Source organism: Chiloscyllium plagiosum, unplaced genomic scaffold (genome assembly GCF_037043375.1).
Source record: "Chiloscyllium plagiosum isolate Xiang-an unplaced genomic scaffold, Cpla_swu_hap1 HiC_scaffold_50, whole genome shotgun sequence".
Taxonomy (NCBI): Eukaryota; Metazoa; Chordata; class Chondrichthyes; order Orectolobiformes; family Hemiscylliidae; genus Chiloscyllium; species Chiloscyllium plagiosum.
Genome location: NW_028270188.1, coordinates 3,390,448 through 3,462,536, shown reverse-complemented (window position 1 = coordinate 3,462,536; position 72,089 = coordinate 3,390,448).

Genomic DNA, 72,089 nt, shown 5'->3' with positions numbered 1-72,089 from the left:
TCGGAAAATCCGCAGAAGTACTGGTACACCAATATGTTTGCTGAACAATACAACCATTCCATGAGCGGGAATAGGATCCGGGCCACGGTGCTGAGAGTACCGAATCCTCACAAGTAAATAACAAGACAAGGCGATAGATACCATCGTATTTGGTGTAAATAAATCACCCTTTCTGAACATTTTCGTTGCAGATTAGTTTGAACTTGTCTTCGAAGATTTACAAAGTGGGAAAAGGCCATTCTGCCCATTGTGCATTGCGGTTAATCAGAGAGCCATCTATTCTAGTCGCAGTTTCCAACTTTGGCCCAAGGTTTGGTCATGGTGTCGTCCAAGCAAGACCCTGCAGAAACTCAGCGAGTTCACACAGACATTTTTGTGTGTACAGAATGATTTGCCACATTTACCGCAAATTCAATGGCATCCGAATGGGTACATAGATAGAAAGGGTTCTGAGAGATACGGAACACATTTTCGCAAATATGGTTCAATTAATTTCGGTTATCTATTCAGCAGGGACAGGTTCGATAGTAGGGTCTCATTCTGTGCTCGGCAACTTTGATATGCTCCAGCAGCTGACACCAGTTTTAATGGACCATTTGTAAAATAATGCACTCTGGTTGTTACTCAGTCAGCACGTTTGCCGATATTTCTGGAGGGTGGGTGGGACGAACTGACCCAGCGATGAAGTTCTTTCTGGACATTTGCTGCCAGTGACCATTCGTTTGGCACCTTCCCAACTTTGCCATCAAAGAGTTTGGCTGAAGAATAATACCGCACGAATAATGTTACCCCCTCAGCTCTCCAACGAATCCAGAAACTGACAGCTCTTCATGTGGAACAGAAGCAAAACAGAAAGGGTGGACCATTGCCAGACACTCCGAAGCATGCATGCTGCCTTTGATGTAGTGCAAGCCGATTATGTCATAAACTGCTCAGAGAAATGGCAGCGAGGCAATTCAAGACATACTGGAGATTTAGTGCATTGCCAAGTCACAGGAAGTGCTCAACAAACATAAAACAAAACGGAACAGCAATAACCCATGAAAAATGAAGATTACCAATTACACTCTTGATGAAATTAGGTCAACAATGCGCTGATGCCTCCATCTGATCGAGAGGACCAATCACCAGCCCCCCTCACCAGGACCGTAATGAAGGAAATGAGAGAAATACAAAAAACATTTCACATCGCGATTGCCAACCTTTTCGCCACTGCAACAACAAAAACGGCGAGCAGATACAATGGAGGATCTGGTTTCATATCAGCAATGAAATAGTAATCTCCATTCACTTTCAGGGAAAACGGTGAACAAAGGATATTGTCTGAAATATGAATACCCAGCGCAGGCTATTTGGTTCCCCGATTATACTGCTGCACAGACCTTCATATTTAAAGGTACCTTTCAAAGAGAGTGTTTGTGGCTGTACATATGACAATGGAAATTGTTGCCCGAGCTCTCACACACATTATTGATCGTGTTGGGTTTGGCATCCTCACCTTGCACGCGGGAGTTCAGTGTACAATTCTCTGCTGTGAAAAATCGGAGTGCTTTGGAGCAGAAAGATGCGAAGTTCGTGTGCTTGATGGGGATGTTGTTGGAATGTTTTGCGGAGCTGAGAAGTGGGATCTTTACAGTCGTGTGTCACATCCTCAGGGTTGCAGAGCCTGTTGTGAAGCGCTACTGTCCTGTGGCGGTTGGAATTGATTTAGTTTCATTGCCACTGGCTCCGGTTGTTGGTGTTGCAGATTGGATCCTGATCAATGTGTTTATTGATGGAATCCATGGCTGGGTGCGCTGCTTCTAGAAATTCTCTGGCTGCCTTCTGTTTTCCCTGTCCTATTACTGTTGTGCTGCTCTCGTGGAATTTGTGATGCTTGCTGTCTGTATGTATAGCTACTAGGGACAGCTGGTCGTGGCAATTAGTGATGGCCACACAAATTCTTTGCCAAGAATATGTATCCCACAATTGCATTCCCAGATGTCTGGCACACTAAATTGTCAACTAGGATATGCCACAACGCAATTGAAACAGCATGCTTCCCTTTATTAAAATAAATTTCTGGAAACTGATAGCCAGACTCCTCTGAACACTCGGATTTACGACAGCACATAAACCAACAGCCTCGCTGAGGGAAAACTCACCATAAAACAATATCCAATGCCCATCTTGTGCAGGACAAATGTTGTTGTCATGATTCCACGCAGGGACTGCACGAAACCCTATATTGGAGAAACAGTCGGACAACTAGCGAGCTGCAATGATGAACTTCAACCAGCCCGTATACGCCACGGGCAGTTGTTCTTGCAGTTGTATGCAAGGCAGTGAGTGTTTCTGATTCAGGGGCTTGGACCGTCTGCAGCACTGGTTAATTCCTTGTGTGTGGTAACTGCTGTTGGAATATATGAAAAACTCGATTGGTCATTGAGAAGTACATCCAAAATAGTAGAGAGAGAAGTATTTTGGTGGGTTTACTGGTGCTGTTCCTGTCATGCCCTCTGGAACTGGACTTATTGGGTGCTTCCTGACGATACAATGCATGCTTCCATGATCGCATTGTGGGCATAAACCTGCGTTTTAGCTGCAATAACGTTAGTTTGCAAACCTGGTACACCTCCCTGTATTTTGTTATCTCGTATTGTGTGCAATTGAAACACGGCAAATTATTAACTAACATTGGAAGGTGACAAACGGTAGAGTGTGAAATGCCAAGGGATGAGTGACATTTATCCCATGGTTGCATATTACTTTGATTCAGGAGATAAGGATGTAAAACGTGTTTGTGTAGAAATGAGGAACAGTGAGGAAAGAAGTCATCCGCAGGTGCAGCTTACAAGTGCACTCGCAGTAACCACGACGTACAAGAAACAAATACTACATGTGAGTGATAAAAGATGGCAATAGTTACAGGTGATCTTAGTTTCCCATCTCCCACTCACGGTTCAATGGTGAAAAAAGTTTGGATGACAATAATCAATAAATCATATATGTCCCAGAGAACAACGCGACCCATATTTTGGTCATCGATAGTTTACAGGTGACTTAGTCTCTGTATTTTCTGGGAAACCATCTCCTTTGTTGTGACCATCAGGAAAGACATTACTTTTGCCATAAAGAAAATAAAGATTATGTCACTAATCTTTGTTTGTTTCATGCCCAAGTACAATCAGACGAACAGCTCCCTTGATCAACTCTGCTGGTCATATTAGCAAAGAAATCTGGAAAAATGCCAAGTGTGATTTTTCTCTCAATAAATAATTTTGATTCAGTTTGACTGAAACCACCTCTCCCTAAAGTTGTGCTTTTCTTCTTTTAAAATGGTGTCCGGCATCTTCCAAATGACGGCAAAGATATGAGAGCAGATGGAAACAATTTAGCCCATCAAGTCTGCCACAAAATTCAATGAGATCATGGTTGATTTGGTTAATTCTCAACCCCCGTTTTCAGCCTCATCTCCGTGATGCTCCATGTCTGTCTATCACAGCCTTGAATATACCTCGCCTTCACAGCACTCTGTTGTTAGGAATCCCACAGATTTGCTACCCTCTGAAAGAGTGAATATCCTCCTTATCATTTTCTTAAATGTTTGATCCCTTCAGCTGTGAAAAAGCCCTCGCGTCCCAATTTCTCAGGGGCGTACATCAGAGCAGAATAAGCCCCTGAAGGTAGGTCTGCACTCTCCAGTGCCGCTCTGTGAATTTGAAACATTTTCATATTTTGACCTCTGATTAAAAATAATAAACCTGATTTGCACATCAGATTTGCCAGTGGTGATATTTTTCAAGAGCACTTCATTGGCGTTAATTCTACTGGCAGTGAAAGGGCTAGACAAATGCAAGGACATTTTTCTTTCTCGATCCAGTGCTGTGTTTATTCACCTCTCTGCGCATGAAAATGGATCCTACCCATCCACTTTATCTCTCATCAATATGTGTGCAGTTCAAATTGATGCGGCCATGACTACAGGCGCGCAATGCTGTCTTAGTATGTCTTATGTAATAGAAAGTTCCAACCTGAAACACCAGGATTTGGCTTTTCCTGGTACCTCAGCATCCTCCTCCTTTCGAAAGCAAGAGAGTGTGACAGCGAATACTGGGGTACCTGGAAAAGCCAAATCCTGGTGTTTCAGGTTGGAACTTTCCATTACATAAGACATACTAAGACAGCGTTGCACGCGTGTCTTCATGGCTGCGTGATACAGGTGATGGATTAGAAATCCATTGGGGCTTCTCTCCGCAGGTTTGATTTCTGCTGGCTCCGTTTTCAGTGATGTCATACAGGACGAATTCTCACTCACAGTTCAGAAATCTCGTCTCAACAAACAAGACCAGACAGTTGATTAGACTTAGCAAGCTCAAGTCATTAATCAAAAATGCAACACTCTTACAACATTATCTCCGTTTCTCTTTTCGCAGTTACTGCTAGACCCATCGATATTTTGCAGCATTTTTTGAATGTACAGTGCAGAAGTGCTGCTTTTGAATAGATTCCTTTTACCCCAGTCCTCCGTTTACTAAATCTGGTCAGCGGCAACACTTCCACCCGCTCGTCGAAGAGCCAATCCCCACCATTCCTTCTCCCATCAGTATAAATAGCCGCAGAAAATTGCTGACAAACCATCTTTGCTCCAAAGCGAAACTCACCAGCATCGGGAATCTCTCCACAAAACGGGACTTCTCATCCCTGGACATGGTGAAAGGCAGACGATTGTGAAGAGATTTTGGGAAAATATTGTCACTTGTCAGGTGTAAAAATGTTAAGGAGGTAAAGCACGTCACCCAGTCTCCAGCTTCGTGAATCTTCAGAAACTCTTTGGGAAATGGACTCAGAGGAGAATGAAGAAGGGTGAACTGTCAGACTGACCGGAAAGAGTCAGGACAACTTCCCCTTCTTTAAGAGGACGGGACATTGACTCTGATGTTCTCAGGACATGAACTGATCGGAGACATTTAAATAATTCTCGGTCCTGTACATGAGGAATACAAACCTCATCTGGACTCTGGGACAATGAAAATAATCGATACTACACAAGATACTGAGAGGCTCAAAGGGAGATGTTCCCGATTCGAGGAAAGCTGCTAAACAGTGACATGGGTTTGTCTGTAGTGGATGGGATCAGACTGTTCCCATGTCTCCAGTATGAATGCTCCAGTCTTTATTTCGGAAAAGTAAAACTGATAGAGGACAGTTGTTGTTCTGGGAATGGCAGCCTGACGTTGCAGGTCAATCTCAGACTGCTTTCGAGGCTATCCAAGATGTTAGGTTGGAAGTTTCAGCTCATTGGACTGTTAACTGAAATGTTACTGGTTCAATAGCCCCAGGGCCACAGCGATTGATGTTCATAATGCATCTGTTTTCTGTGCAGCACCGTTTCGTGTTTATAATGGGATCAGGAAAATGTTTTCGAAACATAAGCCTTTGGTATGACGAACGACAAGAAAGTTTCTGCATTGCTTTAATTGTTAATGTAAAGAACTGTGGATTCTGGGAATCTGAAGCAAAAACAGAAACTGCTGTCGAAACTAGCCAGTTTGGTAGTGCCTGTGGGAAATTACCGAGTTCTGATGAAGTTTTGAAATATTTGTCTCTTATTCTCTCTGAATAGACGCTGTAAGATCTGCTGAGATTCTCCTGGTATTTCTGTTCATGGTTCTAACTGAATGCCTATTCCATCTATACGAATGATACAACCAAACCCACGACAAACCAAAATTAAGGAATAACACCTCAGTATCTCACTCCACCGCAAGCCCAAGGATAACTACACGATGCTGCACTTGTCCAGATTCCACCTTAAATATATTAAAGAAGCCATACCGTAAGGACAAGCGCTTCACCTGCACCGGAACCGCTCAGATGAGGAATAATGCGACAGATACCTAAAGATTTTGAAGGATATCTTCATGATGATGGGGTACATGTTGAACTGATTGATCGCAAGTTCCGGTGTGCCACAATGAAAATCTGCTGTGAACTCGTCAGAAGACAAACAGAGGATGCGACTAATAGAGTATCTTTCATCGTCAGTACTTTCCTGGAGTTCAGCACGTTCTTCACAGGATTCAACATGTCACCGATGATGATGAGCATCTCACTAAGAACATCCCCATGACTTCACTTCCCACCTTCAAACACCCAGCAAACTTATAACATACGACCATTTACAGTAAACTACTCAGCCTTCATACAGCATTAACCACAACACCACAGCACCATGCCTTCGCAACTTCTGCAAGACATGGGCACTACCATCACCCGTTTTTACACCATCCACCACGTACACGACAGGTACTCATGTGACTCAGGCAATGTTGTTTGTCACATATGCTGCAGGCAATTATACCACAAGATACCCAGTAATGGTATATTGGCGAGACCATGCAGACGGTGTACCAATGGATGAATGGTAACGGCGTAACAATTGCCAGACTGGATTATTCACATAAAGTCGGGAAACAGTTCAGCAATCAAGGATATTTGGTTTTCAATCTTAGACTAATTGTCGGCCACGGCGGCTTTCGAGATACACAACAACGCAAAATCGCCAAATAGCATTGGATAGCCAACTTCCTTAGCCGTGGTAATGGCATCAACCATGATATTCGGTTAATGTCACACCACATGTGACCAACACACTGTTCTGTATCTGTGAAATCTTCCTTATTGTTCTGTTTTCACACCATCACCGTGACAAGATGTTATTGTCTCTCCACCTTAATCACTTTGTTCAATATTGGCTTCCTGACAAATTGGGTCAGACTCGCGGCATGCGACTAAGGCCAAATAAAAATCAGAAGAACTGGGAATGCTGTAAACCAGGAGCAAGGGCAATGGTTACTGGGCGGGGTGGGGGAACGGGACTGGGCATCGTGGCGAAGGGGGCAGGTGTTTCGCTGGTCTGGGGACATCTGTGGAGAAACATGGGTCTTAATGTTTCGGATCTGGTAACCCCCCTCTGGTGTTTTTATTGTGGAGCGGTTTTCCAGTTGCTTCTGTTTCTTTTCCATGTCATTACAGTGCCTTGATTTGTCTCCAGTACGACCTTACTTTAACGTTTTGTAATTATCTCTCTGCCTCACTTTGTTGGATCATAGGTCAACCATTCTGTTGGCATTCAGTATTTGACACATTACTCACACTGTCTGACATTCTTGTTCACCTGCAGAGACTAAGTCTTTGACACTCCGCTCACACAATTTGCCTGATCTTTTGATCTGTCTGCCCTTGATCTCTCTTCCCATAAATTCAGTATTCTGTGTTAATCTCTCTCACTTCACCTGACGAAAGGGCTCTGGTCCGAAAACTTGTTATTTCAAATAAACATGTTCATCTATAACCTGGTGTGATTTCTGAATTGTCCATCTCATTCCAAAACCGCAACCTCCACAGCAGGAACACGGGAACACCACCACATGCATGTTCCCCTCCACAGTATGTTCAAGCTCATTTACTCCTGTTGCCGCATGTAATTCTGAACTTGTTGTTGTTCGTGATGAAATCTTAAGTTTCAAGCGGTTCTTTTGCAATGTATGTACTTTGGAATGTGGTTCAATTTCAAAGAAAAGCATACTTCAAGGGACGATATATGCTTCAAAGCTTTGCCTGAGTTGTTTAAATGTCATTTATCTTGAACCCAGTGAGCTGACGGAAGTGCTTCGCACCTCTGCCACACAGTGCCAGGGACCCAGTTCAATTCCAGCCTGTGGCGATTATCTATATGGTGCTTGCACTCCTCCCATGTGTGCGTGAGTTATTCCTCCCACAGTATGAAAGCTGTATAGTTTCGGTGGATTGCCAAATGGAAAAATATCCAACGTGCCCAGGTATGTGGAGTTTAGGTTATTTCGCTGTGAGAAACTGTGAGGGGATCGATTAGGAAGTGGTTCTTGTTGGGATAACCTTCAATGCTTTGGTGTGAACTTGATAGACCGAACGGCCTACTTCCACACAATTGGGACTTTAGAAAATTATTGCGCTCGTGCGATTTTCCAGACAGTCGGAAAGATAAATAATGTTTCTCGGTGTCGTTTTGAATGTCTGCAAACGATATTCCAATTCTCACACAGGAACTACACTTCAAAGTCTGCTCTTACGCAGTTTAAAGCTGTGCATTCAGTGTTCACGCTTCGGAAATCACAGCTTTTTACCATTAAAATCAAATCTTGTGTTTCTTAATCTATGTCATAAACAGTCGAATTAGTCTCATTTATCTACCTTTAATGCATATACTTGCAAACTGATTGGAATGAAAACGTCTCAGATTCAGGTTCATTTTGATCATGGATAGGTAGATGACAACCACTCTTCCCATCATCCCAAGTGGATTTGCAAGGCATCGATCACCACCGCTGAGCCGTGCTGCTCCCTGGGAGAGGGTGAAGCGCGGTGATGGCCTGTTCGATGACATCATATATGTATTTTTCTCCAGTTAGTTTCTATGGAGTAGGACGGACAATGAGGGGAGGTTCGAAGGCAAGAGCTAATTCTGGGAGGGGAAGCCTCTTGAAGAGGTTTTGGCAGTATCTGAGAGACTTTCCAAACATCAACCAGGCAAAGTCATTGAATAAAATCTCGGGGAGTGCCTTCTAACAGGAGAATATAACCGAAAATATATAACATAGCCTAAATGAAGTTAAATACCGCAGTCTTAGCAAGACGAATGGTAAGAAGGACATATTTGATTGAGGACTTCCTGCTGCAGCCTTTAAGTAGCGCAGCATGGTCAGCTGCTCATAAATGATGACAAAATATCTATCCTTTAACTGATCACCTTCAGCCACATGCTGGAGTATGTCTAGTCTACTTATGTATAATTTTTGCTGCAAAATGGCTATGGAGACGTGTATGTCTTTGATATCAGACTTCTTCGGAAGAATGGCTCCACTAAGGTTTGAAGTTAGCTTTCGTGACTCGTTCGTTAGCACTGCTGCCTTACAGCATGAAGGATCTGGATTCGATTCCAGCCTCAAGCGACCGTTTGGAGTTCGCACATTCTCCCTGTGTCTGCATGGGTTTCTTCGGGTTGCTCCAGTTTCCTGCTACAGTCCAAAGATTTGCAGGTTAGATTAATTGGATATGCTAAATTGTACCTCGTTCTCCAGAATGTGTTGGTAAGGAGCAGTGCAAAGTAATAGGGAAGGGAAATGGCTGTGGGTGGAATACACCTTAGAGGTTGCGAGTGAACGTGTTGGGCCTAATGACCTGTTTCCACATTGAAGGGATTGCATGATTCCGTTTCCTAACGTCGGTACTTGAACAGAGTAAGGCATGGTACAACTCAGCCGGTTGCTAGTAAAATGGTGAATGGTGGATTCACGCTGATTATCTGTGTCAAAGTTAACTGGCAAGTGTTTATCTCAGTTGGAATTGACGACAATGCAAATTTCATTGAAACAGAATCATGGCTGGAAAATGCCTACTGTGAAAATGCATCACCAAATTCAACATTTCTATTCATGGCAAGTTGCTGAGTCAGCCTATCTCAAACGTCTGATTACATGAATCTGATGCAAAAACACAGGGATACATATTTCCAAACTGCTCCTCTGAACTCTGTAGTTTAAGCGTTACATTTTTGCGAAGGTTTTTTCACCTCCCAGTAAGTGTTGGCCTTCTAACAATTGAGTTTGATAAAGTTTATTTGAACAGATCATTAAACTATTTGGATGTTTTGAAGTCGGGAAGGAGAGCCACCCTCTGATCCACTGGGACAGTGAAGGACTGACTGAAGGAATACTTATCCAATTGTGATGGTTAGTAGCTTGGAAGGGAACATGCAGATAATGATATTCCCATTCGTTTACTTCCTTTGTCTTTAGGACGATAATAGTACGAGAGTAGAGTTGCAACAACCAACTCTAGTACTATTATCGTACTAGAGTGCTGTCAAATGGAAATTGTTGATGATACAAAAAGCTGCGACAGTGGTGAATGGATTGAAATTATATATAAAGTGCCTATCGAACTGGCTCAATTGCCATGAAATGGGACGTTCTGAAGAAACTCAGCCGACCTGGTAGCAACTGTGAAAAGTGTCAGAGAAGTAATGTTTCTTGTCCTATATGTCTTCTCTTCAGTACTGTTCTGAAGAAGAGTAATTTTGGCCTCAAAAAGTTAACTGTATTTGTCTTCAAGTATGCTGTTAGAGTTGCTGAACTTCTCCAGCACTTTCTGCTTTCATTTCAGTTATTAAATGTCCGCAACATTGTCCTTTTGTACGGATGTTTCATAATTGCGCTGTCCAACATCGTTGGAGATGTAGATACATTTGTTCAGTCAAGCCGGGAGTATTCCATCACACAATTGACGTGAGCCTTCTCGGTATTAGAGAAGCGATTGGAGTCAGGAAGCCCATTACTGATGGCAGTATACTTGCCATCTGGCCTGCTCTTGTAGCCACATTATTTATGTAGTGAGGACAGTTCATTTTGGAGTTAATAGTAGCTCCCAGATTGTTGATCGTTGAAGACTAGGTAATGGCAACACCATTGAATTTCCAGAGGTGTTGATTAGATTATCTTAATCAGGATGTGTTAAATACATTTCATTTGTCTGCCCAGGCCTTCACATTGCCAGAATTCCGCTGCATTGTGAAATGGAATGCTTCAGGAGTTGAGGAGGTAAGAATGCTGCTGAACTCTGGGCATTTATTAGCGAACAGAATCTTGAATAATTCCTGAAGTGAGGTCCTGGAGTTTAGATAACTGACCTGCAACAACCAAACCAGTTTCTGTGCGTCTGGAGTCACATGTATCTTGGAGCAAATAAGAAAAGCAGCTTTACTTCCCTAAGGGGTAGAGGCGAATCAGAAGGGGATTTTCCATGGTAAGTGGTAATGGGTTAATAGGCATTAGATATATAATTTCAACTTAGAAGTCATGACATCTATCGTTGCAGGGTTTGAATTAAGTCTCTGATATCAATTCTGGAATATCTTCACGTGAGCTGATTATCATGTACTGACGAGCAATGCTTCTTCAAAACTGGGATCAAGCTTGTTATTAAGCTTCTTCATTTCTCAGAAATTTGAATAAAAAACAAAAGATCTGAGCAATGCTGCAGTCTCAGTCTCCGCATGCTGCTTCCACACAGTACAAGGCAACATCTTTGGTGATGCTGCAGCTCAGATTTTCAAACAAGGAGCTTGTCAGTTGCCTGAAGGGAGAGATAACGTCGCACGGAAAAGAGCATCAAACAATTCAACATGTGGAGAAGGTGATCCTCACCATCCTGGTCTTCATTGGCGTTCCTTGTAAGGCATTATGAAAATTTCATTTGTGTTAGTCTGCTGCTGTTCTGCCCTTTGGTTTTAACTTTTGAACAATAAAGTTTCCAATTCACTGACTGGTTTCCTGATTTAGACACAGGAAGAGCAATATCAGTTCACTGAGCAGTAGTTTCCTTGCAATTCTCCACTGATAGTGACTCCCGATGTCATTGCAAATGCAAAACTTCCTAATCTCTGTGTTCTGTCATCCGTTCCGGTTTCATACCGTTTGTAGGTATGATAAGAAATCAGGCAAGTCAGTTGCAAAGAATGGTCAACGGAAGTGAAACATTAACTCTTGCTATCCCACAGATGATGTAAGACATGCTGAGCCATTTCTGTTTCTGATATACAAATGAAGCCTGTTTTTGCGACAACTTTGAATGTTAAGTGGTGACCTGAGTGAAGTAATGCAAGACACTAAAATGAAGCAATAAACTGTTTCAGTTCGTTGTGGATTCTGCAATGAGTCTGAAAATAAGGTTCAGAGTATTCAGGACAGATGTTAGTGAGCACTTCTACACACAATATTTTGGAGAGGTTTGGAACTCACTTCCACAAACGACAGTAGATGCAGGGTTTTTATTTTGGTTGCCAGAATCAATCCTGTGATTGTTTACATCTATCTTGAAGGACAATAGCAGCAGCAACAAGAGAAAACTGTGACCGCAAATCACCTATCAGGGATCTCGCCTTTCTGAGTTGGAAGTATCTGGCTATTCCTAAATCCTGGAACTGCCTCGCTGACAGCATAATGGCTGTACCTCTATGTTAAGTTCGCTCAAGTTTCTGTAAAGTAGCTCATCATCTCAATCACTGGAGTAATTATGGATGGGCAGTGAATCCAATGCCATTGAGTGACGTCTATACGCCACGAATGAGTTTTAAACACCTGCAGGTTCTACGTGGACGCCCGCAAACGATCGGGAGAAGTGAGAAATGGAGCAGGGCATTTGAATAAAGTGAAAGGCAATGATGACTGGAGGGCGTGAGGCTGGAAGTGAGAGAGGAAGTGGTGATGCAAGGCTCTATGTTGGAATTAATGGGTCAGCCTATACTGGCCACTGTTTACACTGACTTACACAACACTGTTGATCAACTCACCACTATGACACTGTTCTCTTGGCGTGGTATTCCTTCTGTGCATATTAACGTGGTTAATGGGCCCCGAGAGGATGAACGTATCTTCTTTATCCTGTCGGCTAAAACAGATGAATATATCAGTTTGAAACGAACGCAATACGAGATTGGCTCTTTCTGTGCATTTATACTGGAGAATGTCCAGGTGTGAACGTTTCCTTTCTGTATCAGCGGAAGTTAGTTTGAATTCTTATGGAGCAATTTTAATAAAGTAACAAATGTCCAAGTTACTGTGATTGAACAGTTAATTAAATACACATATGGATTTGAACAGCTTTGCCTGCGCTGTCACCGTTGATGAACTAGTTAAAGCGTCTGGTAATAACGAGACTAGTATGGTGTCAAATCCTTGCGTTGCATGTCCTGTACATTGAAGGATCGTTGCTTAAACTTCTTTAAAATGCTGTATTGTTGATCCACCATACCGAAAGAGCATGCTTCTTGTGTTTGAGCTCAGCGCATTTTTATTTCGTGTTACCACGTCCTGCCGCCTGCTATGGCCCCATCAGTCAATGCTCGATCCTGCTAATTCAATGGAAAGATTCTTTACTATGTTCCACAAGGACGTTTCAGTTAACAGTCGAATGCGCTGAAACTTCCAACCTAACAACTTGGACGATCCTCTAAAACAGGCCGTGACTGAATTCCAAATTCAATCTGTCATTCCGAGAACGATTACTGTCCTCTATCAGTTTTCCTTTTCCAAATGAAAGACTGAGCCATTCATTATGGAGACATCGTAACAGTCTGATACCCCCACGACAGACACACCCATGTTACTGGGAACCAGCTCACCTCCAACATGGACAATCACCCTTTTTGCCTCTCAGTGTCTTGTGTGTTCCAGAGATATTCATTGTCGCAGAGTCCAGATGAAGTTTTTATTCCTCAAGTACAGGAGCGAGAAGTTTTTCAATGTCTCAGACCAGTTCCTGTCCCGAGCACAACAGAGTCAATGTTCCGGCCTCTGATCGGTCCGACAGTTCACCCTTTTGCATTCTCCTCTGATTCCACTTCCCAAAGAGTTTCTCAAGATTACCAAAGCTGGTGCCTGGATTGGTTTGGCTCATGAACATTTTTCCAACTGCCAATTGACAATATTTTCACAGTATCTCTCCACAATCCTCCGGTCTTCACCATGTCCAGTGATGAGAAGTCCCGTTTGTTGGAGAGATTCCCGAGGCTGGTGAGTTTCATTTTGGAACAAAGATGGCTAACTGGCAATTTCCTGCGGTTGATTTTAATGATGGGCGAGGAAGCGGTGGGGAATGAGCACTTTGACGAGCAGGATGAAGTGTTGCTACTGGCCAGATTCAGTTAACAGAGGATAGGGAGTTAAAGAATCTAATGAAAAGCAGCACTTCTGCTTAGTACGTTCAATAACTACTGCAGAAACCCGATGTGTCGAGCAGTGTATCTGGAAAGAGAAACAGAGATAATGTTTTAAATATGGTACATTTCTGATAAAGAACTCGAGTTTCCAAAGTCTAATCAAATTCCGGCCTCGTTTGCAAAATAGGTTTTTTGAACTTTGAGCGAAACTTCGCCCAGCAGCAAGTCATTCATAGCGTAGTCAGCAGGTTTTGGACCTATGCGGGGAAACCACGGTGGATTTTTAACCTATCGCCATAACCACTCGGCCATGAGTACTGACTAAAAAGCAGAGTTGAGCATTTACCAAATCAGACGTGATCTCATTGAAAGCTGTCGCTGACTTGATGGGCTAAATGTTTCCATCTCCTCTCATAACTCTGCTTTCATTTGTAAGGTGCGAGACACCAATGTAAAATAATAAAAGCACAAAGTTAGGAAAAGATTTTTGCATCCAAACTGAGGCAAAATTATTGATTGAAAGGAAAATCACAGTTGCCAATTTGCTAGATCTCTTTGCAAACATGACCAGCAGAGTTAATCAAGGGAGGTATTGATCTGAGTGTTCTTGGACATGAAACAATCAAAGGTTAGTGACATATTCATTTCTTTTCCTGGCGAACGAAATGGTCTTTCCAGATGCTCACAATGAAAGAGATTTTTCCCAATAAAAGACGAGAATTAATTCCCATCTAACGTTGACACCATCATGAGCGCTGCTGTTTCACAATGCCACAGAGTCAGGTTCAATTCCCGCCTCAAACAACTGAATGTGTGGAGTTTGCATATTCTCCCCGTGGCTGCGTGCGCTTGCTCTGGTTTTCTCCCACAGTCCAAAAATGTACCGGTTAGGTGAAATGGCCGTGCTAAATTGGTGGAGTTAATGGAGAGGAATGCATTTGGGCTGGGGCGGGTCTGTGTGGAATTGGTGGACCGAAGGGCCTGTTTCCACATTGTAAGTATTCTAATCTACAGCAATCAATGACCAAGGTATGGCGCGCATTGTTCTATGGGGCATAAAAAACTTTTCGATTGTTTTTCTCTAAAGTTTCTTTACAATTCAAAAGGGAGTGGAAGAAGGGAAGTGAATGTCTCCCAAAATCCTTGCCTTCTTTTATCACTCACAGGCAGTATTTTTTCCCTGTACGTTTTATTTTACACTGTGTTTACTGAAAGTGGTCTTGTAAGCTACATCGGCTGGTGTCCTCTTTCCTCACTGCTCCTCATCTCTACGCAAACACATTTTACATCCTTATCTCCTGAATCAAAGTAATCTCTAACCATTGCATAATTGTCACGGAAACTGTGCTTTTCTCACGCCTGTGTATGTCATTTTCCAATATTAATTGATCGTTTACTGTGTTGCAATTTCCCACGAGAAGAGGAAAACAAAATAGAGGCAGGTGGCCTGCGTTTCAAACGCACGTAATTGCAGCTAAAACACAGATACGATCACGGAAGCATGCACCAAACCGTCAGGAAGCACACAATAATTACAAGGCTGGAGGTCATGTCAGGAACAGGACCAGAAACACAATAGAAATACTTCTCTTGGGTACTATTTTGGATGTATTTCTCAATGAGCTATCGTTTTTTATATATGCTCCATCGGGAGTTACCTCACACAAGGAAGTAACCACTGCTGCAGACCGTCATATACTCCGAGTTCCAAGTCCCAGAATCAGAGACACCCTGTGTGTAGCGACAAGGAACAGCTGTGCATGGGGTTTACAGGGTAACTGAACTGCATGATTGCAGCTCGATGGTCGTCTGTCTGCTTCTCCTGTATAGTTTTCTGTGCAGTCCCTGCGTAAAATCTTGTCAACTACGTTTGTCGGCACAAGATGGGCATTGGTCATTTGTCTCTGAGAGAGGCTGTTGGTTTATGTGTTGTCATAATTCCGAGTGTAAGGAGGAATCTGGCTGTCAGTTCCCAGTAACTTACTTTAATAAATGGAAGCGTGCTTTTTAACTTGCCGCGTGGCATATCCTTGTTGCGAAGTTCGTGCACTGCGAATCACGTTGCGGGACTATCTATTTTTGGCAAAGAATTTGTGCAGCAGTCACGAGTTGCCACGACCAGCTATCCCGAGTTGCAATACGGACAAATGGCAAGAACTACATATTCGATTAGAGCAGCACAAGGTTAATGTGTCAGGGCAAACAGAAGGCAGCCAGAAAATTTCTGGATGTAGGGCAATCATCCAAGGTACCTTTTCATATGAAAGTCTGTGCATCAGTAGAATCTGGGACACAAGGACTCGATGTTGGTTATTCATATTCCAGACAACTTGTGTTGTTCCCCGTTTACTCTGAAAGTGAAGAGGCATAGTTATTTTACCGTTATTTCGAAAGAAGATCCTGCATTGAATCTGTTCGCCTTTTTTTGATTCTGTGGCGAAAAGGTGGGCGATCGCCATGTGAAACGTTCCTATACTTCTTTCATTTACTTCATTACTGTCCTGGTGAAGGAGAAAGGTGATTGGCTCTCTCGAACAGATGGAGGCACCGGTGCATTGATGGTCTCATTTAATCACGGATATAATTGGAAATGTTCACTTTTAATGGTTCGTTGTTGTTCTATTTTGTTTTATGATACTTGAGCACTTTCTGGGATTTGGCAATACACTAAATCCCCAGTAGGTTTGGAATTGTCTCGCTGTTATTTGTGCGAGCAGTTCATGTCAGAGACGACTCACAATGCCTCACAGACAGCACTTCAGCTTCGGTGTGTCTGATCATGGTACCGCCTTTTCAGTTTTGATTCTGTTCCACGTTAAGAGCTGTCAGTGTTTGGATTCGCTGGAGATCAAAGTGGGTAATACGATATGTGAGGTATTTTTCTTCAGCCAAAATTTTGGACGGTGAACTTGGGAAAGTGTCAAGAAGAATGGTCATTGGCAGCGAATATTCTGAAAACCTTCATCTCTGGATCGGTTGGGCTCATCCACCCTCCAAACAAAATAGCCAACATCATGCGTTTTTTGCAAATGTTGTATTCAAACCGTTGCCAGTGGCTGGAGCATCTCAGAGTTGTCGAACATGGAAACAAATCCAGCGATCCAACTTGCCCTTGCTGAACAGATAACCAAAATTAATTCATACATATCTGCCAATATTTGTGCCTTATCTCTCCTAGGTCTTCCTGTCGTACACCTATTCAGATGAAATATTGTGAGTGCACAAGACTCTGCCACTAAATGTGGCAATTCATTCCACACGCACAAAAGTTCTGTGTGAAAAACATGTGTCCCTCACATCCCTTTTAATTTTTTCCTCTCTCACATTAAACATATGCTATGTAGATTTGAACTCGCGTGTCTTGTGAAAAAGTGCTCCGTGACTGTTTACTCTGTCTGTCTTCCACATTACTTTACAAGCTTCTGTGAGGCCATCTCTAAGCCCTGAAGCTCCTGGGAATCTGACGAAGCCTATTCAGTTTCGTTCTCATGTCCAAGCAGTGCAAACCTTGCAAAATCCTTGTAAAGGTTTTCTAAACTTACACTTGCAAGAAGTGTGTCCAGCTGCAGCACTTGTTTGACCGTGTGGCCACTCTGGAGCTGCAGGTGGACTCAGTGTCGAGCATCAGCAATTCTGAGGAGTTATGTTGCCTCCCAGGTGCTCAGGTCAGGGATGACACCATTCGGCTGAAGAACATTCGGAAAGGGGATCGTGAACAGCCAGTTGTCTTGGTGCATACAGGGACCAACGGGAAAAAAAACGAGATGAGGACCTGCAGGGAGAATTCAGGGAGCTAGGAGAGAAATTAAAGAGGAGGACCTCAAAGGTAGTAATCTCGGGATTACTGCCAGTGCCACGTGACTGCCAGCGTAGAAATGAATTAAAAAACGGCACGGTGAACGCGTGACATTAGGAATGGTGCTGCAGGGCGGGTTTCAGATTTGTTGGACTTTACGACCTGTTCTGGGGAATGTGGGACTATAAGAAAATTGACGATCTACATCTGAACCAGACGGGAACGAATGTCCTTTCGGGAGTTTTTGCTACTGCTGTTGGGGAGGTTTTATACTAATGTGGCAGGGGGCTGGGAACCACAAGATTAAACAAGTCGGCAGTGAGGTGGAAACTGAAACTGTAAGAATCAGAAAGAAAGCATTAATAATGGGAAGAGTAGGCAGAGAGCAGATGAATGCAAAAGAACTTGTGGCCTGAAATGCATCTACTTTAATGCATTGAGTATATTCAGATGAATTTAGGGCTTAGGTTGGTGCCTGGGAATATGACGTTATTGTGATCACAGAGATTTAGTTGAAGGAAGGGCATGGTTGCAACCAAATGTTCTAGGATATAGACTCTTCAGACGTGGCAGGGAGGGAATTAAAAGGGGAAGGAGTTGCATTGCTGGTCAGGGATGATATCATGGCTGTGCGAAAGGAGGACACCATGTAGGGCTTGGGTCGTGAGACATTATGGATGGAGCAGTGAAATAAGAAGGGTGAGGTTAGATTTTTGGGGCTGTATTACAGTGAGCATGAGGTGTAAGAAAAAAATAGTTAAACAGATCATGGAAAAACGTAGAGGCAATAATTTAGTGGTGATTGGAGATTTCCGTTTTCCCAACATTGACCGGGATACACTTAGCGTCAGAGGTCTGGATGGGATACCATTTGTAAGAAGCCTCCAGGTGAGTTTCCTGTAGCGGTATATCAATAGTCCGACGAGGGAATAGGCCATATTGGAACTGATATAGGGGAATAAGCCAGGGCGGGTGAGAACACTTGCCGTGGGTGATTTCTTTGGGAAGTGTCCAATATTCTGTATGTTTTAGAATACTCATTGACAAAGATGAGAGTGGTCCCGAGGAAAGAGTACTAAACTGGGCCAAAGCTAATTATATCAAAATTATGCAAGAGGTCGGAAATGTGGATTGGACACGCTATTTGTAGGAAAGTCCACAGTTCATATGTGGCAGGCTTTCAAAGATAGGTTAAATATAGTGCAGGATAGGCATGTCCCGTTGAAGGCAAAGGATTTGAAAGGCAATATTCGTGAACCGTTAATGACAGGACAATTGTACGACTCGCCAAGATGAAAAGGGAAGCATGCATAACGCCTCAGCAGCTAAGAACAGAATGGTCCCTGGAAGAACATGAGAAGAGTAGAATAAGTCTTAAACGAGAAATCAAGGGGGTTAAAAGGGGTCATGAAACAACTTCACGCTAGCAGAATTAAGGAGAATCCTAAAGCCTATTATTCATATATAAGAAGCAAGCGGGTAACTAGAGAATGGATTGGTCCACTAAAGGAAAATGAAGAAAGGCTGTGTGTCGAATCTGAGAGAGTGGGTAAGATTCTAAATGATTATTTTGCATCACTGTTCACTGAGGAGAGGAACATGATGCATGTTGAGTCTCGAGTAAGACATTTAATTAGTCTGGATCATGTTGACATAAGTAGGGAAGCTGTGTTGGGCAGGCTAGGGGTAATTAATGTGGACAAATCCCCAGGAACGGATGAGATCTACCCCTGGTTCCTGAGTGAGGCGAGAGAGGAAATAGCTGGGGCCCTGACAGATATTTTCGTGGCATCCTTCAGCACAGGTGAGGTTCTGGCCGACTGAAACGTTGCTCATATTGTCCCCTGTACAAGAAGGATAGTAGGGATATTCCGGATAACTACAGACCAATGGGCCTGATATCAGTGTTGGGAAGGTTGCTGGAGAAGGTACTGAGGGATAGGATGTGTTCACATTTAGAAAAGAATGGGCATATCAGTGAGAGGCAAAATGGTTTTGTGCGGGGGAGTTCGTGATTTTCCAACTTAATAGAGTTTTTCGGGGAAGTGACCAAGTTGATAGATGAAGGAAAGGCTGTTGATGTCATATACATGCACTACAGTAAGGAGTTGGATAAGGTTCCCCATGGTAACCGAATACAGAACGTAAAGTAACATGGTGTGCAGGGTGTTCTCGACAGGTGGATAAAGAATTCGTTCAGCAATAGGAGACAGAGAGTGGCAGTTGAAGGGAGCTTCTGGAAATGGAGACAGATGACCAGTAGTGCTCCACAGGGGTCAGTGTTGTGGCCACTGTTGTTTGTGATATACATAAATGATCTGGAAGAGAGCACTGTTGGAATGATCAGAAAGTTTGCAGATGACACGAAGATTTCTGGACTCGCAGAAAGTATAAGAGACTGTTAAAGAATACAGGAGGATATAGATATACTGGAAAGTCGGGCGGAAAAGTGGAAGCTGGAGTTCAACACATACAAATGTGAGGTGACGCATTTCAGCCAGTCTAATTCTAGATCGAGTTATACAATGAACGGAAGAGCTTTGGGAAAAAAGTTGATGGACAGAGAGATCTGTGAGTGCAGGTCCATTGTACACTGAAGGTTGTTGTATAGGTGGATAGAGTGTTCAAGCAGGCATATAGTCTGCTTGCCTTCAATGGATAGGGTATTGAACAAAATGGCTGGCAAGTCATGTTAAAATTGAACAATACATTGGTCTGGCAGCACTTGGAATACTGTGTAAATTTTTGGTCGATGTGGACGCTTTGGAGTGGGGGTATAACAGGTTTAAGTGGATGTTGCCTCATATGGAAGGTGCAATCTAAGAAGAGAGATTGAGTAGGTTAGTTGTGTTTTCATTAGAAAAAAGGAGTTTGAGGGGGATCTTTTTGAAGTTTACAAAATCATGAAGGGTACAAAAAGGATAGATAGAGAAAAGTTTTATTTCCCAAGTTGAAGGATTAAATACCGATAGGTCACGCTTTCAAGATGAGAGGTGAAAAGTTTAAGAGGCATACACGCGACAACTACTTGACACAGCGGGTGGTGGGTGTCTGGAACGCATTCCCAACAGAGACGGGAGAGGTAATCACGGTAGATTCATTTAAGATGCGTCTGGACAGATGCATGAGTAGGTGGGAGCAGAGGGATACAAATGCTGAGCAATTGGGTGACAGGTTTAAACAGTAGATTTGGATCGGCTCAGGCTTGAATGGATGAAGGGCCTGTTCTTTGTCTGTCGATTTTATTTGGTCTTTCTTCCTAAATTACGCCATGTTCATTACAAAATTTACGAGGTCTAAGTGCGTGAAGTGAATCGATGCTGAAACGCTAGTCATAACAAATCTAAGTCTTGGCTTTCGTGAGGTAGCGTGGTCGAGCGGTCTGATATGCTGGATCTTTTATGCTTCAGTCTCTATCGAGTCGTGGCTTCAAATTCCATCATCGTAAGTAAGTTACTATGTGGAGATGTATTTGAGAGAACTGCGCATGTGTGGATGCCTTTTAATTTGAGTGTTTTCAGCTCCTCAGTGTGCTTACCCTGTCGGTGATAAAATCAGCAACCGTCAGAAAACAACACAAGTTCCTGCTGTCCGACGTATCCTCATATCCCGTCGATAACTTTGCTTTTGGATATCTGCGTTGCCAGTTTCTGTCTCAAACGGTCAGCGCAGTTGGCTGAAATGTTGCTGTTTCGAGCCCACCCAGGGCATAAAACCTCAAATATTTCAGCACAAGTATTTACACCGACCATGTATCGACATTGTAACCGCGAAAACATATCCATGATTCACTCCAAGTCCGCAGGGAGTGAGACGTTTACACGCAGCAGAATACGACACCACTTTCTCCAAGCTCCCGATGCCAACAGAAAGCGGCCACTGCAGATTCAATCAGCGACTTTCTGCCAAGCCATGGGAAACAACTCGTGGAAACTCCTTCCTTAGTAACAGCTCTTTCCGTGTGAAAGGAGCAAAACTTTCATTTTAAATTGGAAACGGCTTCAGGACATTGGAATGTTGCTCCGGTTCTTGGAACGTGTTATTAATAAAACTCCTGACGTGAAAATAAGAAATGGTGAAGGTTTTAGGTCGAAAGAACAAAGGAAGTGTTGTTTGAGAAGACCCTGTCTAGTCAGCAGATGGGAAATGCCCAACACTGTAAACGGAAATGATTGGGTTTCCTTAGGTAATTTTCCGACTGATTTACTGTCTGCCAGAGTGACTGGAAATAACTTCAGCGACCAAAAGGTGAGGATAAAAATATGAAGATGTTAAGGTCGAACCTGAAACCCCGGGACAAATGCTGAATAGATCGTAATGCTTTGAAGGAATAATTGAAGTGAAAGGTGTGAATGATGTTTTTGTGATTAGGAGGAATGAACTGGATCATTACAAATTTCTGATGAATTATACTAGCATTGTAATAGCAAACTAATCCACATTGCACCGTGCTTGGTTAGCTCAGTCGGTGCAGTGTGAGATGCTTCATCTGAGGGTCGTGGGTGCAAGCGTCACAATGGGCGCTTTCACTGCTTAATAGAATTCCAGCCCTTCGTTCCACGTGCAGTATTGCAACCCTACGCAGGGGAATGTCCTTGCTGCTTTCGTTTACACATCTGTCCGCCTGCTTTTGATCACACGTCGGTTTCTGAATGAACACTGTTTCCATTTTACTGGAGGCGCCAGAAACAACTTTATTAGTGCAGCCGAAAATACTATGAATGTTGTCCGTTTCAAAACGTGAGGTTCCAAACCAACCGTGCACCAACCAAAGTGTTCAAAGACACGGAAAGCGAATGGCCACTTGCTTGGGGTCTGAGAGAGACGGAACAATGTCACATGGGTCCTGAACCAATTTTAACTGATTCAGATTGTTCTGATGGAAACCGAAGGGAACTCTCCCTCAACGTTTTGCATTTGTTCTTCTTGTGTTTAGAGTAATGAACAGTATATTGTCAGTAACGAGGGAGGAGGTGCGGCAGGATTGTGAGGTTTCAGTGTGGGACATAGACACGGTATGCCAAATATTCCCAGAGCATGGGAATGCTGATTGGTCCAGGATCACTGCCATCTTCTGTTTCTGAACCAACAAATGAAATTACTGGAAAATCTCAGCAGGTCAGGTAGCATCTTGGAAATAAAAACCGATTTAAGACTTCAGGACTAATAATACTTCTTTTCCATGTCCATCTCCACCTGCTTTTGCACACTCTTCCTTTTTATTGAATGTCTCCTGACTTCCAACTTTATATTCAGCTTTTCTTTTATTACTTCCTCTCCAATCATTTTCCCAGTCCCCAATTTTGCATCAGAATTGTTCCATCTTTGACATTGCCCAGGACTTCGAACTGAACAAATAACTCTGTTTCTATTTCCTTAGGTAGCAGATGTCCAGAGACTGGAAGGCAGTGTTGTTCCGAAAACTTATCCATGATTCACCCCGAGTCCACAGGGAGCAAGACGTTTACACGCAGCAGAATACGACACCAATTTATCCAATCCCCCGATGCGAACGGAAAGCGGCCACTGCAGCTGCACTCAGCGGCTTCCTGCTAAACCCTGGGACACAGCTCGTGGAAACTCTTTCCTCATTAACTGCTCTTCCCGTGGGAACGGAGCAAAACTTCCATTTTAAATTGGAAATGGCTTCAAGAGATTGGAAGGTTGTTCCTGTTCTTGGAATGTGTTATAAACAAAACTCCTGTCTTGAAAATAAGAAGTGGTAAACGTTTTAGGCAGGAAGAACAAAGAAAATGTTGATTGTGACTACTCTGTCTCGTCAGCAGATGGGAAATTCCCAACACTGTATACAGAAATGATTGGGTTTCCTGAGGTAATTTTCCGACTGATTTACTGTCTGCCAGAGTGACTGGAAATCACCTCTTGAAAATATTAGGGTTGAATCTAAAATGCCGGGACCAGTGTTAAATAGATTGTAATGTTTTGAAGAAATAACAAAAGTGAAATATGTGAATGATGTTATTTGTGATTGGGAGGAATGAGCTGGATCTTTGCAAATTGCTGTGCCAGGTGAATTATGCTCAGAATGAAATAGCAAACTAATTCATCGTCTGTCATGCCTGGATTTCTCAGTTCGGTGCAATGTGAGATGTTTAATCAGGGAGTCGTGCGTCCAAGCCCCATAATAGTCGTTTTCACTGTTTAAAAGAGTTCCAGCATTTCGTTCCACATGCGGAATTGCAACCCAACGCTGGTGGAGCGTTCTTGTTGCTTTCGTTGACACATATGTCCTCCTGCTTTGATTACATGTCTGTTTCTGAGTAAAACTGGCTGCACTTTACTGGAAGCGCCAGAGACAACTTTACCAGTGCAGCTGAAAATACTATGAATAATGTCCATTTCAAAACGTGAGATTCCACTACATCCGTGCACCAACCAAACTGTTCAAAGACACAGAACGCGAATGGCCATTTGTTAGTGGTCTGACAGAGACGGCTCAATGTCTCATGGGTCCTGAACAAAAATTAACTGATTCTGAATGTACTGATGGAAACGGAACGGAGCTCTCCCTGAACGTTTTGCAATTGTTCTTGTTGTGTGCTCATGTAAGTTTATGTAATAAACAGTTTATGGTCAGTAACGAGGGTGTGGGTGGGGAAGGATTGTAAGGTTTCAGTGTGGGACAGACGTGATCTGATCGAACGGGTAAGTCAAATATTCCCAGAACATGGGAACGCTGATTGGTGCAGAATCACTCCCATCTTCTGTTTCAGAATCAACAAATGAAATTGCTGGAAAATCTCAACAGGTCCGTTTGCATCTTGAAAATCAAAACCGAATGAGATTTCGGGACTGGTGACACTTCTTTTTCCATCTCCATGTCCCTCTGCCATTCTACAAAACTTCCTTTTTATTGAATATGTCCTGACTTCAAACTTTATATTCAGCTTCACTTTTATTGCTTCCTCTCCAAACATTTTCCCAGCCTCTAAAACTGTATCATGCTTGTTCTATCTCTCACTTTGCCCAGGACTTCCAACTGAACAAATAACTCTGTTTCTATTTCCTTAGATATCAGATGGCCAGAGATTGGAAGACATAGGAGGACGGTTACCTCTTTCAGAATATCTCGTCTGCTCCGCCATTTGATCATGGCTAATATCGTTATTAACCCCATTCTCCAGTCCTCTCCCTGTAACACTTACTCCCCGTGAATTTAGGATCCAGTCTTTTTCCCAGAGTGGGTCCTAATCCGTCCCAATACCCTCCACATGTGTTGGCAGCTGTTACGCCGTGTCTACGTTTCATCAATCTCAGTTTCCGTAATTCAAAGATCGGCAAATACGATCTCTACTGAGCAAATCAATCTCCGATGGGGGACAGCTCGATCGGGTCTCTGACCCCACTGTAATCCTGCGGGGGAGGAGTAATCATCTTCATCGCCTACGGGAAGAATCGACACTTCAAAAAAAAAACGGACAGCAAGAACGATAGGCTTGTGTGTCAAGATATGTGGAGGTAACTGCTTTCTGACCTGGACAGTACACCTTACTCTGTATATCCCCCCCATTCTAGCTGTTGTGGTGAAAGGGAGTACAAGTCCAATGAATTGCCAAATACGCCTTTATTCGATATGTATTCTTCCTTGTTCTGAATCTGCATGGATGTTTCCAGCACTGATGATCACCATTTCTAAGAGTGCATGCCGCGGGCCCTGATCTTTTCTGGAGAGTAGTAGTATCAGTTTGTGCGAAAGTGGCCCAGTTCAAAGCTGAGAAGAAACATTGTTGGTCCCTCTTCACGGACGACAGTCTTTCATATCATGATCGATGGGGCTTTATTGCATTCTCATCAGCAAACCTTGTTTTGAATTTACTCGCCCAATACTACTCTAGCGGTGAAAAGAAGTATAATCCCGAATACCTGCTGCGTGAATTTCATTTCAAATTTCTATTCGCAGTGGTCCTTCATATGTGGCCATGTCTATATCACTGCTGGTCATCCTGTTTAAGAGTGCCGTTACGTATTTTCCTCTGCCTTGGCGCTGCAGGGAAAATTGTCCGCGCCTTTTCAGCCAATATTTCCTGGATATTTCAAAATGGTATTCCGTATTTTTTCAATCATGTCCACTTTAAGGACACAGTTACCGGGCACTGATCCTTTCTGTAACAACAGTACCGCATTTGTTTACATGCGAAGGTGGCCTGGATCAGTAACAAGGAGAGCATTCATTTCCTTCTGTCACAGCGAACACTGGATTCATGATGTTAGTCTCTGTCAAATGCATCCGAAAATGTGCTCTGAAAGCTTCATATGAACGCTGTCTGGCGTTTTTCAACCTGTGTCAACCAAAACCAGAAATTCTCAATCATAGTTTGGAGCAGTTCACATATTCGAGTTTCGAAGCAGCAGACACGGATCCAGTTCATTCAGTCAACAAGAGGAATGAAAAGATTTGCAGGCACAGATGAACTATCCACTATTGTTCTCATACTGTTGCTAATATTACCGTGTGGCCTGAAGTCTAAGCCATGCTGTAACTGAAATTGAGGAAATCACAGACAGGCTGCCGAATGACACAGTATGTATTTTGTTTTCTTGTTCTCACAGAGTTCCAGGAAAATATGACAGCGAGGGAGAGGAATGCAAGTCAAGTGCAGCTCTGGTGAAACACCTTCTGTCTAATTCAGTCATCAACAAGAAACGTCAATGCGACTAAAGCGGGAAACATTTTCACAACTCGAACAATGAGCAATCTCGAACAGTGACCACCTCTTTGACATCTCAGATCGCCTTTGACCTTCCCTGAATATGTATTGAAACTATTTTTTGTACACCTCAAAGTGAGAACTGTGTGATTTACCGACAATAAGTGAGTCGCATGTCCTTGATTGCCACATAGGTTTCCAACTCAGCTTGCAGGCAGGTGGCAATTGCTTGTGGCTCTGCTGGATAACGCACTATTATGGAGAAAGAAAAGGAAAGTTGGAACTCTTATTGCCTCTGGGTTTCGAATGATCTCGCTACGTGTTCTGCCATTCTCGGATTCCAGTGCTAAACCAGTTTTTCAGTTCATCCGAGCAGCAGGAGAGTCGGCGTGTCTGGCAGGAGCGGAATTCATCATCTCCAGTGATCACTTTATCTGAGGAGAGAAAATGAACAAAGTTTCACACAGCGACTTTTCAGAATTGCATTCCGTTTCAGCATGGCCGCAGATGTGGGCAAGCAAATTCAAAGCCAGATTTGCTGATGAGAACAACAAGCACGACTGCTCAGATAGAGCAATTCCTTCCCACCGCTTATTCTGCAGAACTGGTGCAGTTGCTGTGAGTATGCTGCAGGGTATCATCAGCTACATGCTCTTGGGTTTACGATTTTGGCGTGGCTGAGCAATCTGAGACTCTGATTTCAGATTCCACTTCTTAAGTAGGCTTGTGTTTGCATCCCTGCGCGGCCACGTGTGCTAATGGATTAAGCTGGCAAAGTTTTGTTAAAGTTGAACAGAAAGAAAAAAACAGTCATTTCTTCTAACCCGGCTGTGATGTGGCACAGCAGAAAACAACCAACATGTCAGTGCCCACGCTGTTTTCCCCTTCTGCTGGAGTTGTCACGTCCCCCTCCAGCTCAAAAGGCCACCAGCATAATACGTGACTCAAAAGCAGGCTGCGCCAATCTTTCATATTCCAGGCAATTTGCACTTTTCACCGTTTTCTCTGAAACTGAATGGAAATATTTATTTCCCTGTTGATGTGAAATTCGGGTTCTACATTGAATCTGCTCGCAGTTTTCTGTTGTTGGTGCGAAAAGGAGGAATATTGCGATACGAAACTTGGTTACTTTCCCCTAATTTCCTTAATTTCTGTCCTGATGAGAGAGGCTGGTGATTGGCCCTCTCGATCCGGTAGAGACATCAGACCAATTGTTAACCTCATCTAATCGAGACTGTAATTGGTAATCTTCACTTTTAAAGTTCATTGTTAGTCAGTTCTGATTCATGTTACTTGAGCACTTTCCTGTAAGTATTGGTGCACTAAGGCGCCAGTATGTTGAAAGCACCATTTGGAATTGCCTCGCTGCCATTTGTGTGAGCAGCTCATGAAAATAGGTTCTCTTTGTCAGTTCTGCTTCTGTTCATGAGTTGTCCGTTTTTGGTTTCGCTCGAGAGCTGCACGGGTAACATGATTTGTGAGGTATTTTCCACAGCCAAAATCTCCCAGTGAGAAGTTGGGAATGTGTCGAGAAGAATGGTCATTGGCGGCCTAAGACCAGAAAAACTTGATTCGTTGCTGGTTTCCACCGAGCCAGTGTGTGGGAGTTATCTCAAATTAGAGAGTACTCGCTTTGCATGAGAGAGGTTGCGGGATCGATGCCTGCGTTCTCCATCCCCGTTTAGGGCGGCACCGTGGCTCAGTGGTTAGCAATGCTGCCTCACAGCACCAGTGTTCCACGTTTGGTTCCTGTGTGGGTTTCTTCCCACACTCCAAAGATGTGCAGGGCAGGTGAATTTGTCATGCTAATTTGCCCATAATGATCATTGCATTAGTTCGAGGGAAATTGGTCTGGGTGGGGTACTCTTTGGAGGGGCGGTGTGGACGAGTTGCGCGGAAGGGCCTGTTTCCATACTGTAGGGAATCTAATCTAACCATCTTCCAGAAAACTAGCCCAACGCACTGACCAAGTGATGAGTGCCTGTTCAAACTGGTGATCGCCACTGCAGCATCTCAGAGGGGCTGAGCCCGTAAATAACCGCTCTATTTGCCAAATTTTGACGTTCATTCTTTTTCAACATTCCTGTCTGTATACAGATCCATATGCCTTTGAAATATTGAGACTGTACCAGACTCCACCACTAAATCTGACAATTCATTCCAAACACGCAAAACTTTCTGTGTGAAAAAAACAATGTCCTTCAGATCCCTTTTAAATTTTTCCACTCTCCCCTTAAACCTGTGTTCCCTTGTTTTGAACTTGCTTTTCTTGGGAAGAAATATTCATTGACCATTTACTTTAACGTCTCCCTCATATTTATATAAACCTCTGAAATCCCATCCCTCAGCCCTCAAGATCCAGGGAAAAGTTTCACATCCTATTCAGCTTTACGCTACAATCCAAACACTGTAAGCCTTGCAACATCCTCATAAATATTATCGAAACTACGCCAAGTTCGCCATTGAAAGTCCGTGTGGGTAAGTGCTTGAAGTGAGGCGATGCTGAAACACTAATCATGAAAAACGTGGTTGCGGGGTTTGTGTGACAGCATGGCAGAGGTGTCGAAGGAACTGTCTTTAAACTCTTACCTCGATCCAGTCATTGATTTGAATTCCCACCACGACCAGAACCACAGGTGAAGTAGTTTACTCTGTTTTTCATGAAAGACCTATAAACATTGAGATGTCAGGATTTGATCCCATATTCGGCTGTTTTTTGACAGGAACTTTCACTAACTAAGGCAGAGGGCCTGCCCAAGCTTAACGATTCAAAACCATGCGTACATTTACTTGACTATTCGGACACAGGAACTCGGAAACATTTTTGTGTGTTTCACCGGTACTCGGTGAAAATTTAAAACAACCTCCGGTTATGCAGAAGATTTCAAAACTGGATATTCACCACTGAAAATGCACAGGAAGAGGCAATCTCTTATTGCTTTTGTTTTAAACTGATAAGTTAGCCTGTTTAAACTGACAGGATAACGAGGATCCGTCCATCCTCTTGGGCACCTTTAACCGCGTTAATATCCACAAAGGGAAACTCACACTAAGAGGAATGGGCTCATTGCAGTGAATTGTTAAGGAATGGTGTGTGCATCAGAGTGAATAGTGGTCAGTAAATACTGACACTGACATTGAACATTGCAACACCAGCTCCTCACTCACTTGCTGTCTCATGCCTCCCAGTCATCATTGCCTTTCATATTTTCCCCTCGTCCGTTCCACTTCTCAACTTTTTCCCGACCGTTGAAAGTATTCCCTTAGAAACTGCATCTTTAGGAATCGTATTACTGGGATAAAGTCATTACACACTGGGATAGGATGCACCGTCAATCCTTAATTACCCAAGAGATTGAGATTTTGAGTTATTCTGCAGAACCCTGGATGTCCTCAGTAGTGGGCTACAGGCATGATGCCATGAGGCAAGGATTTACACCTAGTGACATTGAAGAAACAGCGAGATATTTTCAACTGGGAAACGCGAGATCCTTGGAGGGGTAATTGCGGTGATAGCTTTCGCTTGTATTTGCTGCCATTGTCCTTCTAGACAGACGCTGATCGATCATTGAATTGTTCTGGCAGGATCCGTGTGTGTGTTGTATGTGCAACCAGGATTTAGTTTTCATTCGGATAATTCACAAGAAGATAATTACATCTTCACTTCCTGACTGGGAATTAAAGCCTGTTCTGGGCAATGTTAACTCAGATTCGTATGCAGGGATGTCCATTGATACTGCAGGAGCATTTGGGACATGACCTGTACAAATTCTTGTGCCTGCTCTTCACGTCATAATCGTCTACTGAACAGTGTTTCTCTTTCCAAGTTTCCAAGTCGGTTCATATTATCACGCTGGGTTTCATTGTGAAGAAGGCAATGCTGTGATAATCTAATGTTGTTCAGCAGATATACTGCAGGAAGTTAAGTAAAGACTGATGCTAACACGAGCTCTTTTTGAGCTGTGCTGATGTGTCGGCAGCAAGAAAGGCATCGTTGAACTCGCCTCATTCCGGATGACGGGCTCGAAATGACCAGTGGTTTCGCGCTGAATTAGTTCAAGGTCTGGAATATACAAGACTTCAAAGATGAAAGTACAGTGAAAGGTAATGTTTCACAGAGCGGGGAATTCCAAGTGAAACAGTGACGGCGATTATATTTGCTGATTTTTCACCTTGTGAATGCTGTTTCCCTGATGTGGACGTTTGCATTACATATAGACAAACTGTCACAGCGAAACCTGGTCTTTGGGTCATTGACGAAATTGGTAACACGCCTGACGTCGAGTTAGGGGATTGTCGGTTCGCATTTAAAATCGCGAGGATGCAGCATGCTGGACTATTCCTGTTGTCTGTTTGTCTGTATAACTGGCTTTGGTTTAACTAAAAGCTGTCTTTTGGCGGTTGAACTTGCATGTTGGAGCGGACAGCTGAAGTGAAGCACCAGGGGCTGGTCGAATCCTGAGAACTCTGCCACTCTCGGGGTATGTGTCTGTGTGTCTATTTCTGTGGGAGACACGACGTGGGTAATAACACAGTGTGACTATGTCAAACTTCAATCCCATTGTTGTGTCATCTAAGATCAAAGCGAGAACCTCACTGCCATTTGCATTGGAAACATCAGAACACATAAGCTTAAGGACCAAAGCTGGAAACTGGGAATAGAATAGATGAATGTCTTTAAACCAGACTGCACCATGGGCCAAATGGGCTTTTCCATTCTGCAAAACTTGAAGACGAGTAGAAACCAATCTGCAGTGAAACTGATCAGAAATGAAAGGGAAAAGCCATTTCATTGAGAATAAGTGCAAGAGCATCTGTCTTCATTCCGTGAAATCTCGTACTTAGGATTTGGAACTCGAACTGCCATGGCATTAGTTCTATTTTCGGACAGGGAATGAATGTTTTATTGTGCAAATATATCGTGGTCCCAGTATTTCTGACCACTGGTCCGAACGTGGTAATGCTTGGTTTTGTGCCAGGTTATCAAAAATCAAAAATCAAAAAGATGCAGGTTTTGGAAATCTGAACTAAAAACGAGAATTGATAGAGAAACCCGCTAAACCTGGCAACATCTGTGGAGAGAAACAGATATTTTTTTTAGATGGACAGAAACAGGTTAGTTATAGATTTCTAGATTACACTGTTGGGAAAATGATAATCTTACCTGTCGAATCAGGATATTCATCAAAATCACTCTTGAGGTTACAAACGTCGAATTTACAATCTTAAAAGGACTTAATCAGCTGTCATGCTACTTTCATTTTCCTGAGCTGGTGGAAGGCTATGTTGTAATGGCTACATTTCCTTTTGCTTTCTGTTATTTCGCAGTCACGTCGAAAGGAGAATTGTTTCTTTCAGTGTCTACTTCAATATGTATCTTTGTTTTTCTATATTTGTCTCTGTATCCTCCTGGGCATTTTTCACATTCTCCGACACTCTGGCTGTCCATATCCCTCATTTCCCATTTCTAATCTTTGAAAAGCTTGACATTCAGAGACAGTTTGAGATTCGAACTGCTGAGAGGCTTTCTGGCGCCTGGCTGGAGTCGGTCGAAGTAGTCTCAGATTCTCTGTATAATGCGTCTGTCACTTCGACCTGAGGCAAGGAGACATTTCTTCCTCAAAATCTAAAGACCCTTTCGAGGTTAAAGTTGAATTGCTTATCCAACAGAAAAAGAAAGTAATTACATAATAGCCGAAGAAGAACAAGGATGCATTTACTGTTGGTGGACAACGAATGAATGGTGACAGCAGAGAATGAGGGTGATCAGGTCGTGGTGTCAGTGCCATTACCACAACTTTCCGTGGGAATGCTGCAGGGTCTCCTGCCTCACCACTTAATTTCCACCAAACTGGGAATGAAGGAATGAGAATAAGAGGATGAGAAGCAGAAGTGCTTGTGGATCTGCTGGAAGAATCTCCAGGATAAAATAGTAGTTAAAACGAACAACATACACTCCTGGAATTAAACCAGGAAAATGAGGCCGGAACGCGAAATGAGAACATACAGCAATTCAAACAGGACACTGAGTTTCTTGATCAGCAACACAATACTTGCGAGAAATAACGAGCTTTCAATACAATGAGCAGGTACCAGTGTGATGGGAGGTGCTTTAACCAGCTAAGCCACGGCGTCACGTTAAAAGCCAGATTGATCATCCATATGTACAATTCCTGAACCACTAGATCACAGGAATTCGAAAATGCGTTTTCTGTATTAGCGTTGCTCAGTATGAATGGCAATCAAACCCTGCTTTTGCAAAAACAGACATTTCAAGGCTGAGCATTCCCCACTGAAAAGGCACAGAAAAAGACAATATCCTCTTGCATTGGCATCCAACAGATATTTTCATCTATTTAAACTGACAGAATAATGAGGATGTGCTCATCTCCTCTCGCGTCCCATTAACCACGTTAAAACACACGCAGGGACTTCAAACCAAGATGAACAGGCTCATTGTGGTGAATTGACAGCAGTGGTGTGTGGGTCATTGCAAACAGTAAGCAGTAAATGCTGAACCAATAACACTGACACTGAGCCTTGCACCACCAGCTCCACACTCACATCTTGCGTCATGTCTCCTAGGAGTCAGTGCATTTGACTTTAACTTTTCTACCCTGCAGCTCTTCTCAAGTTATTCCCGACCACTTGCAGGTGTCGAATTAGAACATGCAATTATTAGAAATGCATTTCTGGGGCATAGTTGTCTTTCAATGCGATAAGATTCCCTGCCCATCCCTAATTACCCCAAAGATGTAGGGGACGTGTTACTTTTGTTAACTCCTCAAATCCTTAGTACGGAGGTACTGACAAGAAACCGCTAGAGATGGAGTTCCTGGATTGCGAAAAGCAGACCGACTCCAATTTGCTGACGTAACTCACCCAGGGAAGAGCAGATGAACACCACTCTGTCAATGTAACACAACCAGGGAAGAGAAGTCTGAAATCACACGATCAATGTAACTCAACCAGGGAATTATGGCCTGACCGCACTCTGTTAATGTAACTCACCCAGGGAAGAGTAGACTGACGCCACTCTGTCAATGTTAGTCATCCAGGGAAGACCAGACTGATCCAACATTTTATATGTAACTCACCCAGCAAATGGCAGACTGACATCACTCAGTCAGTATAATTTACCCAAGAAAGAACAGGCAGATGGCACTCTCTCAACCCACTCAGGGAAGAGCAAGCTGTACCCATTCTGTCTATGTCACTCATCCATGAAAGAGCAGGCTGATCTAATTTTGTCAATGAAGCACAAGCAGGGAGACGAGTCTGTCCCCACTCTGTCAAAGTTACACACTCAGAGAAGAGCAGACATATTCCATTCTGTCTATCTGAATCATCCAGCGAAGACAGTAATGAAACCATACTTTCTGTTAAACTCAGACAGAGAAGAGCATACTGCCACGTCTCTGAGAAAGTAACACGCTCGTGGAGGAGCAGACTGACACCACTCTCTTAACGTAGCTCACCCAGGGAAGAACAGACTGAGTGCACTCTGTGATATTATTCACTCAGAAAGGAGCAGATTGACCCCATTCTGTTAATATGACTCTCCCAGGGAAGAGCAGATGAAGCCCAATCTGTCAAAGTGACTCTACCAGGGAAGAGCACTCTGACTTCACGCCATCACTTTCACACAACTAGGAAATTGCAGACTGACCACATTCTGTCAATGAAATTCACCCAGGAAAGAGCGGACTGACGCCACTCTGTCAATACAACTCACCCAAGGAAGAGCAGACTGATCCCACAGTGTCCAAATAATTCAATCCGTGAATAACAGACTGACGCCACTCTGTCAATGTAATTCGTACAGCAAAGAGTACACTGACGCCACTCTGTCAATGTAACTCACTGAGGGAAGAGCAAACAGACGCCACTCAGTCAGTGTTACTCACCCAGGGAAGAGCAGACTGACCCCACACTCTCATTGTAACTCAGCAGACTGATCCCACACGGTCAATATAAGTCGTTCACTGAAGAACAGTATGACCTCACTCTATAAATGTAATTCACTCAGGGAAGAGCAGACTGATCCCATTCTGTCTGTGTCACTCACCCAATGAAGGAACACGAACCCCACTCTACCAAAGTAACTCGCCAGGGAAGAGCAGACGGAAGCCAGACTGTCAACATAAATTATCGAGGGAAGAGAATACTCACCCCGCTCTTTCTGTTTCACTCAGGCAGGGAAGACCAGACTGTCATCACTCTGCGAAAGAAATTCGCCCAGGGAAGGGCAGACCGACCCTCCTGTATCTGCGTGACTGACACAGGTGAGAGCAACTAACCCAACTCTGTCAATGTATCTCCCTCAGGGAAGAATACCCTGACCCCTCTCTGTCCATGTAGCTCAACCAGGAAACAGCAGACTAACCCCACTCTGTCTATTTAAGTTCATAAAACTCCTCTGAAGTACGTCCTATCCAGACACTCTCCATATCCCTGTCTCTGTAACCCTGTGTGTTCAATGGCGATTTCAAATAACCTGAAATTGTTTAGAATGTGGCAGCAAACCAGAGCAACCACAGAAATTGGGCGAATGTGCAAACTTCCATCAGGCAGTCACCTAAGCCTGGAATGGAAACCAAACCTGACAGCAGTCGTGATTATAAAATGGCTGAACAGAAACCTAGCAAAAAGAATAGCGTCCCTGTGTGTTGCAACGATTCTGAGTATTAATTAAGCCCCTGCCTTACTGTAGTTAATTTCCATCACTGCAAACCTTCTTCAAACCAAATCACGCACTTTCTGTTTTCAGACTTCCTACATTCCGCTTTCATCCCGCTTTTTTACCTGATCATATTTCTGACTTTACAAACTACGTCATAACAGGTTGACAACTGCAGAATGAACTTTGTTCCGTTCTCCACTGATGTTGATAGTTGTAATACGACATATTCGAGTAGGACTTGCTGCGCTTGAGGGTGGTGTATTCGCAGCATTTTGGCTTCTTTTTTTCATTTTCGGTCTACTATTTCGAGTTCATTGTGAAGTCATCTGAAGAAGACTTCTTGGAGTCGAAATGGTAACTGTGTTTTCTCTCGAAAGACAGACGTAGATTTATTTCTGTTCCCTTATAAATTGATCTTCTTCTGATCTTTGCAAGTGAAATAGGGTGCAATACTATTGCTCGGTTTTAGTTTCAAAATCAAGAGAAACATGAAGGAGAGAATATCAAAGAACATAAAGTACAGGGTTGTTAAGGTAATTTTTGCAGCACTGGTGGACATGAAGGTCAAATTAAGATAACGGTTCAAGAACATTTAGTCTGTGATAGCGGTATGTGACCTTAGTTCCAAATATACGTTTCGGTTCTTCCAGTACATCTTTTTGACTCCCAGAAAACATTGATTGTTTTCTTTATTCGCTTTGTTTCATGATATCTGTCTTCTGTTCGACCAGGGGCAACTTGAATTTGCGTCTGCATTGAATAAGTTTTCACTCTTTCTTTAGAGAAGCAAACCTATGCATTGTGTAACACTTATCATGCTGATGGCTAAGAAGTTCAAAATGAATTACGGTTTATGGATCGTGAGCGAGAATAAAGTGATCCACTGGCGAACAGATGTCACCACGCCCCATTCCTACATCGAGCCTGAAACGGTCCATTGGCAGAGTCGACAGACAGGAAATGTCTAAGTGACTGTTCAGTTTGATTTGATACCAATGGTAGTGCTGTTTCGGTGCAGAAACGTGTTAATATCTCTGACTCTAGAGTCAATATTTAAGTCACATCTACTCCATGGAGTGTCTTCTCATATCTGAACATGCTGACATGAAAACATCCAGCTCTGATAGCAAAGGTGTTTTCATTAAACTGTGAGTATGTTCAACTAAGCAATTCAGACAGCCAAGATGAATAATTGGCATTTGGTTCTTCAACCTGAGCTCTCCACACCAACTGCTCCAACGAAGGCGGTGGATAAGGTCACCATCGATTATTTTGGTCAATTTTAGCCTCAGCAACAACCTATTGTTCTGAACAATGCTACACCCCAAAGCAGAGGGCTAAGTCTGCTTTTCATCGTTTATTTTCAATTTTAGTTCTTAATGCACAGTTTCTTACGAATGTGGACAGCAGAAGACCGTTAACATTCCATTTCTAATATTCCAGAAAATTTTACTCCGCGGAGCCATTCTACTTCCAGACATCTCGGATTGACAGGAGAAAACAACTGTTCTCATTGTACTCGCTAAACATTCTCTGATTTAAAACTTACATTCACTCTTCTCTTGAGCTCTTTTCTAGACTAGCTTCTGAATGAAACAATGTTTCAAATCTTCTTGGTTTCGAACTCGTCAACAGGTTCTATCCTGTTTATCCCTTCTCCCGCGTTGTCAGAGCTGTCGAATAATTCTTGTCTTTTGCTTTTGTCGTGGCCAACTGACAGTTTATCTGATCGGAATTGAATGACATTTTCGCTGAACAATGTATGAACTACCGTTCAAGTTGTCCCAGTGGATGTAGAATTTCTGGACGCAAGCAACCACTATTCCACGAATAATAGAACATAGAACATAGAAGAATACAGCGCAGTACAGGCCCTTTGGCCCTCGATGTTGCGCCGATCCAAGCCCACCTAACCTATACTAACCCACTATCCTCCATATAGCTATCCAATGCCCGCTTAAATGCCCATAACGAGGGAGAGTCCACCACTGCTACTGGCAGGGCATTCCATGAACTTACGACTCGCTGAGTGAAGAACCTACCCCTAACTTCAGTCCTATATCTACCCCCCCTTAATTTAAAGCTATGCCCCCTTGTAATACCCGACTCCATACGCGGGAAAAGGTTCACACTGTCAACCCTATCTAACCCCCTAATCATCTTGTACACCTCAATCAAGTCACCCCTAAACCTTCTTTTCTCTAATGAAAACAGCCCCAAGTGTCTCAGTCTTTCCTCATACGATCTTCCTTCCATACCAGGCAACATCCTGGTAAACCTCCTCTGCACCCGTTCCAGTGCCTCCACATCCTTCCTATAGTATGGCGACCAAAACTGCACACAATATTCCAGATGCGGCCGCACCAGAGTCTTATACAACTGCATCATGACCTCAGGACTCCGGAACTCAATTCCTCTACCAATAAAAGCCAGTACGCCATATGCCTTCCTCACTGCACTATTTACCTGGGTGGCAACTTTCAGAAATCTGTGTACATGGACACCAAGATCCCTCTGCTCATCCACACTACCAAGTATCCGACCATTAGCCCAGTACCCCATCTTTTTGTTATTCTTCCCAAAGTGAATCACCTCACACTTAGCTACATTGAATTCCATTTGCCACCTTTCTGCCCAGCTCTGCAGCTTGTCTATATCCTGCTGTAACCTGCCACATCCTTCCTCACTGTCAACAACTCCACCGACTTTCGTATCATCCGCAAACTTGCTCACCCAACCTTCTAACCCCTCTTCCAGGTCATTTATAAAAATGACAAACAGCAATGGTCCCAAAACAGATCCTTGCGGAACACCGCTAGTGACGGCACTCCATGAAGAAACTTTGCCATCAACTACTACCCTCTGTCTTCTTCCATCCAGCCAATTCCTAATCCAAACCTCCAACTCACCCTCAATGCCATATCTCCGTATTTTCTGCAGTAGCCTACCATGGGGAACCTTATCAAACGCCTTACTAAAATCCATATATACCACATCTACCGCTTTCCCCTCATCAACCTCCTTCGTCACCTTTTCAAAGAATTCAATAAGGTTTGTGAGGCACGAACTGCCCTTCACAAAACCATGCTGACTATCCTTGATCACATTATTCCTATCCAGATGTGCATAAATCCTATCCCTTACGATTCTCTCTAAGACTTTGCCCACAACAGAAGTGAGACTCACCGGCCTATAGTTACTAGGGTTATCCCTACTCCCCTTTTTGAACAAGGGAACCACATTTGCTATCCTCCAGTCTTCTGGCACTACTCCAGTAGACAAAGAGGACATAAAAATCAAGGCCAATGGCTCTGCAATCTCCTCCCTTGCTTCCCAGAGAATCCTAGGATAAATGCCATCAGGCCCAGGGGACTTATCTATTTTCACCTTTTCCAGGATTTCCAACACCTCTTCTCTACATACCTCAAAGCCATCCATTCTACTTATTTGTGACTCAGTATTCACATCGACGACAATGCCCTGTTCCTGAGTAAATACTGAAGAAAAGTATTCATTCAGTGTCTCCCCAATCTCTTCCGCCTCCACACGCAACTTCCCACTACTATCGTTGACTGGACCTATTCTTACCCTAGTCATTCTTTTATTCCTAACATACCTATAGAAAGCCTTAGGATTTTCCCTAATCCTACCGACTAAGGACCTTTCATGTCCCCTTCTTGCTGCTCTTAGCTCTCTCTTCAGGTCCTTCCTGGCTACCCTATAACTCTCAATCGCCCCAATTGAACCTTCACGTCTCATCTTGAGATAGGCCGCCCTCTTCCATTTAACAAGGGATTCCAACTCCTTATTAAACCACGGCTCCCTCGCACGACCCTTTCCTCCCTGCCTGACAGGTACATAATTATCAAGGACACTCAATAGTTGCTCCTTGAACAAGCTCCACATATCATTTACACTCTTGCCTTGGAGTCTACTTTTCCAAGCCACACATCCTAAGTCATGCCTCACCGCATCATAATTTCCCTGACCCCAGCTATAACTCTTGCCCTGTAGTACACACTTATCCCTCTCCATCACGAGAGTAAAAATCACCGAATTATGGTCACTATCCCCAAAGTGCTCACCTACCTCTAATTCTAACACCTGGCCTGGTTCGTTACCCAGAATCAAATCCAGTATGGCCTCATCTCTTGTTGGCCTGTCTACATATTGTGTCAGGAAGCTCTCCTGCACACATTGAACAAACACTGACCCATCTAATGAACTTGAGCTATAGCTTTCCCAATCAATATCAGGAAAGTTAAAGTCCCCCATAACAACCACCCTATTACTGTCACTCATCTCCTGAATCACCTTCCCTATCCTTTCTTCAATGATTCTAGGACTATTAGGAGGCCTGTGAGAGACTCCTAACAGGGTGACCTCACCTTTCCTATTCCTAACCTCAGCCCAAACTACCTCAGATGGCAAGTCCTCATCCATAGTCCTTTCCACCACTGTAATACTATCTTTGACAAGCAATGCCACACCTCCCCCTCTTTTACCCCCACCTCTGACCCTACTAAAACATTTAAATCCTGGAACCTGCAACAGCCAATCCTGTCCCTGTTCTAGCCATGTCTCCGTAATAGCCACAACATCGAAGTCCCAGGTACCAACCCACGCTGCAAGTTCACCTACCTTATTTCGTATACTTCTTGCATTGAAGTATACACACTTCAAGCCACTTTCCTGTTTACAGACACCCTCCTTGGAAATTGATGCCATGTTCCTAACCTCCCTACACTCCAGGCCCTGCACCCTGAAGCTACAATCTGGGTTCCCATGCCCCTGCAGAGTTAGTTTTAACCCCCCCCCCCCAAGAGCACTAGCAAACCTCCCCCCAAGGATACTGGTGCCCCTCAGGTTCAGGTGTAGACCATCCTGTTTATAGAGGTCCCACCGTCCCCAGAAAGAACCCCAGTTATCCAAAAACCGGAATCCCTCCCTCCTGCACCATCCCTGTAGCCACGCATTTAAGTGTTCTCTTTCCCTATTCCTCGAATCTCTATCACGTGGCACGGGTAACAAACCAGAGACAACAACTCTGTTCGTTCTAACTCTGAGCTTCCAACCTAGCTCCCTGAAAGCCTGTCTAACATCCTCGGCACTCCTCCTACCTATGTCGTTGGTGCCAATATGGACCACGACTTCGGGCTGCTCCCCCTCCCCCTCCAGGACCCAGAAAACACGATCAGAGACATCACGTACCCTTGCACCTGGGAGGCAATATACCAAACGTGAGTCTCTCTCGTTCCCACAAAACCGCCTATCTGTGCCCCTAACTATCGAGTCCCCAATTACTACTGCTCTGCTCTTCTTCACCCTTCCCTTCTGAGTAACGGGGACAGGCTCCGTGCCAGAGACCTGAGACCCGTTACTTACCCCTGGTAAGTCATCCCCCCCACAAGTATCCAAAACGGTATACTTGTTCTTGAGGGGAACGGCCGCAGGGGGTCCCTGCACTGGCTGCTTCCTCCCAGTCCCCCTCACTGTCACCCATCTATCTGCCATCTTTGGAGTTACTACCTCCCTATAACTCTGATCTATGACCCCCTCTGCCTCCCGAATGATCCGAAGTTCATCCAACTCCAGCTCCAGTTCCCTAACACGGTCTTGGAGGAGCTGGAGATGGGTGCACTTCCTGCAAGTGTAAACGGCAGGGTCGTCGATGGCATCCCTCACCTCATACATGTTGCAGGAGGAACATTGCACTGCCTTCACTGCCATCCCTCTAAAGCTAACTTTTATTTAAAAAAAAACTGGGTCTAAAGAATACAACAAGCAAAATTCAGCACTTACCTACTCACCAAAACAGGTGTTATTATTAGGTTAGAGGAGGAGGGCGGGTGGGAGGCACTACCCGTGTAGTGCCTCGGGTTCCTCTCCTTCGCGCTTTTAAAGAGGGAAAAAACCTACCCAGGTAAGCTTACACTAACTGCTTCCGGGTCTCGGCTGCCGCTCTGGTCGTCGTCACTTCCCCTTGGTGCTCCCGCTCTTTCTGTGAAGAGAGAGTGAAAGAGAAAAAAAAAAAACACCGCTGCCCGCTACCGGTAAGCACTTTTAAAACCAAACGGTCTTACCTTCGCTGCTGCTCGCACTGGAAATGACCGACCGCCTCGAAGGGTGAGTATAAATACTCACCGCTTTCCTTCCCGGCTGCCCCTCTGGTCGTCGTCACTTCCCCCTGGTGCTCCCGCTCTTTCTGTGAAGAGAGAGTGAAAGAGAAAAAAAAAAACACCGCTGCCCGCTACCGGTAAGCACTTTTAAAACCAAACGGTCTTACCTTCGCTGCTGCTCGCACTGGAAATGACCGACCGCCTCGAAGGGTGAGTATAAATACTCACCGCTTTCCTTCCCGGCTGCCCCTCTGGTCGTCGTCACTTCCCCCTGGTGCTCCCGCTCTTTCTGTGAAGAGAGAGTGAAAGAGAAAAAAAAAAACACCGCTGCCCGCTACCGGTAAGCACTTTTAAAACCAAACGGTCTTACCTTCGCTGCTGCTCGCACTGGAAATCTAATCCTGTCGGAGGGCAGTCACCAATTTATTGTTATTTCTAAATGATTACTTTTGACCACTTTGCTTAGTAATTTCATGTAGTGAAATATTTCTATATTTTGAAAGCAACAAGAAAACATGCTTGTAGATTCTGGAGACGAGGGGGCTTCAACTCCTGAAAAGGATTAAGAAAATCACAAATTGAAGATAATGAGGACAGAAGATGCTGTAAAGTCATAATCGACAAAAAAAACAGCTGGAGTTGGAAAGAAAAACCACAGCAGTTCATGCAGCATCTGAACAGCAGTAGAGTCGACGTTTCGAACAGGACCCATCGTCAGAACTGGAAAGGGGGAAGGGAACTGAGAAATAATTACAGAAAAGGGTTCGGCTTCGGGGACAGGTAGGTAGGATGGTTTTTAGTGGGTGCATGTTGGAGGAGCATGAGATTGGACAGAGGGGGCTGTGGAACGTGTCAGTTGGAAAGAAGATTGACACGTTCGATCAATTCCAGGAGATAGGGCGGAGGGGGAGATTGGTTACCTGGTGATTTCTATGTTGAAATCTTAAGTTTGTAAGTTTATGGCGGAAAACGAGGTGTTTTTTTCCTACAGTTGAGGTGTGGCCTTATTTTGACAGAGGAGGAGTTCCAGGTTAGATCCGCCATTGGGGGTGTGGGAAAGGAATTTGTCATGGCTGGCAACCGGGTATTTGAATTGGGATGGGTGCGCATAACATGGATGCTTCTGAAACAGTCACCAAGTTGCGCTCGGCCTTTCAGGGAGCAACACCTGCTACCACAGCTCACCTCGCAGTGGCCTTACCTGACCCATGGCGACTTAATTTCAGTTTTGTTCGGCATGGGGGCAACAGGAAACCCAGTATTTAGAAGTATTGTTACATTATGCAAACACTGCTGCAGTTCAGGATCTGGCCAAAAACGAACCTGACCAGGAGTTTGTTCTGGACTAAGAAGAAACCCAAGCTAGTCAGCTCTCTCGACCATTGGACTCTGCAATGTCTCCTCCCTGGACAAAATGTTGGACTTTATCCTACTGTGGCAGAGACTGCTGCGTCTTTGTTTTCATGGAAACATAGCTTAGCGACAGAGGTCCAGACATTTACATCCAGCTAGATCGTCTTGCCTTGTTTCTTGCCGTCCATAGTGCAGCTCTGTCCAGGAAGGCTCGAGGTGGGAGTCTGCGTGTCTACATCAACACGAAATGGTGCAAAGGTTCTGTCCAAGTCTACAGTTACTGCTCATCACTGGTGCAGTTGGTGATTATTGGATGTAGACCATTTTATTTGTCATGAGAATTCACTGCTGTCCTTATAGTTGGGGTGCACCTCTATATTACTTGCAGTGTTAATGCTCAGGAGGCATTCTGTCAACTGCATGAAGGTATTAGCAGACAGCATAGTGCACACCCTGATGTGACTCTTTATTGTTGCTGAAGATTTTAACGATGCAAATCTCAAAGCTGTGCTTCCTGGGTGGCACCGTGGCACAGTGGTTAGTCCTACTGCCTCACAGCGCTAAAGACCTGGATTCAATTCCCGCCTCGGGCTACTATCCGTGTGGCATTTGCACGTTCGCTGTTTCGGCGTGGGTTTCCTCGAGCCCCTCCGGTTTCCTCCCACGTTATAAAGATGTGCAGGTTAGGTAAATTGGCCATGCGAAATTACCTGTAGTGTTAGGTGCATTTGTCAGGAATAAATGGGATGGGGTGCGTTGCTCTTTGGACTTTTGGTGTGGCCGAAGGGCCTGTTTACACACCAGAGGGAATCTAATTTAATCTAAATTCTATCAGCAAATGGACATTGTGTTGAGAGCGGGGAGCATGCCGTATATTGTTTGTGCAAAATTCCACAATGCAAACGCAAGAGCCTGCCTGCACTTTGGCTCCTCAAATGACATCACTGTTATGCTAATTCTATCATACGGCTGCTGATCAGATGTGTCAAACATGTTCTGAAGCAGGTAAAAACCTGGCCAGCACGAGCAATTTCTGCTCTTCAAGATTGCTTTGAGCACACTAACGTATACCTGTTTGATGAGGCAGCAACCGATTGTGACTCCATCAACTTAGAGGAGTACACAATATCAGTGATTTGCTTCATTAACAAGTGCACTGAAGACGTCACTCTGTCTAAGGCTCTCTTCAACCAGGAGCCTCGATGACCACAAAGGTGCGTGCACTGCTGAGGACCTGTGATTCCAACTTCAAAGCACGTGACAAGGTGGCATTGACAACAGCGAGGACCAATCTGTGCCAGGCCATCGAAGAGGCAAAGCACGCACACGTGCAGAGAATATGCAGCCTTTTTCAGGACAGTGAGATGTAGAACATATGCAAGAGTATTAAAGCCATCACCAAACACAGCATGGCATCGCCTGCTGGTGTTGGTGATGCCTCCATCCTGGAATAGTTTAACAAATCTATGCATGTTTGGGCCACGAAAAGATGTTGCAGTTAGCAAGACCATTCCAAAAACCAGGTGTTGTCTCTTACCACGACTGACATGGGGAAAACATAATGCAGAGTTAATCCACGGCAGACTGCTGGACCACATACATTCGTGGCAGACTGCTCAGAGGATCCTCTGACGTCCAGACAGATGTTCTCACGGACACCTTTAACATATCCCTGAGTTACTCCATCGCTCCAACGAGCTCCAAGTCACTATGATCGTCCCTGTGCCGAAGACGTCTTCAATGCCCTCAATGGCTACTGCCCCGTTGCGTTATCACTCACCATCATTAATTGTTCCTAGAGGCTCTTGATGTGACATATTATGACCTTGTTGCACTCCCCTCCCTCCTTAAAGATGCTCTGGAGTTTGTCTGTCACCCCAATCGCTGAACAGATGATGCTATCTCATTCAACTCTCCATCTGGCCTCATCCACCTGGAAAAGAACACCTTCGTCAGAATACTGTTCATTCAATTCATTTCTACATTTAATACTGTCATTGCTCATCCCCGGACTGCAAAGCCGGGTCTGTTGGGCTTCAATGCCTCCCTCTTTAACTGGATCCTGAACTTACTGACTTGGATCCCACTGTCAGTCCAGATTGTAACTAGCATCTCCAACAGCATCACACTCTACACGGTGCTCTCCAGGGATGTGTGCTTGTTCCACTGCTGTTCCCCCTGCTTTCACGCGGCTGTGCAACAATGTCCAGTTCATATTATATAAACTAAGTTCGCTGTTCACATGACGGTAGTGGATCTCATTAGCAGTACCGATGAGTCAGCATACAGAGAGAAAGTGCAACAGCTAAAGGACTGCTGCTGAGCCAACATCCTGCCTCTAATCGTGGAGAAAACGAAAGTGATCGCTGTTGACTTAAAGACGTCACAGAGCCGTTTCTTTCCCTTTCTCGGCGACATCTTCAGGGGTGCTGAGAATCCTCTGAAGCGTGACTGTCCTGTGGCGTTTGGAATTGATTTCAGTTCGTTTCCACTGCTTCCGTTTGTTGGTTCTGGTAGTTCGTTGCAGGTCCCAGAATGTTGGGTTTAACTCAACGTGCTTGTTGATGGAGTTCATGGGTGAGTGTTAGCCTTCTCGTAATTCTCTGGCCGCCCTCTATTTGACTTCTCTTTTTATTTTCGTGTTGACCCAGTCCAACTTGTTTTTCCAGTCGACTTTGTGTATTGCGACGAGGGGTAGCTAGCTTTTGTGTTCACTGGCTCCTCCAGAAATGCTTTGCCAACAATAGATATTCCCGCAGAATCCTTACAGAGAAACAACGTTCGGAGGACATGCTATGACCCGATATACTAAGCACTCTACCTTATATATGAAGAGAATATATCAGAACTGACAGCCACACACCTCTCACCATTCAATTTATGAGAGAACATACATCGAAAGCCAGGTTCAGCCAACAACACAACAGAAGAAATGACCAATACCCAACATGTGCAGGACACATGTGGACAAACAATGGTCCACGCAACGAGTGCAGAAAACATTGTAAAGGACCAAGAGGAAGGCAAATCGAGACCCGCATTCATGAAGAACAACCTGCTCCCAAACGCCACCGCGAGGTGCCCCCAGTAGGTGTACTCAACGCACTCGGACTCTCTGATTCTGTGCCTGGGAACTCGGATTATACGACAGTCTGTGGCAGTGGAGAGTTTGTTGCTGGAAAAGGACAGCATGTAAGGCAGCATCCAAGAAGCAGGAGAATTGACCTTTCGGGCATGAATACTTCATCAGGCTTATCCCCAAAACGTCGATTCTCCTGCTCCTCGGATGCTGCCTGAACAGCTATTCTGTCCAGTACCACACTCTCGAGTCTGATCTCCAGCACATGTAGTCCTCACTTTCACTTCCGTCTGCAGCAGTGGTTAGTTCTTTGTTTGAGGGAACTGCTGATGTCACCAGTGTAAAATTCGATTGCTCATTGAGAAACACAACCAGGTCCCTCGCCGAAAAGAGCATTTCTGTTGTGTTTCAGGTGCTCTGCCTAGCACGGCCTCTGGCAGTGTACTTATATGGAGTTTCCTGGCGTTTCGATATGTGCTTCTGTGATCGTACAGTCGTCAGTACTCTGAGATGTGGCTGCAGTCATCTGCGTTTGTAACCTAGTGTCGATTGCTGCTGTTTTGCGTTGCTCTTCATGTGTGCATTAGTCACACAGTGATGGATCAATTTATATTGTAAACAGCCAGACAGTCGTGGGAAACGTCGAAGTTTTAATGACATTTGTACAATGTTTATACTTTACCCAGATGCAGGAGGTAAGAACATTGAATTCTTTCGGGGAGTGACGAGGAACAGTGAGGGAAACACGTCACCAGAGCGTGTAGTTTACACGTTCACTCACAGGAACCACAATGCGAAATAAAACTTCCAAAAATTGAAGAAGACAGATAAAGGATGACAGCAATCATGGATCTCGTGACTTCCACTCCCCAGCTCCCACAATTCCAACTCCCGGGTCCATTGTAAACAAAATTCACAGAACCACACACATCAACGTTGGCCAATAGAACGGCACAAGCCTTTTCTAGGTCTTCGTTTTATAGTCTCAATTTATAGTTTTTTTTTTCTAGGAAACCATCTCTTTCATTGCAACCTTTTGGCAACGAGGTCATACGGTTTTGTCCGAAAAAAATGACACAAAACTTTGTTTGCGTCAGGCACCAAGAACTCCTAGATTCCCCTGGGCTCCAAGTTTTTTCCACTTTCCCTCTACTTTAATAGTGCTCTGCCTTTTGACTCTTCCAACCTGACACTCCCAACATGAAACTTCGTCTGCAAAGTTTTTTCCCCACTCACTCAATATATTTATACGCCTTTGCAGATTCCCACGTCCTCATCGCAACATGCTCTCCCATTATTTTCTATCGTCAGCCAACTTGGAACCATTTCACAATGCCACTTTCTACATGGTATTAACAGCGAGATAAGTAATTTAGGCCGTGAATATACCTAATCTTGAGTGACCTCCCTGTTTTAAATAAGTACATGTATTTGCTACCCTCAGAATATGAAACAGCCTCCTCATCTGTGTCTTAACTGGGTAAACTCTTCTCCCATATTAGGACCTCCAGTCCTATACTATCCTGGATAACAATCAGAACAGAACAAACGCTAAGTGTTAGGCTAAAACTCACCGGCGTCTCCAGTGTCAGTTCTAAGTATTTGTAGCAGTTTCTTTTTAACATCTGGTTGAACAAACTGCCCGGATTTGCACATTAGATTTGAAAACGATACATCTGCTTCAAATTATCTTCAGGCCTGGCACACAGATAGTGCTGAAAGGCACATTAAAAATACTATGACATCTTCATTTCTCGATCCATTACATTATTACTTATCTCTCTGGTCATGAAAATGCATCTTCCCAAGCAATCTCTTTCTCATCAATATGTGTCGTTCAATCCAATTTCTTATTAGCCTCCTCCATTCTAATCACTTACAGGGGGACACCAAATTTTGGAGTTATTGCGCAGACAGAACAAACCGAGTAGTGTACTTGCGTTTTCTATTGGAAGCCACAATTTAAATATTAAGCAGCATCTCAGGATAATAGTTGAGGCTGAGTGGGTAAGGCGATGTATTAGATATCCATTAGGGGTTTCCCACGCAGGTTTCAATCATACAACTACGATTCCTACACTGTTGATTTTAAATGACTTTCCGGTGGATGTGTAATCCCTCAAACTACAGGAAACCCGTCTCAATAATCCTACATTTTGTCAGGTCTGCTCATTTGTTGACATGCAGGAAACCTGGGTTGTGAACTGGAAACGGATCTGACTCCAAACGTTCGCTTTGTTCCTCCAACCACAGATAATACCAGACCTGTGCGGTTTATTTAGAATTCGCAAAGATTATTCGACACAAATGCTGTTTTTCATTAAATGTCCTAAATCACTGTCCTCTGGGGAGTTGAAGTGGTCAGAGGCACAAGTTCCTCCTGATCATCCACTCTCCCTTCCCCACTGCTCCCTTCAACATCGTTTTAAACTTCTCCAGTGTATCTCCCGTTAACCTTATTTGCTTCAAAGAGACCGTTCGCAGAGACGGGAATTTCTCCACAAAAGACGATTTTCTCATCTCTTGACCTTGTGCAAAGCAGAGGATTGTGAAAAAGATGCTGGGAAAATGTTGCAAAGTGGAATGTGGAAAAATGATCAAGAAGCAAAACAGAGATTCCATTCTCCAGCTTTGTGAATCTTTAGACATTCCTTGGGAAGCTGATTCAGAGGAGAATGAAGGGTGAACTGTCCGACTGAGCAGAGACAGTTCCGACACCTTCCCATGCTTTAAGAGGCCGATACATTGACTCTGATAGTCTCTGGATAAGAACTAATCTGAAATATTGAATGGACTCCCGTGTTTGCACGTCAGAAATTCAAAACTCATTTCAGCTCCGGGACAATGAGAAAATATGGGAACAGAAAAGGCACTGAAATTTTCGAAGGGAGACGTTCCCAGTTGTAGGACAGCTGGTTCCCAGTGACATGGAGGTGCCTTCAGAGGGTGGGATTAGACTGTTCTCGAGGTCCACAATGAATGTTTCAGACTTTAGATTGGAAAAGCAAACCCGCTAGATGGCAATTGTTATTCTGCGAAGGCCATTCAAAAGCTTGTATCCACTAACCTCCTGCTTTATGAGATGCTGCAAAAAGCTTGTCCCCCAGTGTCTGTGGTGCCATAGGTTAGCGCTTTCGGCAGTTAATCGAGAGGGTGGTGGGTTGCACCCACTCATGGATGGAATGGTCGCTGCACTTACTCCTTCTGTTTCCTTTGTTGCATAGTTTTGTGTTTTTACTGTGGTCAGGGATATGTTTCCTAAACCAGTGAGGAACCATAAAAGCGTTTCTGTATTGTTTTTGGGGCTAACAAGGGGCTGCGGATGCCCTGAATCAGAAACTGCTGCAGAAACTCAGCAGGTTTGCAGTACCTGTGGGAGAAAACAGAGGTCTAACAAACTTCTGAAGAAGTTCTGTATCGTTATCATTGTTTCTCTTTCTGCCAGACGTGTTTAGTTTCTCTAATATATCTGCTTTTGATTTTAACTTAATATCCATTCCAACTGTCGGGATGGATCACATAAACCATAGATTCCCCGAAATTTAACACAGTTGAAGCAGTACTGATTGAATTGAAACAAACCTAACAATGGTTCTCTGTCCCTCAGTTCCACAGGTAGAGAGAACTGGCAAACCAGTTCAGTAGTGTGCTTCTGCAGTTGCTGCCAAGTGGGTCAGGTGATGGGCTTTAAATTCACTACGGTTTTCTCATGCAATTTCACATCTTGCTGACTGTAATTGACAGCCGCGAGTAAACTGGAAGAGAGTGTGTCCTTTGCTTTCATGTTTGAGATTCCAAACACTGAATAGGGGAAAACGCACATAACCCAGATTAGGAATGATGGGAATCTGGAAAAAAATCACATTCCAGGGATGAACATTCCAGGGATGAGACCCATTTACTTGTACACTTGCATTACTGACTCCATTTGCACCTCTGCACCAAGTGCTGCAAAACGAGATAAGAACAGTGAGGGGATTACGTGGAACTGGAGCACATTTTCTGTGCTAGTGATCAGCATGACCATTTGTGGGGACCTCAGTTTGTGAAGTAATAGGAAATTGTTTGCAAAATGTCCCGGAGCGCTGAAAGGTTTAAACTATTCTGTCCTGATCTGTCTGTCAGTCACGGCTTCCATTGGGACATTTCCATTGGTAATAATTGGTATGGTGCACATTCCTGGAATCAGTGCACAGGATAATCTGGAAGATGACATCGTTGGGTCACTTTACCCAGCCGTGTGCAAGCCCTTGTGTCTGACATTTCCTGGCTCTGCTTTCGAGATGAAGATTGCCTGCATTATCTGTCTCTGTTTGTATCAAGCAGCTCATTGAGCACGGAGTTGGTTGTTCAGAGGAAGTTGGAAGTGTGGCAGGGACAAAAACAGGAAGGGACGAGACTTGAAAGTGCTTCAAGTTTGCGTGTATCGGTTGTTTTTAGTGATAAATGTCTGCTGAACGCTAGCCTGTCAGATCCCAGGAGTCGCAGGAAATGTTTGGGTGGAATTTGGAAATATAAAGTTACACACGAGCAGTCTGTTGGACTATTTCAACTCAGTTTCCATTTCATACGCCAGCTCAATGCAACGGTTCACATTTTCTGTGGAATTGGCTAGTGTTGCACGTGAAGCTTCCTTTTTCCAGTGAAACTTGCAGACTTGAAACACATAACACTGACGCCTCGGTCGCTGTCGGGGATGTGCTGGTGAGTCTGCCTTTGTGAGTGAACATGAGAATAAGTTCCTCAACGGGGTTACAACGCAGTATGACCATGTCAAATTTCAGTGCCATTGTTGTGTCATTTGAGATCACAGAAAGAATATCATTGACATTTGCCCTAGAAACATCAAAACACGTCAGCTTATGGGCCAAATGCTACAAACTGGGACTAGAATATATGGACGTCTGATGACCTGCGCTGCACACTGGACGAATGATCCTTTTCTCCCACGCTTTTAAATATCGAGGACAGAGAAACTGATCTGATGAGAAAACCTTTTTTAAAGTCTGACATAACCTTTTGTGCCGTCCAGTCTACTACCAATCCTGATGTCATCAGAGATCCGGGTTCAATTCCCGCCTCAGGCGACCGACTGTGTGGAGTTTGCACATTCTCCCCGTGTCTGCGTGGGTTTCCTCTGGGTGCTCCGGTTTCCTCCCACACTCCAAAAATGTGCAGGTCAGGTGAATTGGCCACGCTAAATTGCCTGTAGTGTTAGGTGCAGGGGTAAATGTAGGGGAATGGGTCTGGGTGGGTGCGCTTCGGCGGGTCGGTGTGGACTTGTTGGGCCGAAGGGCCTGTTTCCACACTGTAAGTAAGTAATTTAATCAAACTCACTGACCATGCTTTCTGTATTTTAATCTTAATCATTTGTGTGAATGTAAAACGGAAGTGGGCTCAGCATTGATCCCTGTGGAACGCAGCTGGTAAAAGTCCTCCAGTCTGAAAACTACCCTCCACCACCATTCCCAGCCAACTACCATTAAATTAATTTTTATATCTTATCGGAAAGCTCACCTTGAATTCGATGTGATCTAACTTTAAAATTAATCGACCTTGTGAAACCTTTTAAAAGGATTTATTAAATTGCAACTGAACAATTCCGACAACTTAATCCTCATCAATATTATTGGCTATGTCCTCAAAAATCCAACCATGTTTGTGAGACACAAATTTCCTCACACAAAACCATACTGATTATCCCTATTCATTTCTCGTCTCTCAAAATGCTTATAAATCCTACCGTTCAGAATTGCTTCCAACAAATTTGCCCCGAGCTTAGCCAGCCTCACCGGTCTATGGTTTTCAGTTTTCTCCATTCATCCCTTTCTCAACAAAACCAGCCCCAAATGTTTCGGCACATCACTCGCAGTAATAAATGATGCAAATATTTCTAACAAGGGCCCAACAGTTATTTTCCCTGATTTCCCACAAAGCCCTGAGTGCATGAGATTAGATCCCAGAGAAATATCCGACTTTATATTTTCCAAGTCCTCCGGAACTTCCTCTTTTCAATGCGAACTATTTTCAAAACATCAATGTTTGTAGCCGCCATTATAAACTAATGCGAAATGAACTTTTAATATCTCTCCCATCTGCTGAGGTCCAAGACAAATGTGAGTTCCTACATCTTTCTGGGATCCTATTTGGTCTCCAGCTCTGAATGTAAATATAAAATCTCTTTCGATTATCCTTAACTTTGTGTACTAAGGTGATCTAATATGCTCACTTTGCCTTCATGATTTCCCTTGAAGAATGCTCTTCCACGCCTTATATTGTTCAAGAGATTGACTTGAGACCGCATGTTTACATGGAAACTGTGATTTTTAAAAAAAAACGTTCTGTGACGGCAAGTCCTTCATCCCTGCGATCAAAGTTGTTCTAATAGAATCCCGACAGGCATTTCAGCCCAAGAAGAACCCATTAAACATGCGAAGATCATTTTACTCAAACTCACACCTCTACCCGATGCCTGTAACTATGCATTTCCCATGGCCAAATGACGTCATATCTTTCCTATGTTGATGAAACGCAGACAGACCCGGAAAGATTGTGCAAGCTGCAGACAGTCGTCCGAAGATGATATTGAACCAGTGTCGCTGAGACTGGAAGACAGCAGTGCTCACCACTGAGTCAGCCATTGTAAACCGCCTATCCACCACTCATGCCTTAGACATATCTTCCCTAGACATGGGTCCAAATGCTACTCCCGATTATCCAAATGTATCTGACGAGAGCCTCTTATCGTGTCTGTTGCAAACCTCTGTGGTTGGTTTTTAACTCGCGTGAATGAATGCTGACATTGCATTTACCCTCCTAACCGGCAACAGAACCTGCATGTTAAACATAAGAGAAACCTCAACTAGATCTCTCAAGTGCCTTTAAATTATAGATCTCTGAAGCCTTTCCCCATCACAAAATGGTCGAGGGCTCTAATCATTCCATCACTTTATGACCTCTCTTTCACACAGTGTTCGATCTGCAACCTTTTCTTTCCAAGCACGCAGCCTGTCCGCGTCATTCTGCAGCCTGTCCACCTTCTCAATACGATCTGTCCTTCCACCTGTCATTGTGTATTCTGCAAATGGATCAACAATCATGGAAAATTCCCCTTGACCCAACTGTCTGCCTTCCGCCTGTCAACCAAAACTCAAGCCATGCCAGTACTTTGCCCCTAACACCAGAGACTCTTATTTCTCAGCTTCCAATACTGCACCTTGATAAATGCCTGCTGGAAATTCAAGCTGATCGCATTCACAAAATAGACGTTTTCTCACTTGTTCATTATCACCTCATAGAATTCTCATACATTTATCCTTGAGAAACTGTGTTGATGTTTCAGGTACTACGTAATCCCATCCTTACATTGACCTCTCTTACGTTATTCAATCCAAAATTGATTTGTTTGTCATTTATTTAAAATATTGAGACTTTGCTTTCAGTCCTGAATGTCATGAAGAACAAACTCCATTCGCAGTTGACTTATGTGAACTCGCGCTGTCTCAGCAGGCTCGAAGAGAGAGTGAATTCCTTCCCCCAGTGGATCTCTCTGCTGTCTCAGCAGGGTCGATGAGTGAGCTAACAATTTTTTTCAAGTGATGCAGGCAAATATGTTCTGCCCACTGCAAACTCGCTGGTGTACTGAGATTTGAGATAACCACCTGAACCTAGTCCCACAATTAAAACCATTGAAATGTCTCTCATTTTGTGAAAATATCGATGGTATATAAGTCCTGCAGAGACATGGAGCACATACCACACATTAGATATTTGATAGGTCTCTCCTCAATTTGAAGACGTGCATGATAAAACGATCCCAAGGAACTTGTACAGTGATTCCCACTGTCTGAGCATTTAAAAGGTCTCATCTTTGTGAACACACTGATGTCATGTCAGCCCCAGGAACATTTGCAGCACTTCCCACTCTGGGCGTTGAAAATACCTGTTAATAATGTTGATGGGACTTCATGTCGCTCGGACATTTGCAGCACGTCCCGCAGTTTTGGAATTGAAGATGTCTGTCCTCCGGGTGAGCACGTGAATCGGACGTCAGGTCCCCTGAAGTTTTAAAGGACTCTCATTCGTGTGAGCACATTTCCCATGCATTAACTACACAGAGGTCTGATAATATTTTCCAAAGTCTGGAGTAATAAAGGGTTTCTCATTAGTATGAGCATGGTGTTGGATAATCCAATCAACAGACGTTTTAAAGCATTTTACGAAATCCAGCCATTGAGGTGATTCCTCCTCATTGTGATCGATCACGTGTCGCAGCAGGCCAGAGAAGGAGTCCATGCCTTCCCACATACAGAGCTTGTTCCAGGTATAATTGCTTTCATGGGGTTCAAGCTCAGATGGAGAAATGAATCCTCACATGTCTGAAGCCTCACCTAATTATGACTGCAGTTGTAGTTTGTGAGCTCTGATGATAGCAGAAGCCTTGTCCACATACACAACAAGTGAACAATTCTCTCCCACTTTAATCAGAGCCTTTTCATCCCATGTTCAATCGCTGATCAAGTTCTATTTGGGATAAAATGCGCGATTTGATCAGATCATGGTGGAGTGATTTTGTTTAATCTTCCCCTTCTAATATGCTGCGAAATTGATGTATATTTTTAAAAATCAAGAGAATGAGAAAGCGTCTCTCACAGACGCTGGATTGTGCCTGAAGATACGGATTGAAGTTAAGGGATTTAGATACCAACAATTTGACCGGAATTTTGCCAGAATCTTTCATGCACACAACCTCCAATACTGAGAAGGAGCAGGTCAACAGGTGGATGTGAACACCATCAACTCTCTGACCGCTCGAGGTCAAACACTGTCCGGTCTTGTCTGACATCCTGTCCGTTAGAGCAGACATTTCCTCCAAATGAATCCTGCAAAAGTGAGGCCTCTGTCTTCAATCCCCAACACAAATCCACTGCCTTGTCACTAGGTAGAGAGTGTGGTCGTAGAAAAGCACAGCAGGACAGCCAACATCCGAGGAGCAGGGGAATCGACGTTTCAGGCAAGAGTCCTTCATTTGGAACGAGGTTTGTGAGCCGAGGCGGTAGAGAAACAAATAGGAGGAGGAGGCATGGTAGCTGAGAGTGTGATAGGTGGGTTGAGGTGGGCTAATCGTGATAGGTCGGAGAGCAGCGTGGAGCGGATAGAACGTAGAACATAGAACATAGAACAATAGAGCACAGAACAGGCCCTTCGGCTCACGATGTTGTGCCGAACATTTGTCCTAGCTTAAGCACCCTCCATGTACCTATCCAATTGCCGCTTAAAGGTCACCAAAGATTCTGACTCTACCACTCCCACAGGCAGCGCATTCCATGCCCCCACCACTCTCTGGATAAAGAACCAACCCCTGATATCTCCCCTATACCTTCCACCCTTCACCTTAAATTTATGTCCCCTTGTAACACTCTGTTGTACACGGGGAAAAAGTTTCTGACTGTCTACTCTATCTATTCCTCTGATCATCTTATAAACCTCTATCAAGTCACCCCTCATCCTTCGCCGTTCCAATGAGAAAAGGCCTTGCACTCTCAACCTATCCTCGTACGACCTATTCTCCATACCAGGCAATATCCTGGTATATCTTCTCTCCACCCTCTCCAAAGCTTCCACATCTTTCCTGAAGTGAGGCGACCAGAACTGCACACAATACTCCAAATGTGGCCTAACCAAAGTCCTGTACAGTTGCAACATCACTTCACGACTCTTGAATTCAATCCCTCTGCTAATGAACGCTAATACACCATAGGCCTTCTTACAAGCGCTATCCACCTGAGTGGCAACTTTCAAAGACCTATGAACATAGACCCCAAGATCCCTCTGCTCCTCCACCTCACTAAGAACCCTATCGTTAACCCTGTATTCCGCATTCTTATTTGTCTTTCCAAAATGGACAACCTCACACTTGGCAGGGTTGAACTCCATCTGCCACTCCTCAGCCCAGCTCTGCATCATATCCAAGTCCCTTTGCAGCCGACAAGAGCCCTCCTCACTATCCACAACTCCACCAATCTTCGTATCATCTGAAAATTTACTGACCCACCCTTCGACTCCCTCATCCAAGTCATTAATAAAAATTACGAACAGCAGAGGACCCAGAACTGATCCCTGCGGAACTCCACTTGTAACTGGGCTCCAGGCTGAATATTTACCATCTACCACCACTCTCTGACTTCGACCGGTTATCCAGTTTTCTATCCAAAATCGCCGGGAAGGAAGATGGACAGATAGAAAAAATCATGAGATTGGTGCCAACTTGGAACATTAGATCTGGGATAAGATGGGGGAAGGGAAATGAGAAATATGTTGAAGTCCACATTGGTGCCGTTTGGTTGGAGGGTCCCTATGTGAAAGATGTGGCCTTCTTCCTCCTGGCGTCGGGTGGTAAGGGTGCAGGGATGTTGGATGCTTAGGACCTGCATATACCTGGCTGAGTGGGAGGGAGAGTTGAAGTGTTCGGCCACAGGGCAGTGATGTCATCTGACATGGGTGTCCCGGAGATGTTCTCTGAAGCGCTCTGCAATTAGGCACTCTGTCTCCCAAATGTAGAGGACACTGCATTGGGAGCAACGGATAGAGTAAATGTCATATGTGGAAATGCAGGAAAAACTTTGATGGATGTGGAAGAATCCATTGAGTCTTTGGACGGAGTTGAAGGCGGAGGTGTGGGTGGATTTTGCAAATCCTGTCATGTAGTGGGTAGGTGCCTCGAGGGGAGGGTGATTTGGTGGGTGGCGTGGACCTGACAAGGAAGTTGCGGAGGGAATGATCTTCACAGAAAGCGGCTAGTGGTGGGGAGGGAAATACATCTCTGCTGGTGGCGTCCGTTTGAAAATGGCGGAAATGGCGGTGGATGATACGATGTCAACGGAGTTTGGTGGGGTGGAAGGTGATGACCAGGGGATTCTGCCTTTTTCATAGATGGAGGGGTGGGTCTTGAGTGTGGTGTTGCTGGAAGTGGATGACTTGCGCTTGAGCGCAGCATCGGCCACATTGGTGGAAACATTGCCTCTCTACTGACTCAATCTTCTCCTTGACAATTGTCTTAGTCTGAACCAGTTACGTCATGACTATGGAGGTATACTTCACCTCAATAACATCGTGCGGCTCATCGACATCTCTGCTCCTCTGCAGCTCAAACTCTCTTCCATTCCTTTGGACTAAACTATCGTAATGCCCTTCCATCCGTCCTGTCCCATTCCCACTCTACTCTGGTCAAACTTCCTCTGCCTCTATTCATGCGTGTAATTGATCTTTGTTCTGTGTTATATTGTAACTTATTTTAATGAGGTTTGTACCACCGCCCATTTTCCCAACCGTGAGCTGCTGACTTCGCAGCTTTATCTTTCCACACGGGCTCTCACATGGTGGAAGGGAAGGGGTTGCAGGTTGTTCACACAATGAGGCAATCCTGAGGTTTTCGAACAACTCTGCTGCATGTAGGAGTATTCACAAACGGGGTTCTTCACCGATCACCGCTCAGCTAACTCTCAAAGTTTTCATCATTTTATTCAAATATTTATACGGTCTCCGCTCCATCTATCGTTGTAATGCCCATTCAAGAACAATTAAAGATGGTCAATAAATGTCAATCCAGCCAGTGAACCCGACACCAAGATTTTATTTCTTTTTTAAAAAAGCTCTCTCAGATATCTACCTTCCCTCGAATTCCAACCTGTCGATCATGCTCGATTTTAACTGTTTCATGACTGGCGTCCGAAACTTCATGCATCAAGGACATAAAGCATGAAATCTCTTCACTCAGGATATCGCAGAATGCCGTCAGGAAAGGATTTACTCACCAAGTGATGTAAAAAACTGTGATACGAGTTGAATTCAACGGCAGTAAATTGTATCAATCCTGCATCATGCCTTTCATGTAATGGAAACTTCAAAGCTTTTACTCTGAAAGGAGTTTAAGCAAATTTTGATCGCAGTCGCATAACGAGATATTGGGAGCTGACAAAGTGTTATATCAAAGAGGTGATCAAACAAGGAGGTTTCAAGCAGACGTTTAACCCACAAATCTCTGGTTGCATCACAAACCTCGGGTCATGGAGATTGTTCTGTTCGAGGCCATCATATTCTTGTCAGTATAAAAAGAACACATTCGCACATGGATCCGCAGCTCAGTGATTAGAGCTCTAGTCTTGTTGGCCAGTGGTTATGAAAACTCCCACTTGGGCCTTGCTGCATTTCCTCACATATACTGCAGCAAACATCGGAACGTGCTTTCTCACCGTTATTCGGAATTATTTCTGATGAAAAAGCGTGAAGTCATTCTCTCCATGGCTAACCTGTTTGAGTTTTGGAATTCCACTTCGGTGTTTCTCCTTCGAGGAACATGCGGATAACAATCAGCTGATACGAATAATGCTCCAGTTTGGCAGGAAGAACAACGTGAGACAGTAGAGCCGTAGAGCAAGGGAGAAACAGTGGGGGAGGAAAAGTACAGGGAAGTGGCCGAATGCTTCTGTTGCTTACGTAGCGACAAAACAACTACGGGAATCCAAAGAAAACAGGCAGGTTCTGGAAGAACACCGGACGCCAGGCTGCCTCAGGAGGTATATGTTCAGCATGTATCAATGCTTAATGGCTTGGTCCGTCCACCAATGGTACCCTACCGCCGGTTTATCCCTTTGCTTACGTAAACAGACTCTGGTTTGAAAGTCTAACGTGAAGGAAGAAGAAGCCAAATGGTTAAAAACATTGCAAAGGAAGCCACTGAGGTCCTGGTGGATAAAGCCATGAGAAAAGACAAGGCCGGGTTTCATAGGGCGTTGGAAAGAACCAATAGATCACGTGGCGTAAAAAACTCAGTTGTGTCCATATGGAAGTTTTCCAGATGATGTGAATTTGGTGAGAATAAATAGGAAGGAATTTCCCTCAGGCAGACGAATCTATAACTAGAGATTAGAACCTCAAAACCAGTGATGGATTATAAAGAAAAATTTGGAGCAAGGCTTGTTTTGTTTTCATTCTAGTTATTGAAATCGGGTATGGTTCTTTTCAGAGAAAAGTAGTTTCAATATGTAATTCTAAAATATTTATAAAGGCGAGTACAGGCACACAAAGAATGAATTTAAACGGGACAGAGAGTCTGCGCTGGGGTTGTGTTAAGTGCTCACTCTCTAATTTACTGAGGTTAATTGAAAATAAATTGTACAACACCTACAACTGAATACGACTAAGGGTGAAAATATCCGATTGTTAGGAACGGTTTTGCAGCTTGATCTAAGTCAACTTCTATAAATTCTGTAAGAACTGAACTGTTTGTGTTAACTCAGTATTAAAGGGAATCTGGTTAGTTCAGTCCGTTGCATAACTGGTTACGATACAAAGTGATACCAACAGTGTGGGATTGATTCTCGCAACGTCTCAGTTGACCATTCTGATCCTGATATCCCCACTCACCTAATCCATTAGATGATGGCGAGAATCGAAGGGAAATTATAGTGTGTTTGTACTTATCTGTCGATATAACGCACTTTTTTTTTTCATTTGTTGCGTTGGACATTTCGCTGCAAACACAGAGAAGTGATTGAGTCCATTTGCTGCACACTCATCTTCCCCTAAACCATCCAGTGACAAGACTCAAAACATATTCCTGTTTTAATTCTCTAAGCTTCACAGCAGTAATTATAAAACAAACTTTATCATTTCGATTCGAGTTTTTCCAACCACATTCAAAATATCCAATGAGATAAATATCATTCTTATTGCATTGTTTACATAACCGGTATGAGTATACAGCAATTTCAACAATATGAAACGAGCTCTGCGCATTTTCCACAGTATAACGTAGTTAAAACGTATGGTGCTGGGACAACACAGCAGGCCATCCAGCATCCGAGGGGCAGGAGAATCGACGTTTCGCGCATAAGCCCTTCTTCAGGAATTCCTGAACAAGGGCTAATGCCCGAAACGGCGATTCTCCTGCTCCTCGGATGCTGCCTGGCCTGCTGTGTTTTTCCAGCACCACACTTTTCAACTCTGGTCTCCAGCATCTGCAGTCCTCACTTTCTCCACAGTATAACACAATGCAGGATCAGCATTATGAGAAAGAGAAGCTACTTCAAACGTCACCTCAGTATCTCTATTGAGAGATGAATATTCCCCTGGGGAGTATTTCTGACTGTTCATAAGTAACGGAGGCATTTCCCAAGGACAGAAGAATGCATAAATCAGAAGTTAGATTTTTAGAGTAAAAGCTGTTTTATTCATTTTGCGATCCTTCAGGAGGAGGGGAGCAGTCCCAAGTCAGGGTCCACATATACACCAACAACATAGATAAGAAAAGGCATGAAGACGTAAGGCAGAAATTCAGAGAGCGAGAGTGACATCTTCGATCCAGATCAAACAGAGCTGTTCTCTCTGATTTGTTACGCATGACACATCGTACAGAGATGAAGAATACGGACAGATGTTTTGAAAATGTGACTATCGGGATGGTGCAGGGGGAGGGATTCGGATACCTGGACAATTGTGTCTCTTTCTGGAGTAGGTGGTACCACTACAAATAGGATGGTTTTCACCTGAGCCACAGGAGAAACAATATCCTGCGGGGTTGGGGCGGGGATAATTTGCTAATGCTCTTTAGGAAACGAATTCAGCAGCCGAATGTGAACCTGAATTGCAGCTCAGTTATACACGAGGTTTTGAGTAGTGAGGACATAATTATGTTTTCAAGTTTGCAAGAGTGTACTGGCAAGGATGAAGATGGTTTGAAGGGTGTTTACATCAACGCTAGGAACATCTGGAATAATGTAGGAGAACTTATAGCATGGGTTGTTAACTGGGATTTCGAAGTTGTGGCCATTTCAGAGACATGAATAGAGCAGTGAAAGGACTGGGTGTTCCTTGTGCCGCAGTCTCGATTTTTCAGTAAGAGCAAGGAAGGTGGTTAAAGAGGGTGAGGTGTGGCATGATGAACCAAGGACAGTATTACGGTAGCAGAAAGGATATTTGATGAGCACTCTACGGAGTCTACTGAGCTAAAATGGTCGGATGTTCGACTCAGTAAAGGAGACGTCACTGTGAATGGAGACTTAAATAGCCGACTGAAACGTTCCAGAGATTTAGAGTAAAAGATTGCAAAGGTGATTCTGGATAGGAGCGAAAATAAACGGGGTAGTTGTTCTGGGGAACTTTAACTTTCCAAATATTGATTGGAAACGTTATAGTTTGAGTAAATCTGATCGGTGAATTTTTGTCCAATGTGTGCAGGAGGGTTTCTTGACACAGCATATAGACAGGCCAACAAGAAGCCGCATTGGATTTGGTACTGGGTAATGATGGTTCGATTTGGAGGAAAGTGAGAACTTTTGTGATAGAAACAGGTTTATATTGCAGGCCAAGAGGTATTACCTGGAGAAAGGTGGTTAGGCAAGAGTTAGGATGCATAGGATCGAGAAATTAATTGCAGGTGTTGGGTATAACTGAAATTTGGAGCTTGCTCAGGGACGAGCTACTGCGTGCCCTTGATAAGTATGTATGCCTCATGCACGGAATATGTGGTCGAGTCAGGGAGCAGTGTCTACTGAAAAAGTTGAATCTCTTGTCAAGAGGGAGAAGGAGGCTGATGTAAAGATGAGATTTTCAGGCTCAGATCTGGTGCTTCAGAATTAAAAACTAGCCAGGAAGGACCTAAAGAGAGAGCAAAGTCGAGCAAAGAGGGGACATGCGAAGTCTTTGGCTGGCAGGATTGAGGAAACCCCTTTATATTGGCATTTCAGGAACAAATGAAAGACTAGGGTACGATTAGAACCTGTCAAGAACCATAGTGGGATGTTGTCCGTGGAGTTCAAGGAAAGGAAAGGAGCTGAATGAATATTTTTCATCAGTGTCACAAATGAAAATAGAGAATGATGTCTTGGAGAATATTGAGATACAACCTATTGGAATATATGAAATTGATGTTCGTAGGTATTTTGTGTTGGCAATTCTTGAAAATGTGAAAATAGTCCTGTCCCTTGGGCTTGATGGGATTTATCCTAGGATTCTCTGGGAATCGTGGGTGGAGATTGCTGAACTTTTATCTATGAACTTTGTGTCGTCTGTGTCTACGTGATTAGCGCGAGAAGACTCAAATTTAGCAAATATTGTCCCCTTCTCCAAGATGAGGAATAGAGAAATCTCTGGTAATTGTAGAACAATAAGCCTTTGTTTCGTAGTAGGTAAAGTTTTGGAAAAGGTTATGAGAGATAGGATATATGATTATCTAATAAGGAAGAAGTTGATTCGGGATAGTCAATTCGATTTTGTGATTTTGTGAAGAATAGTTTGTGCTTCACAAACCTTATTGAGCTCATTGATAATGTGAGCTCATAGGTGGATGAGGGTGAAGCGATTTAAATTGTGGATATGGTTTTCACGAAGGCATTGTTAATATTCCCCACGATAGGTTATTGCAGAAACTACGCAGGCATAGGATTGATGGTTATTTAGCTGTTTGGATCAGACAATGGAGAGCTGAAAGACGACAGAGTGGTTAGTTGATGGGAAATGTTCGTTACGGAGTTCAGAAATTAATGGTGTACCATAAGGTTGTTTTTTGGATCCACTGCAGTTTGTCATTTGTATAAATAACCTGGATTAGGGCATGGAATGATGGGTCAGTAAATTTGCCAATGGCACGAAGCTCAATGGAGTTGTCAACTGTGTCAACTGCTGCTGCACTTTGCAGTGGGACATGTACAATGTGCAGAGCTGAGCTCAGAGGTGGCAAATAGAGATTAATGTGGGAAAATGTGTGGTCATTCACTTTGGAAGGAACAACAAGAAGAAAGAGTTCTGGGCTAAAAGTCATATTCTTGCAAGTTTAGGTGAGCAGAGAGATTTCGGTGCTAATGTGCATAAAACTCTGAAAGTTACCACCCATGTTGATAGGTTTATTTGGAAGGAGCACGTTGTGTTAGATTTATTGGGAGAGGGATTGAGTTTCACAGCCATGAGGTCTTGTTGCACTCCAGAAATTCTCTGGTGTGGCCGCACTTGTAAAGTTGTGTACAGTTCCGGTCGCCACATCATAAGACGGATGTGCAAGCATTGGAAAGGGTGCAGAGGAGATTTACGACGATGCTGTCTTGTATGGAGGGAACGTCTTGCGAGGAAAGACTGAGGGACTTGAGGTTGTTTACGACAGAGATGAGATGTTTTTAATGTGATTTAATAGAGACATACAAGATGATCAGACGTTTGGTTCAGGTGGACAGTGAAGGACTTTATTCTTCAAATAGTAATGGTTGGCACAAGCGCACACAGTTTAAAGTTGAGACTGATAGATGCCGAGGTAGGTTCTTTTCTCAGTGAGTAGGAAAGGTGCAGAACGCCTTGCAGTCAACAGTAGTAGACTCATCAACTTTCAGGGCTTTTAAATGATCAGGGGATAATCTTTTGAGCTACAATGATGAAATGTCGTTAAGCTGGACTTCTGACTAATATCGCAGGCTGTTTGCAACATCAAGGGCCAAAGACCCTTTATGGCACAGTAATATTCTGTCCTCGAACTGTTCTTCAGCCTGATGTTGCAATCATCCCTAGTCACTATCAGTGAAATGAGCGCCTGGCGAGGATCAATCTCGCAACTTCGGCAGCTCACAAACTTCTAATCTGTTATAGGAGCACGGCAACCTGATCAATTGCCTCACTGGATCACGGTTCCTGATCTTGCCACTGAGGCCACGAATCCAATTACTCATTTTTTTTTGCTGTGGATCTGAAATAAAAACCAGCTTAGAGGGGATTGTACTGAGAATGGATCATCGATCATGTCGCATCATGTGCAGAAAAAAGACAGATAAAAATGTGGCGAAAAACAGATGTTACTGAATATAAGTTTACCGTGCCTTCCTGCGTTGATCACGGGCAATTTAACATCGCCAATGTAATGGGATTTTCCTTCCATCAGTTTCAACTCGTCACAGAATTCGATTCACTGACACTTCTCCAAGTACCTTTGGACAGTTCATACGACATCACAATGACCCACATTGCACACAACATCAACAATCTTCAGCATTACTACATCGAACAGCACGTGGCATGGTTTGCATAAATACTAGAGATGGAGCAACGTTATGCAGGGGCAAATTGAATTTCAGTGTAGATTAGATTACATCCCCCTACAGTGTGAAAACAGGCCCTTCGGCCCAACCAGTCCACACCTCCGAAGAGTAACCCGACCAGACCCATTTCCCTTTGACTGATGCACCTAACACTGCAGGCAATTTTGCGTGACCAATTAACCTGACCTGCTCATTTTTGGATTGAGGGAGGAAACCGAAGTACCCAGAGCCTCAGCCTGGCTCGTTTACCTTCACAATGGGAATGGTCCAGCCATTGCCATTCTTATCATCTCCCCTGAACATCATCTCCTGCAATCAGACGCTTCCTGCAGCCTACAATGGAAAAACGTTCTCTGAAGAAAAGCCAAAATATCTGAACAAAATCATTAGCTCTTGGACGTCTGTAGAGAGGAAGAAGAGTTAATGTTTCGAGTCCAATGATCCGTCTTTGGAACTAATGGGACGTGCGGGTGGGTAAAAAATGTGGAAGATGGCGGACGGGTTCTGAAATGATTGAACTCGCTGCTGGGTCCTGAAGTCTGTATAGTCTGTCAGAAAATGAGATGCAATTCTTCCAGCTTGTGCTGTGCCTTGAAGTATCCCTGCAGCAGACCGGAGTCTGAAATCGTGCCTTCGGAACACAGTGCAACGTTGAAGTGACAGGAGACTGGGAAGATCAGGATAACTTTTGGCAGTTCCATACAGAACGTAGGTGATCTCAGCTTTGTCACTGACTCTGTTTTTCACTCCCCATTGTGGAGAGATAACATTCTGAGGAGGAAATACAGTTGCCTGGATTGAATGAAATGCAGGAAAAGCACTGAAAGGGATGTAAGGGAAGTTACACAGTGAGGAGAGTTATCGTAACCCAGCAGGTCTTATTGATTCTAACATAGAATATCTCAGCACAGTGCAGGCCCTTCGGCCCTCGATCTTGCACTGACCTGTGAATAAAAATGCAATGCCCATCTAACCTTCACCGTTACATTATTATCCATATGTATGTCCAATGCACATTGAAATGCCCATATACTCAGCGAGTCTAGGACTGTTGCAGGCAGGCTAATCCACACCAGTACAGTTATCTGTCCTAAATCAATCGCCATTCAATTTAATGCTATGCCTCTTCGTGTTGGCCTTCACCGTCCGAGTAAAAAGGCTCTCACTGTCCACTCTATCTAACCTTCTGATAATCGTATAAGTCTCGATTAAATCACCTGTCAACCTTCTTCTCTCCGACCAAAACAACCTCAGTCTCCCTAGACTTTGCTCGTTAAACCTTCGATTCACACCAGTCAACATCCTAGTAAACCTCCTTTGAACCCTTTCCAGACCTTTCACATCAAACCATAATTCAGTGACTAAAACTGCATGCAATACTCCAGATGGAGCCCTACCAGGTGCTCAAGCCACACCTTATGTGATTTTATGGAATGGCGTTGTATGGGCAGTTGCTGGGATGCAAGGAATTCTGGACCAGTGGTTCGCGAGAGAAAATGTCCTGCATTGTGGTGGCAAAGTGTGTAATTCAGTGAGCTTGGATATTGGTGAAAGTGGAACAGAATGCATACCTTCCACCGCTTCCTGCTTCCATTAAGCATTTTAATTCGGAACATATCTATCAACTGGCTTGCATTTCAACACGGGCACACGGTACGGCTTGCAGAATAAATGTGTTTTCACTTTCACTGACACTGTGTCTCTCTGGGATCTGCAGTCCTTCCCCACGCTGACTCATACAGCACCGTCCTTCCTGAATCATATCCCATCGATGATGGAAGCAGATGTTTAAGTAACCTCAGCTTGGGAATGAAATGAACAATTTACAATTCCTAAACTTGTTTCATTTGTTCATTTGGCTAAAGCTAGAATCTTGTGTGAAGATCTGCAAGTCACATTTTCCGATGGGTGTTAAAAACTGAAAAAAAATATACAAACGACAAAACCTCGGAGGGAAAGAACTGATAGAGACCCTACAGTGCAGACAAAGGCCGTTCGGCTCATTGAATCTGCACATTGATTCCGAATAGCTTCACACTCCCCTACCCTTTCTTTCCAACACGCCACTTACCAAGCAACTAGAAAAATAGAATTTACTAGAAATGCTCAGCCGATCTGACAGCATCAGTGGAGACAAATCAGTCAACGCTTCAGTCAAGAACTGTTCTGTGGAAGGTTCACTCGAGTCGAAATGTTAACTCCGAATTTTCTGGTGCTTTAATTCATATTTTTGTATCTGATTTACAGTACTTTCATCTCTTTCGTGTTTTATTTACCATCTACCTAACGTGCTCATCACTGGACTCTTTGAAGAAACCTCAAGAGCCAAAGGAAACCCATGCGGGATAATGTGCAAACTCCACATTATCAATCACAGGCCGTTCAGGTTAAAATAAAAACTTGTTTCCTGGCGCCGACAGACAACAGTGTTAACCACAGAGTTGCCTGAAAAGGCAAGCACTTTTCTCGTTGGGTAACTGAATCTCGGATTGACGCGGTGATAGGCAGACTGACTACCCGGGGCTACTGTGAAAAAAGGAAGCCCTCTCAGCCTCTATGTCGGGCCTGGGCAATAACAAATATTTCACTATCCCAATTCCTTTAAAACCACTGACCCGATAGCTATGTGATGGCTGAAGAAATTCACACCTGAATAGTTCTTCAAGTGATGAGGGTTTCTGACCCTTACTGCGAGTTCAAGATTCCAAACACGCGATGGCTGAAATGGTGGGTTTATTTCCCCAAATCACATACTCAAATCTTTCTGCCTCTTAAATCTCAGCATCCCTGATGATGTACATCTTCATCAAGGGGAAACATTTCTTTTACTTTATCCTGTCCATATCCCTCGTTACTTTATACATCTCAATCTTATCTCCTTTCAATTCCCTCTACGATAAAAAAAAGCCCAAACTTTCTTTATAACTGAAACTCCTCAGCCCAGACAATATCCTGGTAAATTTCTTCTAAACGGTTTCCAGTGCTATCACATCTCCTTTGCAACGTTAATTGCAGACAGCACACAATGGTCCAGATGGAGCCGAATGAACAAATCAAACAAATGATCAGAAAGTCACTTACACTTTTCCACCAAACTCGCTTTTGCTTAATAATATCTTGTGTCCTTTTCATAGAACCTTGAAACTTGTACAGTGTGTAAACAGGCCGTTCAGTTCAACAAGTCCACACTGACCCTTCGAAGAGGAACTCAAGTAGACCTATTCTCCTTTACTTTTATTGTATATTTACCACGAACTGATGCGCCTAACTTACACATGCCTGAACACGATGCGAAATTTAGCATGGCCAATTCACCTAAATCTTCTCGTCTCCTGATACTCGTGTTCCACGATTTTCCTCAACATCTCTCTAAACTGTGCAGTTTCTGCATACTTTGTAGCCAGAACATTTGAAAGAATTTAATTATGTTTGGAATTAATTGTGGCAATTCTTAATATACTGATTAATGTCTCCGATCGATGAATGTAACCGAGACATCAGAGTCAACCGAAAGACGCTGTCAGAGGTGGGAAAGATAGAATAGTCTTGCACGCTGCTCTTGTGCACATTATCAATTTCAAACCAACCCAATCTCTGCAATCACAGGGAGTGAAAAGGAAACAATTAAACAGAGCACCGTTTCAAATCTGTGAATCTTTAGAAACTCTGTGGGAGGGGAATGAAGGGAGACCTGACCGACTGAGCAGAGACTGTCAAGGGACATTCCCCTTCTGGAAGGAACAGGGACATGAACTCTGATATTCTCGAGGCATGAACTGAGCTGAGACATTGAAAGGATCCCCATCAGTTCTGCTCCCCTCTCGCTGTTATCACTGTCAGTAACAATAAAACCTGATTTCCTGACCAGGCACCCAACTCTGGCCGACGTGAAGAAAACACCGACTCTAAACTATTGATGAAGGGCTTTTGCCCGAAACGTCAATTTTGCCTGTGCTCAGATGCTGCCTGAACTGCTGTGCTCTTCCAGCGGCACTAATCCAGAATCTAAACCATTACACCACCTGTGCTGCCTCATGAGTTGTTGGACAGCTTCTTAATGCCAAAGCATATGGTGTTTTATTTATCAGGACATAAGTTTGAGCAAGTCACCAACTGTTTACAGAACGGAAAGAGGCCCATCATACAAGTTTTCAGCACTTGGCCTGTCCCCTTGTTTTCTCAGATTTTTCAAGCACTAGTCAAATGCTATTATCCAGTCACGTTTTACAATGAATGTGACTGAAGGTTAAGATGGACAACCTGTGTTCATACCCCCTCGGTGAGTGGAACCCCATTTCCACAACAGAGGGAAACACACAGTCACATTCTGGCGGAGTGACTGAGGTCTCAGGAGAGATCAACCAGAAGGAAGGATTTCACCCAAATGGCTTATTTTGTCTCATTTCAGATTTCAACAACAGAGTCTGGTTACAGCACAGAAAGGAAGCATTCAGCCATTCCCGTGTCCATGTTCCTCCCCTATCTAAGCATTGAGCGACGGAGGCAGTGTGCTCTGAAAGAAGGATTCTCACTCATTAGAAACTGCAACATAATAGATGATTGGAACAAAACCAAGACAGAACTGAAGGCATCTGTGCAGAAGGATGAGAGAATATAATGCCGAATCAGACAGTGTCCAGGGTGAAAGAAACAGAGACTGTCCCAGGAAGTCTCGTCATTTGGTTTCCGTGCTCTCACAGCCATGGCCTGCAAACCGTTAGCATTTATAGTTACCAATATGGGGAGAAAGTGGGGTCTGCAGATGCTGGAGATCAGAGCTGAAAATGTGTTGCTGGAAAAGCGCAGCAGGTCAGGCAGCATCCGGGGAATAGGAGAATCGGCGTTTCGGGCATAAGCCCTTCTTCAGGAAGGGCCCGATTCCTGAAGAATGGCTTATGCCCGAAACGTCGATTCTCCTGTTCCCTGGATGCTGCCTGACCTGCTGCGCTTTTCCAGGAACACATTTTCAGCTAGTTACCAATATGAAATGCTGCCTTCGCCTTAATATACAATTATGACCTGAACATGCGCACATAAATTGTGAAATTGATCTGATGTTTTAAATTCCATATTTAGGTAGAAAGAGTAACATGCAAACTCCTAGATTATCATTAAAATCCAATATTAAAGCCAGTTAGTGTTTTCATAAAACTGCAAATGCAGAGGTAGAGCGGGGAGTTGCATAACTGAAGGAGGCGACTGCTCCTGCTTTCGACCCATAACTTTTCATCCCTTTCTCCCCAAGAACAAGTGCAGAATAAAAATACTGGCAATCTGACATATATTTAAAAAAAAACAGAAAACGCTGGAAATATTCAACTTGTCTGGCAGCTTCTGAAAGTGTGGTCGAGGTCAACGCCATCACAACCTGATTATCTTTACATTTTATTCATGATAACTAATGCCCAAGTCACAACTCATTCAGACACGTTTCCTCATCTTTAAAACTGATGCACGCTTTTAGTTTGCCATGAGAAACGTTTTGTCAATTAATTCGGTACTAACAGGACAACCGTTTAAAGCTGTATGAAAGATGTGACAAACGGTCAAACCAGACAAAATGAGGTGTCGCGTGAAGAAATATGTGTTTCAGTCAGGAAAGCTAAAATAAAATTGTTCATAGAAAATTGTGAACTGGCTGCCGATGTTTTTGATGAGGTAAGAAGAAGTCTTGATGATGATAATCCAAAACGATCAGATAAATGTCGATTGGGGAAAAATGGCAAAAGTTCTGTGAGCCCGCTGTCCATGAAACCTGGGGAAAAAGGAATATAAGGGCAAGTAGCAATATTGATCATACATCGGCTGCGTGATGGCTTGCTGATGAAGGCTGCCATCCTGAAATTCAATTTTCATGCGCCTCGGATGCCGTATGACCTGCTGTGCATTTTGAGCACCACTCCAATGCTGAATCTGATCTCCAGCGTCCGCAGTCCTCACTTTCGCCTGCAGGAAAGGGAACAGAGTCATCATTAAAAATTGTATTTTGAATTGGAAGAATCTTTCAAGCGAAGTTTGATTGAGCATTGATGTGTTGAAGTTCTAGATAGCTTAATTTAGCCCAACAGCATTGTCTGATTTGTTAGGGCTCCCAGCGCGCCCAGGGGTTTCTCTGATTGTTTGGAGGACCAGTGCCTCCAGCTTGGTCTTGTAGGGCCGCCTCTTCTTCGCATTATACGTCAACAGTTGGGATTGGTCCTGCAGCATGCATAGGTTTAACATGAACTGTGAGCATGCTCGCGGTGAGTGATCACTGGAACGAAATGTTGTTGTCTCCAATCGACAGTCGGTGAGTGAGGGCTAAAGGGGAGGAAAGCGCCAGATGCTATAGCCCAGTTAGAGGTTTCATGTTTGGTCATTATATGATTCTTGACCCAAACATAGTGCATCTGGGGCCGCGACTTAAGTCACAGAGAGCCTGAGCTTCTTCCCCGAAACAGGCCCCAGTCAGCGCTCGCTATTCCTGGCTCAGTATTATTTTGTTTTGGTTTTTTTATGAGTTTATCAGGTCACTGTTGGTTTATCTCTCTTTAGTGTGAATAGAGCTGAAAATAAATGATATTGTTTTAAATCATTGTTGTGCTCCATGATTGTCTGGTGTTTTTCGGAGATGCTCGGGTGTGTATTAGTGACTGAAATTGATGGGAAAGTATACCCCATCAATATCTCTACCCCTTACCTTGCTGTAAATGTGACAGAGACGGAAAGAATGGAGCAGGAAGTGGAGGGACAGGATTCCTGAGCAGGCTCGCGGGTCACGGGGTAATTCGAATTTGGGGTCTTTCGTTACCAATCCCAACACCAAAAAAAGACCCATTATTTTACTCACTGTTCCCCTTCCCCACCCCACCCTACCGCTCCCTACACCCAGTATCAGCAACGTTTTAAAGACGTTTACTTATTTCATACATACTCTTTCGCTTTTGTCAGAACATTCAGTAATTTGTGAACTGGATTGAAATTTAGAGACAGAGCAGCCAGTGTACGAATATCAAAAATCACTTTGCACCTCCTCGAAACTGCCGAAGTTGTGTGCAAAAAATACTCCCCGATTGCTGTTTGGTCAGGATTTACAGGAATTTTTGTAATCCAGATAATGTGTTACTGATATCTGTGTCAGTTCAAAACAATTGGTTTTGATATCCCACGTTTAACAGAATGGTAATTTGAAAAATCAGAACAGGACTGGCTTGTTGTGATGTTTGATCTTTTTCCATAATTCAATGTGATCTTGGCTGGTCATTTCGCACAGTAACCTGCTACCTCTCTAGACATGTACCTTATGATCCTTCTTACCCTCAATATTATAGACATCTTCACCTTGTAAACGTTCTGGCTTTCATTACTTTCTGTGGCAGCAAATTCCACAGAGTAACCAGTCTTTGATTAAAAAATAAAATCCTCATCTCAGTCTTAAATGGACTACCCCATATTCTTGGAAGTGACGCCACCTTTCCACCCCTTACGTTATTGAAAGCATCCTTTCTGCATTTACCTTGTTCGTACCTTCTGGAATTTTATTCGTTTCTGTGACATCCTACTTCATCATTCTAAACTTGAGTGATTTTCATCCTCACGAATCCATTCTTTCCTTATACATCAGTCCTGCCATCCCATGAATCAGTCTGGTAAACCTTTGTTGTGCAGACTCCGTATGGAGAATATCTTTATCATGTCAGGATTCCAAAACTGCACACAACACTCTAGGTTGTGGTCTCAACAAGACCCTGCACAATTTCAGCAAGTCATCTCTGCTCTGTGTTCAAATCCTCACAGTCCAAAGGCTAACACACTGTTGTCTTCCTCACCTGCTGCTGCGCTTGCATGCTTACGTTCAATGATTTGTGTACAAGAAGACGAGATCTGTTTTCCTATTTTAGTTTCGTAAATTTATGCTGGCTCTCTCCAATCCAGTTACTGTTTTCCAGAGTCGCGCTAACTTCTCTGTTATTCCATGTTTTCTCACTACTTCCTTTTGTAAATAGTCGGGTCACATTATCTGACCTCCTATCCATAGATAACGTTTCAGAGTCGCTAGAATATTGAAATATGACAATTAATTTGCTCTACTTATACTCCACACTCTCGTTACACAACGCATTCCCGGCATTTAGGTTGAATTTAAGTACACGGTTGTTTGATTCACAGTTGATGGAATTTATTATCTTTTAATCACATCAATTTCCACAACATCTTCCTGATAATAATGATTTCCTTCAGTTCCTCCCTTTCTTTTTCTTCCCAGCACTTTAGGAATATTACTTGTGTCATCATTTGTGATGATAGAACCTATATACATGTTTGTTTGGTATGCCATATATTTATCCCACATTATAATATCCTCTGTTTCTCATTGTAAGGGATTTATTTCCAATAATCGTTTCTTTTTCTCACTTCATATACTTTCAGGAGCTTTAACAATTCATTATTTGTTTCTCTGAAGCTTACATTTAAACGAATTTTTCGCTCTGCATTAATATTTCGTGGTCTTGTGCTGAAACTGGAACTGCCCTCAGTCTTAATGTTTGCTGCTATTGTCAGCCACTTTGTAAGCCTCTTCCTTGAGTGCAGTACT